Source organism: Cyprinus carpio, chromosome A13 (genome assembly GCF_018340385.1).
Source record: "Cyprinus carpio isolate SPL01 chromosome A13, ASM1834038v1, whole genome shotgun sequence".
In the NCBI taxonomy this organism is placed as follows: Eukaryota; Metazoa; Chordata; class Actinopteri; order Cypriniformes; family Cyprinidae; genus Cyprinus; species Cyprinus carpio.
The window spans coordinates 26,218,062-26,279,009 of record NC_056584.1 but is presented as its reverse complement, the minus strand read 5'-3'; the positions used below and the strand labels follow the sequence as shown (position 1 = coordinate 26,279,009).

The following is a 60,948-nucleotide window of genomic DNA, read 5'->3' as shown; positions in this document are numbered from 1 at the left end:
AAAAAAAAAAAGACGTATTCTCATATATAAAGTGGATGACGAGAGGTTAGTGCTTCGAACAACACAGACATGCACTCGTTCTCTGTAAAAAAAAAAATTTTAAGAATTCCAAGCAAGACCCAGATTCACACTTGGAAGAGTACGGACACTCACTGCATCGCACGAGGTCTCTCCGAAGCACTTGCAAACGTTTAAGTAGAGGACCAAACCAAAACAACCAATTTTTCTCCCGAGAAATCCGACAAAACGTTTAAGAGGAAACAAAACACCAATTTCTCCCGAGAAATCCTGAAGCACGACAACCTGCGTTTCTCCGTAAGTCTTTGTATGGTTTAAGTTCAAATAAGAATATAGAGGTTTTAATGGTTTGATAATGGAGTAGTCTCAGTCACTGATGCACAGTCCTGGGGTTAAAATGTCTCTAAACTATTCATTTCCGACGCTTTTCCGGCTTTTTACTCTTGGCCGTTCGCTTCGAGAGATCCAAGCCGGACCGGATCCCGGCCAGGTGCAAGAGAGAGCCGGCCGCCTCCTTCAACTCCTCGTCCAGCTCCGGTTTGGACTCGTGACGGGCTCGTTTAACCGGAAGAGGGCACTTGACGGTGAGCGGGCGACGGATGGGGAGCGAGGGCTCTTCCTCCGAATCCTCGTCGCTGTGGAAGCCTTCGCTGCCGGCGCGGCGGTCCTGGCCCGAGTCACAGCCGGCCTCGTCCAGGGAGGACAGCGAGGAGGAGGAGGAGGAGGAGGAAGAGCGAGACGAGCAGCGCTGGAAGGACGAGCTGCTGTAGTTGTGGTCCTGCTTCGGGTCGCTGCTCACCAGGACCGAATCCGGGCGCGAGAGATCGATAGGGCTGTCCGGGTCACCTGAGGACAAAACCAACACAATCATCATGCAGTCGAAATGTTTCTGACATCCTCATTCCTGAAAATACAAGCAAGAATGTTGCTTTTTCAGGCACTGGTCAGTTTTGAGATTTTCTGACATCCTCGTCATAATGTGTTGATTTCAGTTTTGAGATTTTGGGCTATTTGGCTGGCAGAGCAGCTGAAAGAAAACATACAAAAGACACTCTAAGTGTTTATTTTTTTTTATTTTATTCCTTTTATCTTTCAAGGCTGTTTTTTCAAAATGAGTTCGTTCTCCACGGTTGCACTTACATACACCAAACTTTACACTTTTAGTCCTATCTATATGTTTTTGTTTTTGTTTTTACAGCGCATATATCTCATTTGCCTGATTTTTATACATTTTATTCTTAAAAACATGGTGAAAATTTATTTTTTGCTGGTTGTTAACAGTATTTTATAATACTCTAATTTTCTTATAGAGTAATAAAAAGAGAAATCAAAAATCCCCTTTAAAACCCATCAACTCTAATGTCAACAAAATTATGGTTTAGATTTTTGAACCAATGCTCATAAAAATTAGTGCATATTTAATTAGATTATGCATCATTTGCATATTTAAACATAACATTTCAGAAAACTGGTATTTCAAAAAAAAAAAAAAATGGAATTGATTTTTTGTAACTAATTTTGCTTTTTTTTGCATTACATTTTTTTAAATTAATCAAACAACCAACATATATCAATATTATTATTAACATTATATCTAATATTTCACATGCACACACACATATATATATAAAAAATGTGTGTGCGTGTGTGTGAGAAATTTAAAAAATATAATATAGCAGAATTATAGTAACATTTTTAGTACAGTATTTTTTATAAATTAAAAATAAATGTAAATAAAGTATTTAAAAGTGAAAAATTAGAAATGGTGGTATCTAATTAAATTATTTCTTTACTCTATTTACCAGGGTGTCTTGTCTTTTTTTTTTTGGATATATCTTTAATAACCCCATAAAGAGCCAGAAATATTCATTTTCATCATGTTTTTAGCAATAAAACACAAATTCAGGCAAATGTTATATGAAGAATCCTTTCTGTAAAAATCTTAAGACTCTAAATGAATAAGGAAGGAATAAAAACTGTAAAGTTTGGTGTATGCAAGTGCTGCTGAAGTGAAGGTTTCTGAAAGTGATATAAAAATAAACACTTAAAATATGTATGTTGCATGTTGTCTTTCCACTAGTCTGAAACAACACATTATTAAAAAAAAAAAAAAGGCAAATGGTCCAAAGTGCATAGTTTTTGCCGGTAGTGTATTTCTATTCTATGGCTCTAAAGGCTTCAGGTTCATTTTCTTGACAGGTTTCATGAGGTTCAGTCTTTTCATGTAAATTTTCCACCTCTGAAGTATCAATCTTATGAAACGCATCATCAAGTACTTCCATTCGCCCGTCTTAATGAAGCACTCTTATGATGGCTTATTCTACTACGGGTCATTAAGGCTCATTAGAGGTAGAGAACACTACAGTGATGCGCTTAACGAGGATAAAGACGAGTGAAGGAAGTGCAAGCTGCACTAATTACCAGCAAGAGCTTTTAGTTGTTATGCAGACATATTTGCAAATCCATCTCCATAAATGAGACGCAAATGTGCCTTTCTGCACAAACTTTCCAGGATCAACATTATAGGGGCACATGAGCTTAATAACAGAGCGTTAGAATGACAGACGTAATGATGGATAGATGGGGTGTTCTCTTACATGGGTCACTGTGGTGTCCGGGGGCCGAGTTTAAGAGCATCATGGCAGTGGCTGCATCGATGTCAGACTCTGTAAAGGACATAAAGACACACGGTGGTCAGAGCACTGCTCAGTGTGTGTGTGTGTGTGTGTGTGTGTGTCTATGGGGGGAAATCAAGGGACTGGAGTTTCTCTGTTTCCATGCAACCCTTCAGAACGTTTGAATTATTCACTACCAACCAGACAGAGAGAGTGAACACAACTGCTGCCACACTCGAGGAGACGGAGAAAGAGAAAGAAAGAAAATGCTTGATAATAGTCCAGACTACAAACTAAATCACAGGGTTCTCATACTGTGTGACCAATGAATTTTCATTATTTTGAAAGATGAGAAAGAGAAACTTCTAATAAATAAAAACAAGATGAGAAAGAGAAACTTCTAATAAATAAAAACAAATAAATAAAGATAATACAAATGTAAATTAAATAAGATTATGTGTTTTTTTTTTGTTTTTTTTGTTGTTGTTTGTATCATATAAAATTTAAAATACATCTACTATATTAAAATACTAATTTATAAAATCTATAGATAACATATAATAACATAAAAATACAATAAAAAAACATACAAACACACACATATAAAACTATATATATATATATAATTTTGTCACCCTGGGAACCTGGAAAATTTTTTTTTTTTGGAAATCACTAAAAACGCATGGGGGTGTTTTTTTTGTTTTTTTTGTGTATTGTATTCATATGAGATTTTTATCATTAGTATTTGTATATTTATTTAATTGCAAAATATAATATATATATTCTAATATATCTATATACCGATATCTACCTATATATACGGTTATGAGAGGTTTACCAATATATATATATATATGTATATCTGTGTTCTATTATTAATTGAAAGGCCAAATAATATAAAAATACGGCCCGATAAATTTATGAAAATACACACTATATACTTTAATAGCTACGTACACATGGGACAAACATAAAACTAAACAACTGGAGCATTTTTTTTTTAAATAAAGATTCCAATACTTGTTTATAGACATATTATAGAAGGCCTCCTGTCACCCTGGAGGGAACATGGGAAATGTTGAACAGTAAAAACATTGAAAGCTGTGATCATGAGACAAAGAAATCACTGAAAAAATCATGTCGGGGTGTGATGCGTGTAAAACAAATGTGGTGTTCCTAAAACTCACAGGAAGTGGGTCCCCCCCTTCACTGGATAACTTTCCACTGACCCCAAGGTCTTTGAAACCAGAGCCTTCCCATCCTGAGAAGAAGTCTCAATGTTCAGTCTACATCCATCCTAAATAGTAGTGTGAGATTAAAATAAGTGTGTCCCAAATCATAGTATGCTGAAAAAGAGTAGCTGGCCATGTTGAAGTCCCCAGATGGTCTCCTATTTCAGGTAGAAGTTCTGAAGCGTGGATCTTCTTGCAATAAAACTCTAATTGCTAAATATTGCCCACAATGCCATTGCGCTTTGGCGAATGATTCGGTACATTCAGAACTACAAATAACACTTTAATAAAAGCGTTAAAAAAACTATGCATTTGTTGAACTACATTGGCGGGATGTGTGCGACATGATTGCAGTGTTACGTTGAGAGAGTTTGGGTAAATAAAAACGCGTATATTTATTAAAAATAAATAAAAATATACCAATACGATCAACATTTAACATACCACAAACATGTAATAAATATGTATTTAATGTGCCCCCCCGGACACGCACACAAACCATCTGTGGTATTTTTATTATAATTTCATTGCCAGGAGGATGTGAATACACAACATAAGATGACTTGATGGAACAGGCCCGGGGTTTATACACAGTGATAACATTGGCGGGTGTGTGTAAGACAGTGGTCAGAGCGGATGAAACAGACAAGACTATGGAAAGGCAGTTTTAGGGCGTGACGATAATTGAATGAAGTTGGCCACCCCAAAACCTGCCTACTCTTCTGCTCCTACAACACTCAAAAAAACAAAGAGAGTACAGGATACTTTAAGAACCGGGGGAGGGATGGCGGGCCAGGCACGTTGTGGGGAACTGGGACCGGCCGGATGGCTCCCCACTGGTAGCCAGGTGGCTAAGATCAGGCCATGGTGGACATTGGGACAACAGAGGCATTTCAGGTGGCCAAATCCCATTTTTTTGAAGATGCACACATTTGAGTGGGAGCTGCCAATGGGGAGCCAGTGCAGGCTTTTCACGGCATTTGTAGACAACTACGGCCAAGATCGCCGACGGAAAACCATTCCATCGGCCTTGCATCCACTTGTTTCGAACAAAGTAACATAGGGAACGACCTCCGGCTGACGACATCGGGAAAACGGGTCTAGGACGGAGAATGGAATCAGGAACGGCGGACAGGACCCCTTTTAGAAGCGCAGACTCCGACCTGGAGGAAGAGGTGGACAAAGGTGCGGGTGAGAAGGCATCGCTGTCGGGAACAGCACGAGATCGGACAACACAGATAGGGACAGACTCGGAACGGTCTAAGGAAAACGGTAAGAACGGCCTAAAGCTCAGGACCATGAATCAAGTCACTTAGGAATGACTGAGAAGCCAAACGACGGACAAGACAGAACTACCTCGGCCTTTTCAGAGCGGCAATGGCATAGGAACATGGGCATTTGGGGAAATGTGTGGAAAGGGGTACCTTTTCAGAGGAAATGTGTGGAACAGGGCACCATCGTGCCGCGCGTGTTACGTCCTGGGTCCCTGAAACGGGGAAGCAGATCGGGGGGGCGTACAGAAGGATCTGTGACCGCCTCGGCACCGCTGTCGGGCACCGCCTCGGGAAAGTGCTGTTTCTCGGGCTAGGGATCAGATTGGGTCTGTCGGCATCGGGGTCCACACACCACCGCCAGAGAGTCCTTTCCCATTAACCTAGGAGAAATGGGCCACATGAACACGTACGGGCAGTCCGATTGCATCGGGAAACGCGAGTAAGAACGGAAAGAACTCGAAGAACAGAAGACCACTGTAGCATATCTAAAGTAAACACTCATTTAGCAGATATTACATCTAATAGGGTTGTGGCATCAAATCAATTAGCAGATATTACATCTAATAGGGTTGTGGCATCAAATCAAATCATCAGAACTGTATATTCTGCTTAAAAACCAAACGAACTGCTTAGCAGATATTACATCTAATAGGGTTGTGGCATCAAATCGGGCTCGGCTTACGGCCTTTCGGGAACCTAGACTATTAAGCGGCCTTGTCGGGAACGTTTTTCCTTACAAAAGATCTATATCCTCTATCTATCTCCTTACGGCATATAGGAATACGGGCTTTGAAGAACTATAAGTGATACAGTATGATGAAATATACATAAAAGATCAGATGTCACCCCTTCAGGATTTTGAGTGGTGCTGGGCTTTCATCTTTGACTGGGGCCATCTTTTTTGACTAGCAAGGCCCTGCATGTTACATTAAAGGTTAGGTTTTAACTTTAGTTTTGGGGGTTTTTTTTTGGATTTTTTTTTGATTAAAACGGATTATATAAGATATGATGTGTAATTTATATTTAGAGGTTTTTTTTTTTCATAAAAATAAAATGCATTTGTTATATAATAATAAAAAATAATTTTCATAAAAATAAAATGCATTTGTGACGAAGGGTGGTTAAGTTCCGGAATATCCCACTCCGTGCTCCATGGTGGCTGGGGAAACCGATTCGCAATACCACACCGCTGGATCTAGCATGATGAGTCCTTCTGTCACGACACGACCAAACAGGTAGATCCAATGCAGTACGGTTTTTAGGATAATACAAATCTCATGTCAGCCAGGCAAAGGTAACAATCCAGGTAAGCAGCCGAAACAAAGAGACACTACAAAAACCATCCGAGAACCACGAAAACCCGGGTGACATTCTAACAAGGACTCCGTGACAATTACAGAACACCGGGGTATTTAGACACAAGGAAATGACAATGTGCTAACGGGAATTGGCTGGTTGCAATGATGAGAAACACGGACAGCTGAGTGCAATGGAGCAGGATGAACAGAAAGGACTATGGGAATGGCAGTTCTAAAGTGGAGTGACAATAAGGGGAAGGGAGACCTCTAGTGGCCACCCAGGGAGACACAGAACGACACCGTGACAAAAATAAATAAATAATATATGGATAATAACATGGAATAAATAAATATAATGCATAATATACTTTGTATTACTTTATAATACAGAAATAATATTTATAATAATAATAATAATAATAATAATAGTAAAGAATGTTAGTTTAAGTTGAATTTATTAAGATTAAAACTAATCTCATTTAAGCAAAAAAAAAAATGCATAAAATATATAATTTATAATAATATATATTTTATTATTATTATAATAAATACATTTATAATAAACAATAAATAAGTTTATATTAATAGTAAATAATATACATACAAAATAAAATAAAACGGAACTGAGGTAGTATTAGGTGCATTTATTCAGATCTGAAAAATCATTGCACTGCAGTATTTTTTTTATTTTTTTTGTATAGAAAATTACTGTCCTATTACAGTAATGAGAAAACACTGCAGCCATTCTCACTGAAGAGAATCTGGTTAATTTACGTTGGTCGGATGTTCAGAAAATGGCAGGTGTGCAAGAAGCACAATTTTTATGTAGCGGTCCATTTCACTCCAAACACACAGAAAGAAAATGAGAAAACCGCTGGACATTTTCCCAGCAGCCTGGTGAGAGGATCTCGCTGCTCTAAGTGTCTTAATGTGATCATCTAAGCATGTGATTGGCAATACAAGCCCTGCTGGGAGTTTACGAGCAGTGGTTAAAAGCAGCCGATAAACATCAGAACATGGAAGTAAACAGGATAAAAAGTGTGTATGACAGGATCTGATCCACGAGTTCTCATACTGTATTAGTTAATTATTATTGCTCTCAATGGATGGATTTTGCGGGGAGTCAAGAGAGTTAAAGGCAGAATAACCCAGTTCTGAGAAAAGATGCTGGTGAAGATCTTCCATCTGCCAAACAGTGAAACAATACACAAAGACAGGTCAGGTTTAGATCAGATTTATACCTCAAAATCAAAAGAAAAAAAATATAAATATTATAAATTCTATTTCGAATTAACATTAAAAAAAGCTTACTTTTTGAACTATTAAAGTTTTTTTTTTTTTTTGCATTGTAAAATTATTTGCAATTAATGACAACAATTGAATACACTTCTAGAATTGTCTCTAGAAAAATCTCATTACCTCAAAAAATTTACATTATAAATAAATAAAATAATGTATAATAATAATATCTTTATTATAATAAATATGTATAATAATAAAAAAAATCACAAAAATAAAATGCATTTGTTGAATTACATTAATTTATTCAGATTTTATCTAGAAAAATCTTTGTATTGCAGTGTTTTTTACTGTATTTGTTTAACAGAAAATTACTAAACCACAAAATGTGTACATAAAACAATGTATATTTATTAAAATAAATAAAAATAATAACAAAATAAACTGATATTTGTTCTTATTAAATCGTATTACCACAAAAATGTAAATAATAAATTGTTTATTTATTATTATAAATAAAATTTATATAATAATTAAATGATGTTTTTTATTTTTATTAATAATATTAGATTTTAATAATATTTTATTATATTAATATAATGAATAAATAAAATGCATTGGTATTTGCATAACATTAATTTATTCACATTTTAACTCAAATCATTGCATTGCAATTTTTTTTTATTTATTTACAGAAAATTATTAAACTATTACAGTAATGATCAAACACATTCTCACTAATGAGAATTTGGGAGTGAAGTCTATGCAAAAAATCTTAATGCTCACGAAAAAAAAACATCTAATATTCTTTGTGCAAAATATAATATATATATAAATGTATAAATATATAGAGAGAGAGACACAGAGGAATAGGTAGGAGGAGGAGGAGGCCTATAACCTTGACTCAGATTACCAGCCTGCTCATAAACAGGAAGGAGGAAACGTTGTCATGGCAACCGAAACCAGGCAGTGTCATGTGAAACCAGCTCTGTGTGTCTGTGTCTGACGGATGGGCTCTCGCTGACCTCACAGCGCCACAGAAGATCATTTCACTGCCATTAGTAAACACAACGTCACGGCTGCGGCTCCTAACAGGAAACGGCACTCTGACCGTACAGTCGGACACAGAAAAATAATCAGCTGTGGCCTAATGCTTAGTGCACATGGACACAGGGTACTTTTACAGGAAACGGCAGGGTACTTTTTTTTTTATTTTTTGTTGTAATTAGAAATAGTTGGTTTTAAGGGTATTTTTTATAAAACGTTCTAGATAACATTTGAATCTTTTTTTAGCTTTAGCACAAAGACAAAATATTCATCTCATAAGCAAAAATGTCTATATTATTTTCTAATTACCGTAATAATTTTTTACGTTTCTGTAAAACAAAACACCGCAACAATTTTTCGTTTAAAAGCTGAATAAATTAAGGTTCTTTAAAATTAAAAGTTTTATTTTTATTTATTTATTGTTGTTTTGCAGCAATGAGGATGAAAAAGCACTAAAAAGAATTAAATAATTATATGAATTCATAAAATGTTCTAGATGATATTTTAATCATGGCTTTTAAATTTAGCACAATGGCAAATAAATGCCACTTTTTATACAATGTATTTTTTATAATATCACAGTATTTTTCTCCTCACAGTATAAATGTGTCTTAAAATATATTACTAGCTTTATATTTTAGTAAAGTGTTTTTTAGCAATGGTTAACATCATATTTTGGGGTCCTTGACATTGAAAATGTTGAAAAAAAAAATCACAGAAAAGCACTTGATTAAAAGCCACTGAGCAGAAACGACGGCGAAGAGAAGATATCCTGCAGTATTTGAGACATGCAGATACAAACACATTCCAAAATATATTACACTCCCCAAACTGTTACATGAGCCTGCTGTGTTTGCAGGAAGTGGAATTGTTGTGCTGCTTCCCTCGTCTTCGCTCACTGTGTCCTCCAGCAGTGTGTGTGTGTGTGTGTGTGTGTGTGTGTGCTGGGATTGTGTGTTTTTGTGTTTTGTTTGTTCTCAGGGAGGAGCCGTGACCTTGACTGGATCCCCACCTCTTTATCTCAGCGGAGCGGAGAAATCCTGGCCAAAACCCCACCGTCACATTTACGCTCGCTACAACCACTGCACCACAGTCACAGCTGAGACCATAGACCAGGGTTATTTACTATCAGTAATATACTGTTATAGTTTTTATTTATATTTTGAATGAGATTTTTTTTTTTTATATATATTTTCCATTTTAGCTAAAGTTATTATTAAGTAAATTAGTGCATGCTTTTAATTTTTAAAAATGTTTTTGTCATTTTTATTTATTTTATTTCAGTTTGAGTAATTCAGTTTTTATTTTTTTTTTTTTAGTTTTAGTATTTATGTATTTTTTTTTTTTTTTTTTTTTTTTTTTTTGGTTCATTTTTTTTTAAAAGTTTTTTTGTTTTTTTGTCTTTTTTTTTTTTTTCTTTTCGTTTTTGCTTTTTATGTCTATTTAATGTACATCTTAGTTTTAGTCATTTTAACTACAACATAAAACAAACCAAAACACTGCATTGGCATGAGCCAGAAATGAGTTTTCATTTTTATATTTTAAATTTAATTTTTTTTTTTTTTTTGTTGTTGTTGTTGTTTTTTGAAATGAGTTTTCATTTTTATATTTTAAATTTAATTTTTTTTTTTTTATTTATTTTAATTTTATTTCAGTTTTCTTTTTAGTAATTTTAGTACTTCAGCTTAAACTTATTTCTCTTATTTTTAAATTTTCCATTTTCCAAGTTTAAGTAATTAAGATGTTTATTTTTGTCATTTTTATTGGCTTTATATATATATTTTTTTTTTTTAGTTTAAATTTTAGTCATTTTTACTACTGCAACTAACTGAAAAAAAGTTTTTATTTGCTGTTTTTTTTTTTACTATTGTTCATTTTTATTAGTTTTTGTTGTTTTTAATGTCTATATTATCATTTTAATTTCAGTTTTAGTACTTCAATTTGGACTAAACAAAAATTAAAAAGTTTTTAAATTATTTTATATAATTTTATATTTTTTAATTTATTTTATTTATTTTTTTTTTATTTTGTTTTTTTTTGTGTTTAAAGTAATGGTTTTAGCTTTTTTTGATTTTGATATCCCTGCTGTGAAAGAAACCACGCCATATTGGTTTGAGGGAACTACTCCTTCAACCTCAGGATAAGATAAAAGTATTAGTTAAATGACTCGATGATACGACTAACTCTGCACCGCTCACCTTCCCAAGGCCCCTCTCCACTTTGCGGAAACACTTGTTGAGGGACAGGTTGTGGCGCACCGAGTTCTTCCAGCCAGTGGGGGCGCTAGAGAAGTACGGGAAGTGCTCCAGGATCCACCCGTAGATGTCCTTCACCGGGAGAGACTTGCTGGGCGACTGTTCGATGGCCATGTATATGAGCAGGGAGAAGGAGAACGGCGGCTTGGACTTGACGGAGTCTCCGGCGTGCGCCGCGGTCGAGGAGATGACGGAGGCGCCGTGGTTGCCCTCGATGTCGAAGAGCGGGCTGGGTCTGGACTGGGCCTCGGGGCCGCCCAGCGTGAAGTTCTGGAGCAGGTTCTCGTGGAGCCAGTTGAGGTTGGTGAGCTCCTCGTCTCCTGAGCTGGAGCTGTGGTCCAGGCTGGTGGCCAGAGGGCTAGCGGCGCACTCGGCTTCGGGCAGCGTCCCACAAACCCCGCGCAGGCCCGTCCGATCCCCCAGAATGCCCGGGGATTCTGCTTTCTTATCCGGCGACATCCCGATGATTGGACCCATTAAATCAAGGAAGTCTGTTGCAGAGAGAAACAGAAAAAAAAGACATTAAAAACAAAATAAATGATGTTATATATATTACTTTGCTGGATATAGCAAATGATGACAAAATAACCATTTGAAACTAGATAAATGGTCTATGCTTAATTTCATGAAGTGTGTGATTAATCTCTGAAAGAAATTGAGTGATTAATTAGATTAAAAATATTTAATTGATTGACAGCCCTAATATCAATTAAATTAATTTAATTAAAAATATTAAACATTTAATTTTATATAAAATAAACTATAAACAAAAACATATTTAAAATAAAATAAAAAATATAAAATAAAATGGCATGACATTGATTAACGTTTCATGCTACCGTTTCAGAGTATCAACCATAACTGTGTCAACAACAAAAAAGAAAATTGAAATTAAAATTAAATGAAACAAAAAAAGGGGAGAAAAATATAAAATAGACCCTTTTTTAATCTCAATTAATTAATTTTTTTTTAATTAAATTTAATTTATTAGTTGATATTGGATTTTTAATTTTTCATGCTCATTTCTGTTTATTTTCTATTATTTGCCAACAAGCACAATAACACTGGTAACTGATTAACTGTTAAATGCCTACTTTAAATGAAGAAATGAACACAAATAAATGCAATTTTAGCCGATCTCAAAAATAAATATCCATCTTTCAAAATTTCTAATACATTGTTATGTCTAAATTCACTTACAGTGTTTAAAACATTTAATGTTTTTTGCATTTTACCTAATAATAATAATAACTAATATTTATATTATTAATATAATATTTTTTATTTATACTATATCATTTACATTAAATTAATAATGCTATTTACTTTTTTTTTTATTATATATAAATATGAAAACACACACACACACACACATATATATATTACACCGGGATGAATTCGCTTCAACAGCGGACACATATTAAATTGTTCACCAAGATATTTTCCATCTAACACGCTCTCTTAAAGCTGAACAGTGTAATGAATGATGATTGAAACTTTCTGTTGTCATCATTGAAAACAATGAATGAAACATTCTCATTGTCACTATTCACAACACTGATCAAACTCATGCCAGACATTATTAATTGGTCAATTCAAGCTTTTTTTCCTTTTTACAACCATTTTTCAAGAGCACAAGCTTTGGATTAAAGTTTTCCCGACATATTCTCCTCTAATCTCCCTCATTCCCACCCAATGATCTCTCTCTCAGAGAATCAGCCGGCGTTTCTCGCTCTCGTCTGCTGGTATTTCTCGCAGTCATTCAGTGATGGCAGCTGAAGGAGCGGCTCTTGTGTCTGAGGGTTGTTGAGGTTTCTCGAGAGCGTCTGAAATGACCCGGCCTCGTTCTCATCTCCGCCCACCTCCTCACGCAGCTGCTAGTTAGCCATCGACCGCCACTTGATGAGGAGCCAACGGGCAGCTTAAAGCCAAAGGAGAAGAAAAAACACTTCTAGAAGGCAGACCGTCTCTCTGTGCATCCCTTACCACGGAACGAGAGGGGACAGTGCTGCTTAGGGAACCTATTGCCCGTAAAGGGCCGAGCAGAAGAGCATCGCTGCCGGTTATTTGCATTTGTATGAAACAGTTCAGTGGGAACTTTATTGAAAGCATGTTGAAATCGCTATACATCTGAATCGGATCGCATTTGTGTGGGTGCTCTCGCTGTAATGGCATCAATATGGATTCACGTTTCGTGGTATTATTTAAGAGTATCATCCATAATTGTGCACCAACAATAAAAAAAGGAAAAAAGGAAAAGAAAAGAAAATTAAAAAAGAAAATGAAAAAACAAATTTAAAATAAAAATATTTAACCAAAACAAAGTATAAAAACAGAATCAGAAAAATTTAATTAAATTAACTGATTAACTAAAAAAAAAATAATAAAAATAATTATATTCTGTAACGGCATCATATGGATTTGTTTCATGGTATAGTTTTAGAGTATCATCCATAATTGTGCACAAACAATAAAATAAAAAAAATAAGTCATAATAATATAATTAAAAGAATGAAATAAAACAAAGAAATGCATAGAAAAAATATTTAAAATAAAACAGAATTATGAAATATAAAAAAATTAAAAACTAATAAACTAAAAATATTGAAAAATACAAAAAAAAATACAAATTTTCATGTTATTGTTTTAGAGTATCATCCATAATTGTGTGCCAACAATTAATAAAAAACAATAATAATATAATAAAAAAATTAAATAAAACAAAAAGAAAAATACTTAAAACAACAAAAAACAAACATGAAAACTAATAAATTCAAAAAAAAAATTTTAATTAGATGACATGATTTATGTTTCATGCTATTGTTTTAGAGTAAAATTGTGCACAAACAATCAAAAAAAGGTAAATATATATATATATATATATATATATAGAGAGAGAGAGAGAGAGAGAGAGAGAGAGAGAGAGAGAGAGAGAGAGCGAGAGAGAGAGAAAACTACAATTTATAGCAATTATAACAAATAAAAAATTATATATAAAAAATGAAACAAAAAAACCTGGGTTGGATTGCATTTGTATGGATGCTTTCGCTGTAATGGCATCATATGGAAGGTTTCATGATATTGTTTCAAACATCATCCGTAATTGTGCGCCAACAGTTGGCACACTGTTAAGCCAAACGGCACAAATACATTAATGTAAAAGATACAGATGAAGCCCAGCCGTGGCATTACAGCAGAAAGCAGGTCAATGGCGTCGAGTGAATGGGCAAATCCCTGCCGTCTAGTCGCACCACGCTCAAATCCGTGCCCTAACGTCACCATGACAACCGTGCTGTCAGTTCAATTAGGAGCGCGGATTAGACAGCGGATTGAATAAGAGCAGGGAAAGTCCATCCAGTTAAGCCATCAACTTGCATCAACTTGCACTTGCATAACTGTCATGCAACTAGTACTATTTTGCAGTATCTTACTATGTGCAATAGATTTTCTGTGTGCATGAAATATCCAGATGACCCACCTACCTATCCGTCTGTATGTGCAGTATACAAAACAGTGGACTGTATCCCACAATGCAATGCACCCAGTATGAACTTTTATTTACAGTGTGAAAAATAAAGTACTGAAAATATAAACCTTGATATTAAACATCTTTGTGACTTATTCATTTCTGCATTTGTCCTTGCGAGCTACAGACAAAAATATGCATCGCAACCAGAGTAATCTGATTCAGTAACAAATGACTCTTATGAGCTGGTCACAACTTGTATATTCCAATTCATCAACAAATTAATCATTCAAAAAGACTCACATTTAAAAAGTTTGCATTAGTCTGGCAAATTCTTAACTAAATGAACAAATATACATATACAGTAAATGATGGACAAGAACTCACTCACTGCAAAACACTGCAGTATATAGTGTGTATCCTGTGCAGTATGGAGTAAGTACACTAGTATTCCGGCCTCTATGTGAGAGCAGAATAAGTTCTGGAGTATTGTGGGAAAACTACCTTTGGAAAAATAGTCTAGTATTTCCTTTTTTCAACCCTGGATCAATAAGAGAATGTAATGGAAAAGAGCTAACGGAGAATGAGTGAGCAAATGAAAGGTTGAGAGAAGCGCCATGGAAACAGTAAAATTAATAAATAAGTCATAAGCAGTGCATGATGAATCATAACTCTCCGGAAAGTGGAGTTATCAGACATGTCAGGCAGCAACAGAGCTGCCCAAATGCGTTAAAGCAAAGCTTCCTCCCCAAAGCCCAAAATACAAACAGAAATCCTCTTTTAAAAGGTTTCAGAAAGACAGAGCCATGGCACATGAGGTAATGTACATTCTCACAACACAAAAAAAATAAATGGAGAAAAAAAAAAACCTTTAAAATTGAACAACTATAACAATAATGGGGTTTAAAAAAATAAATAAAAATAAAACAATTAAATGAAAATAAAAAATATAAAAAATAAAAAAATCTTAAAACAATTAAATGAAAATCACAAAATAAAAAAAAAATAAAAAAATCTAATGTAAAAAAAAAATAAAAAATTATATTGTATAAAAATTTTATGTATATTAAAATTTAAATGTTTTTAATTATTTAAATATTATACATTAAAAAAATACTGAAAAGAAAAACATACAAAATAATAAAATATACAAAATAAAAACAAAATATATATAAAATAATATAATGAAATTAAATGAAAAAAATACAATAACAAAAAAAAATTCAAAAATAAAAATTTACTAATTAAAATAATATATATAAATAACCAAAAAAAATGAATAAACCACCAAACAAAACATTAGCATATATATATAAATATATATATATACAATGCTAATGGTTTTGTTTTGGTTATTTCATTTTATTTCATATATATATATATATAAGATATATATAATATACATAAACATATATATATATATATATACACATATACACATATATTATATATAATATAAATATATATATATATATATATATAATATATCAAAATATAATAAAAGCAATATAAATAAATCAAATACAAAATAACTAAAAAGATTTTTTAAATAAACATTATCAAACGATAAATAAAATTACTAAAACAAATATTTTTTAAAAACAATAACAAAAATACTATAACAAAATAGTAATATTTTTTATTAAAGCAAACAACATCATCAAAAAATATATATAAAAATAAGAGAACATTTTATTATGCAGATTAGTGTCAAGACAGGGTGCGGCACGTTCACTTTTTGCACATGCAGAAAGTTAAGCATGCATAACTGTGTGGTTTACGAAACATGTTGCCTTTACTGTGTTGTAATTGTTTAAGTACCCTTAACCGGCCAGTGTCATTACCATAAACACAAGGCTGCTCCTGTTAACCCATTAACTTCAACCCGGCTCGGCTCTATAGCCTCTGGGTAGTTCATTAACCCCTATTAGCAACACAAACTCTGACCTGAACCGAGTGGAGAAGCCCTAATAATTCCCAGGTGCTGCTGGGAAGTAGCGGGGGGGCCGGCGACCCATAAAAGCGCAGCACAATTCCTTTACAATTTGAGACGGCCACTACATTTGAGCGCCGCTGTCGAGCAACAACGGGAAGTGGATTTTATGTGATTAGCTCATAGTCGATTATCATCGCTGTTGTGATTATCATAATTATCGGGGCTCTTATCAAACGGCATCAAAGCGGCGTCCGGTAATGGCACACTTGTGAGGGCAAGAGAGAGAGCGCTAATGAGGGATGTTTGTGACACCGGGGTTTGATCACAGAGATCCCACAAGCTCATCTGCAAGTTAAAATTCCCATTCAATGCCAAGCCTTTCATTCATGAGAGCGGCAGACAGGTGCCAGCGACGCTTGCCTTTCCATCTCTTTCATCCTTAAAGTGGCAGGCTTGTTTTCAGCATTGACAATTTTTCTGCAACTGTGGGAGTTTTGTTTTTTGGATTGGCAGTTTTTCCACATTTTTTTATATATATATATATATATATATGTGTGTGGGTGTGTGTGTGTGTGTGTGTGTGTGTGTGTGTGTGTGTGTGTGTGTGTGTGTGTGTGTGTGTGTGTGTGTGTGAGAGAGAGAGAGAGAGTGAGATTAGGGCTCTAAGAAATCCACTTTATTTTTCCCAAATTCCTTTTTTTTCTACTTTATTTTTCTTTGTTTTCCATTTTTCTAGATTTTGCTTTAGTGGTTGAATTATATAGTAATAATCAAAAAGCATGTCTAATCAATTGAATTCATAAAACTTTAATAATGTATACTTTTTTTTTTTTTTACAATAATAGGACTATATGAAATGTTTTATAATTTTGGTGTTGTCTTAATTTTTTTAATTATGATTTAATATAAATCAAATCAAGCCATTAACAATTTAACAAATGTTTTAAAATGTAAAATTCAGAAATTTTATTTTGGCAAAGAAATCGCTGCACATTAAAGGTTTACTGTTTTAATTTTAGGGGTTTTTTTTTAATTACAAGAAAAATTGTTAATTTTCATTTTTATTATAATTTTAATTTTTTTTTAATTCAATATAAAAATATAATTATTTATTAAAATTAAATTTTTTTTTTTTATAATAGGTTTAATGTTATAATTATTAATAATATAATTACTATTATATTATTATTAATATTAATTATTATTATTATTATTATTACTTTAAGTACATTCTACTGTATGATAGAAATATATTTGTCATTATTTTTTTCCAAAATAAACTAAACTTTTATATGGGTGGCAAGATAAACTAAACTTTTATATTGGTGGCTTGCAGTGTAGACCTTTGAGCTTCTGAGTGATTCTGCGATAGTTTTATAGAATGTGTTGTAAAAAAAACAACAACAACAACAAAAACACTTTGACTTTGTTCTTTGTGCCTTTGTACGTTTCCAACATTCATGGCTTTCTTTCTATTTTTCTGTATGTTTTCTGTATATAAAATATTCTGATTGTGAATCTAATGAAAATGCTTCCTACTCCTCAACAGATATTTCCTTTGATCTTGATGATTAAAGGCATCTCTTGCAATATTTAAAGGCAAACGAGTTTTCCCTAAAATCCCGGCGCATGAGAACAGATTTTACACAGGAGGAAAACTGATAGCCTGCTTCATAATTCATGGACGTTCAGCCTTTAAAGTCCTCTCTACCCTCATAATAGCTCATATATCCTGCCTAAACTGCATTATGTAATTGTTAATTATTGATAACTTGCAATTGCGTAATCAAAAAGGTTGGCAGGTGTAGATAACCGTGTGTGTTTCTTCCACCGAAGACCATTTCTGACCCTTGAAAACTCAGTCTGAGACACATAAATCCAGCTGGCTTTTCCCGCGATCAAACAAATGCGGGTTGCCAACCTGCGACCGCGGTAAAGGACGTGCAAAAGGAAGCCAATGACCTAAAAAGCTATCAGAAGAGAGCCGTTTTATCCCTCGACATCAGGTGGGCTGAGGTTTTGCTGTGAAGGATGGAGCATCTAATGGACAGAGCTCAATACGTCCTCGAAACGCTGAGCCAAGCATTACGAGATATCACTGTGTTTCAGTGCTGAGCCCTGAAATAAACTGCAAGGGCAAAGAAAGAGCACATATCAACATTTGCAATGGGAAAAGCAAAGGAGAAAGGTTTCGTAAACACACTGACATGCAGAAAGCAGTGCTTTAAAAGTGCCGTTGTGCCCTGGAGGGTGTCACCCCACCCTTTATCAGGCGTTTTGACGTGTTAAACCGTGTCTTGAACACGCCCGAAACTCTCGGCTCATTCACTGTTGCCAGTTGACCTGAAAAAAGAAAAGACATCGCACCTCTATGTCAAATACACACAGGTGTGTCTTAAAGCACTGTGTAAACACTACGTGGCTTTCAATAAGCTGAAGGTCACAAAGACAAAGGTTGTCTAAGATGTGACGCGAGTTAGTCGTCAACAAGAATATTGCTGAACATGTAAATGCATTTAACAGAATAGTTCACCCAAAATGAACATTTGCTGAAAGTTTACGCACCCTCATTCCATTCAAGATGCAGATGAGTTTGTTTCTTCATCAGATTTGGAGAAATGTGTCATTGCATCACTTGCTCGGCAATGGATCCTCTGCAGTGAATGGGTGCCGTCAGAATGAGAGTCCAAACAGCTGATAAAAACATCACAATAATCCACACCACTCCAGTCTATCAGTTAATGACTTGTGAAGTGAAAAGCCGTGTGTTTCTAAGAAACAAATCCATCATTAAAGCGTTTAACTTTAAACCATCTCTTCTGGCTAAAATACTATAGTCTATAATAATCCATAATAACACTTCCTCCACTGAAAAAAAAAAAGTCCATCTCCTGTTGTCCTCTCACATCAAAATCCACCAATTTGTTCGTTTAGAGCTGTTTTGGCTTGTAAACGGTGCTTGATCGGTACAGATTTCTCTCCTGATTCAGACAAGAAGACTTTTTTCACTGGAGAAAGCAATATTATGGATAGAGAACTCATATTTTAGCTTCGGTTTGAAGTTAAAATGTCTTAATGATGGATTTGTTTCTTTCAAACATGCAGATTTTCTCTTCACAAGATGTTAACTGATGTACTGGAGTGGTGTGGATTACTTGTGATGTTTTTATCAGCTGTTTGGACTCTCATTCTGAGGGCACCCATTCACTGCAGAGCATCCATTGGTGAGCAAGTGATGCAATGCTACATTTCTCCAAATCTGATGAAGAAACAAACTCATCTACATCATGGATGGCCTGAGGGTGAGCACATTTTCAGCATTTTGAGTGAACTATTCCTTTAATGTCAAAAATGACGTATCTAATCTAATGCTAAAACTGTACCAAGTTCAACAGAGAATTTCCAGGTAATGCATGGACTGATAAAATGAATACATTGTATGCAATGCAAGACTTTTAAAAGCGTCTGCTAAATGCATAAAATGTAAAAGCTGTCACCACTGAAACGAAACCCTACTGAAGGCACATATGCATTGAGTACTACATTAAGCGGAAGAAGCCTGAACGTTCAAAGTCACTCCAGAAATGAGCCATTTACTGTAGCAGGTCACAAAGTGGTTTCATTAAGAACATGGTCTGATACTCCAAGCATTAGCGTTTCCGCTGGGAAGCAAAAGTCTTTCACAGAAGTAGGCTAATAAGTTCAGAAAAAGAAAAGTGCTACAGAGGTGAGACTAAAAATACAGCCTTGCACGGAAAATAGTTTGACACTCATTTAATTTTGCAGTGAAACAACTGCATGACAGCTGTTGGAAAAGGTCTCTTCCCCCACGATGCCACGGTCTTAATATAGCACCACACCATCAGCCTGAACGTGTCTGCGCTGATATCAGGGTGACGATTTCCAGGAATTTCACGTCTAGAGCAAGAAGAGTTGGACAAACCGGCTGTCTAAATGATTTAGGGATAAAATGAACGAAATCAATGACTGATCTTTTTTTATCCAGCACCAATTGTGCAGAATATGCCGACAAGATGTTCTTTTATCAGAGAAAAGGTCATCACTGTAAAAGCCACTTCTTTTTTTTTTTCGTCACCATCATTTCTTATGGAATTTAATGACTTTATGAGAATTCTGTCACCTTATTCAATAGAGTGCTTTAGGGAAGATTTGATTTTGTAGCAAAACCTTTTTAAATACTAAAAAAAAAAAAAAAAAAAATATCACAAGTGGGGTGTTACATTACAAAGTACATACTTTTTAAAATTATATCTATTTTTTGGCTGAATTGTGATATGCAGTATGTATCTCTGTATTTTCTGTTTTTCTCTAAAATATACAGTACAGACCAAAAGTTTGGAAACATTACTATTTTTAATGTTTTTGAAAGAAGTCTCTTCTGCTCATCAAGCCTGCATTTATTTGATCAAAAATACAGAAAAAACAGTAATATTGTGAAATATTATTACAACTTAAAATAATAGTTTTCTATTTTAATATACTTTAAAAAAAAATATATTTATTCCTGTGATGCAAAGCTGAATTTTCAGCATCATTACTCCAGCCTTCAGTGTCACATGTAACATCCAGTCTATCACATGATCATTTAGAAATCATTCTAATATTCTGATTTATTATGAGTGTTGGAAACAGTTCTGCTGTCTAATATATTTGATGAATAAAAAAGAACTGCATTTATTCAAAATAAAAAAAAATCAAATAATATATATTCTAATAATATATTTTCTTTACTATCACTTTTTATCAATTTAACACATCCTTGCTGAATAAAAGTATTGATTTTATTTAAAAAAAAAAAAAGAAAAAAAAAATTACTGACCCCAAATTACTGACCAGTAGTGTATATTGTTATTACAAAATATTTATATTTTAAAAACATAAGCTTTTTTTTTTTTTTTTTTTATTCATCAGAGAATCCTGAAAAAGTATCACGTTCTGAAAAAAAGTTTCCAACTGTTTCCAATGATAATGAATCATCATATTAGAATGATTTCTAAAGGATCATGTGATAATGATCCTAAAAATTCAGCTTTGCATCACAGAAATAAATGATAATTTAAAGTATAATAAATTTAAAAACAATTATTTTAAGTTGTAATGATATTTCACAATATTATTTTTTTTTCTGTATTTTTGATTAAATAAATGCAGGCTTGATGAGCAGAAGAAACTTCTTTTCAAAAACATTAAAAATAGTAATGTTTTCCAAACTTTTGGTCTGTACTGTGTATATAATATATATATATATATATATATATATATATATATTATATATATATAGGTATATATATATATATATATATACACATATATATATATATTATATCTTAATATTAGGGGTGTAACGATACACATATTCGTATTAAACCGTTTGGTACGAGGCTTTCGGTTCAGTATGCATTACAAACCGAACGATATGTTGGAGTAATCCTATTACATTTGGAAAAAAAAGAGCTTAAAGTGTGTGAAATATACTGTACTCCAGGTTGTGACGGTGAGGTAGCTCGCTAGAGTTTTCCCTCTTTTTCTCGCTTTTATTCACTTTTAAATAAATTTTGTTCCTGTGCTCAGTGGTAGAGCATTGCGTTAGCAGCACAAAAGGTTGTGGGTTCGATCCCCAGGGGAACACGTTAGATAAAAAAATGTATAGCCTGAATGCACTGTAAGTCGCTTTGGATAAAAGCGTCTGCTAAATGCATAAATGTAAATAAATGTAAAAAAAGGTTGTGGGCTTTTATTCACTTTTAAATAGCTTGTAAATGTTTGTGCGCATTTTACTTAGGGCTGCTCGATTATGGCAAAAATCATAATCACAATTATTTTGGTCAATAGATTGTGAGGGGCCATCTGACCAAAACATTATATGAGTGATTTATTTAAAAATAGTGATACATATCAAATATGTATTTCTATAAGGTTGCTATGACATCTACATTCTAGAGACCAGCGGAATTTCAAACAAACAAACAAAAGGTCCTCAAAATTATTGAAAATAATTAAACTGTCAGTAATAAAAAAAAGCAAAGGACAAATACAATAGAATAAAAAGATGCAAATGAAACAGACTGTGCTTTAATGATTTTTGGGTTTTTTTATGCAAGTCTCAAGCAGTTTACAGCCTACTGCAGAAATGAATAATCAAATGTAAAAATAAAACGGCAGTCTTCACTGTAAGAATTAAACTTTTTGTTTCTTAAAGCTACAAAAATCCTTCACTCAAGAGCAGTGTGTGATTTTGAATTTGTCTTTAGTTGTTTGATTAATAAGGACAAAGTCGCAGCAGGAAAATATCCCGCTGTCACTTTAAGAGCTGCACGGATCCAAATTACCATTACACGCATATTTTCATTCTCAACACTTTTCGTTCATTTATTACATGACCGACGAAGGTATGACACGATTAATCATTAAGCGCCGCATTTTGACAATTTTTTGCATGTATTTGACCATTTGGGCGCGCACCTTGAGCTAAAAGATGACTTTACGTGTTCAGTACCGTCTCTAAGCGCATATATCTTCCTGCAGAGCAGCGCAAGTTCTCTTTCACACTTTTAAAAACATGAATAAATATACTTCTATAAATCAAGCACGTCCCATTTTGCAAAAGTCACGGTAAATGATTTTACTGATTTACACAAAATTTGCATAAAATTGTGCTTTAATGGAGGAACGAAAGCGCAGCGTTTGCAAAAGGGGGCGGATTAGGGCGCAATAACCATTTTATCTCGATTATTGTATTTTCATAATCTTTGGAGGCCAAAATCGAAACCATTTTAATTGCACAGCCCTAATTTTACTTTCACTTTCGAATTAACGTTAGTGGCATTTCGGCGTCAATTGATTGAATTGATAACGTTGTACGACAAACTCACATTAAACATAAAATGTTATATATATGTTTTTTTTTCCATCCTGCCCAATGTTGTCTAATGAAACAATGTTTATATTAATGGGAATGAAATTGTATGAAAATGTAATTATGTATCTTTTCAACACACCACCAATACTTCAATCAGATCCTTCAATCAATATATTTTATTTATTTGTGCATGCATATAATGTCCTACAGTTCAATTACTTAAGAAGCAGGCTGCTAAAGTTGTGACGTGAATTGCTAGTTGGCAACAAACATATTGCTCTTGAAGATTTTTGATGGTTATCAGTATTTTGTTGAACATGCAAATGCATCTGATGTCAACAATGAATCATTTGATCTGTGCTGATGCAGAAACTGTACCTGGTTCAACCGGGAATTTCCATGCATGAAATCATATCATATATATTAACTGATGCAATGCAAGTTGCTTTAAACAGAAGCATCTGAAAGTGCGTAAAATGCAAATGTAAGAATTGGCACCATTGAAACGAAACCCTAAGATTCATTGAGTATGAAGTGGAAGAAGCCTGAATGTTTTAAGTCATACTAGAAATGACACATTTCAGAAACAACAGATTGTTTCTCAATCTCAATGTGTCAAGTAGAGAGATTAATCAAGAGGAAATATTATGATCTCATATGTAAACTTACCGAACCCACTTGAGCTGAGAGTTTCAGCTCAATCACGGTCAATAAAGAGGATTCACAGATATCGAAAATGAAGTAATCAGCCATTTTACTCAAGTCACCTTTATTTATATAGTGCTTTTTACAATACAAATGGTTTCAAAGCAGCTTTACAGCGATAAACAAAAAGAAAATAATGATTCAGTGATGCAAACAGTATTCAATTCTGCTGTAAAGCAGCTCTAAAAAGACATGTAAAAAGTATTCATGTAACTTCCTGCGTTTTGTGTGCCATCAGTCGACTTTATTGTTTTGGAAACAGGAATCTACATGTGACTCTGCTGTCAAGACAAGCTTCAGTAGAACTAAAAGAGGAAGTGACTGTATCTGTGAACCATTTCAAAGAAATAATTCTGCTTCGACAGAGAAGTGAGAACTATGCCTTAAAATTTTAGAGAGATTATCTTTTATCGATTTAGAAGTTATAACTATTAGACCAGATGACCTTAAAATCACCTCAATGCTTACTTAAATGATGATATTTAAACAATATTTTGCTAAGTGTGTTTTTGTGCTGGTATAAGCCTGGCATTGATACAATGACACCAAAACTGCCAGTAGGTGGCAGCAAGTTCTTGTCTTAATGAGTGATGCATTGAATCCTTCATTCAAATGATTCGTTCAAAACAGCTGATTCATTTGGAAAGGAAGCAAGAAGCAAGTCTTTATGAATGGATCACTGAATCGTTGACTCAAATGATTTCTTCAAAACAGATTCATTCAGGAACGAAACACCAGTGTTGCTCTGAAATGCAGAAATGTTCTGATCCGACTTTGTTTTGAACTATTTTCATTGGCGAAACCGAAAAAAAAAAAAAAAAAATTTAAAACAGATAATATTATGTCTAAAGTGTAACTCACGCAATAATAAAAGGTAGGGTAGACGATTTTGGGGAGGTTTGCAATAGCAAGCTAGCTTTGAAAGCATAAGATCCCACCCTCCCTGCATAATCACTCTTCAAAGCCACGCCTCCTCCAGAACACGCACAGGCAGACCAGAAGCTAACCAGCGACATGATGAGAGACGGCGTTGGTGGAGCGTTGAATGCAATGCTGTCAGATTACCACGTTTCATTTATTACAGTACAAAGCACTAGGGCTGAACGATTAATCAAAACTAAACCGCAAAGGCGAGAAATCGTGATAAGGTAGAAGCTAGAATAAACAGAAGATTTAACTGCTTTCATTGCATCAACTTGACTAATAAACACTCGACTACGACAATATATGGTTCATCTGAGTTTGTCTTATTATAATTTTGATTATAATAAAGTATATTATAATGCAATGCTAATCGACATAACCTTTATCACTGCTTAGAATACTATGAAATATGTTGTGTGCCTTATTCTGTGTAAGAAGCCACATCATCTAACAAAAGGATTTATTTCAAAACTCGACTGATGTTATGAAGTGAGTTTGGAGTGAAAACATGTTATTAAATGTGGCATTTTCACGTGCTTTTAGATGGAGCAGCATTAAGTACACAGAGCCATAGTTCACTGACAAGCTACGCAAACAACTTTCATAATCGCAGAACGATTTCTCCTATCATCTGCCATTACGAACGCGGTTTTGCGTAGCTTGTCAGTGAACTATGGCTCGGTGTAGTAAATGCTGCTCCATCTGAAAGCATGTGATGGAGATTTACTACTAATCACAGATCCGGCTTTACTGACAAGATATATATCGCACACCTCTACTCATATCCTTCGCCAAGTATGCAACGATTCATCTCTGAATATTTTTTTTTACCAATAAATGCAACAGGGTTTGGAATCAAGAACAAGTTGCATTTAAAAAATAAATACAGAAACCGAAAGCAAAATAATAAAACAACAACAAAAAACAAAACATCTTTTTTATTGCTTGCCTTGCAAGTGTTCAGCATGACTAGTGAAGTTCGGTTCAAATGAATGAATCATTATGAGTCCTTGGTCAAGAAGACTCATGAATCAGTTGTTTCAAACCGGTTTATACTTAAGACTTAATTCAGCATTCAGCTTTAAATCACTGATTGATCATGACATGATTTAAAGTACAACACCTTATGATTCCCAGGCTCAAACACCAACGTTTTCTTGTATGATTTAAAGTACAACACCTTATGATTATTAGTATTTTTAATGTTTTTTTTATTGTTTTCTTGTGTTTGTAATGCCTGCATTTATTTGATCAAAAATACAGAAAACAATGTAATATTGTGATATATTATTACAATTTAAAATAATTGTTTTTAAATTCATTATACTTTAAATTATCATTTATTTCTGTGATGCAAAGCTGAATTTTTAGGATCATTATCACATGATCCTTTAGAAATCATTCTAATATGATGATTCATTATCAAAGTTGGAAACAGTTCTGCTGCTTAATATTTTTTCAGAACATGTGATACTTTTTTAGGATACTTTGATGAATAAAAAAAAAAAGTAAAAAAAAAAAAAAACAAACTATGTTTTTAAAATATAAATATTTTTGTAATAACAACATACACTACTGGTCAGTAATTTGGGGTCAGTAATTTTTTTTTCTTTTTTTTTTAAATAAAATCAATACTTTTATTCAGCAAGGATGTGTTAAATTGATAAAAAGTGACAGTAAAGAAAATATATTATTAGAATATATCGTAATTTGAATTTTTTTTTTTATTTTGAATAAATGCAGTTCTTTTTAACCTTTTATTCATCAAATTAAAAAAAAAAAAAAAATGTTTCCAACACTCATAATAAATCAGAATATTAGAATGATTTCTAAATGATCATGTGATAGACTGGATGTTACATGTGACACTGAAGGCTGGAGTAATGATGCTGAAAATTCAGCTTTGCATCACAGGAATAAATTATTTTTTTTAAAGTATATTCAAATAGAAAACTATTATTTTAAGTTGTAATAATATTTCAAGATATTACTGTTTTTTTCTGTATTTTTGATCAAATAAATGCAGGCTTGATGAGCAGAAGAAACTTCTTTCAAAAACATTAAAAATAGTAATGTTTCCAAACTTTTGACCTGTACTGTACGTTTATTTTTTGAACTTTAGTGTTTGTTATAGTCTCATCCGCAGCTAACGTCGCTGTCCTACTGCTCTCAATTAAACAAACCCCACGTACTCAGCAAGGAGTGACCTACACAAAGTGCCATTGTAACCAGTGACATAAGGCACGTCTAGATCCTCACTCTCTCCCTCGCAATCAGGCCAACGGTCACATTAGCATCACTTTCAATGGGAGAACGGCCGCTAATGGCAGCATGCATGTATCAAATCCCCTTTGCAGAGCCGCAACAGACTCAGAGACCGAAGGGGGAGGGAAACACGCGACGAGAGGCCGCCACATGGGATTCTCCACAAACAACTCTGTTTTGTGACCGGCTGACGGATGCAGGACTACAAGAGCATCTCTCATCCCAGATAAACGACCTCAGGAGTTTAATGAGCCACAGATGACTTGTTCTAAACCCGCTAGTTAATCCATCAAGTGCACTTATGCTTCCTTCAAGTCATGTCAGAATTATTGTGTATTTATGAGTTGAGTGCTCGCTGAGCACCACCACAATTTCGTTATTATCAGTGGAACAACAAAGCCCCGACTCTGAGCAAGGAGTGCGTCAATTAATAATATATTAATCATAATAATTTAGTAATTGTGAATATTTACTGTATAACTTTGCATGCATTTTGTTGCCAGAAATACTTCTCAGAAAATACTTCTCAAAATGGATTGTAGTGAATTATGGACTATATGTTCAATATTATGTAAATAAAATAACATATATTGACTTCTGAAGTCACTTTTCATCTTTTCAATTATTGTATTACTACTTAATCATTCATCACAATGTGATCACAAAACAATCCCATTTGTACGCTTTCATCAAATTGTCTTATTACTGCATGCTTACAGTGATTCTCTTTCAATTAGGGTACGGAGTGGAATACAGCGATTTATTAATAATGATATGCATGAAAATCTTGATTAGGCTACTTGTGACAAACTTAGAACTTTATTATTATCTAATAAACTTGGCATTGTTATGACATATTTTTGACATGCTTTGTTCCTCTTTTGTAAGTCGTTTTGGCTAAAAGCTTCTTCTAAGTGCATATGTAGCCTTTTACAGTTTTGGAAATGTGTTTGTGTACCATTCGTTCTTAACACGAAGACTTGTTTTGGTGATTTTATTATACTAAGCTTTTTCCACCAGAGTTAGATGCATGTAGGCTAACAGGCTTCACTGGTGGTTATTATTAAATAATTAGGCCTATTATAACATTGCATTCAGTCAGAGAGCAAAGGAATGACAACATAACCTGTACATTATTTGTATTGATTTTTACCTCTAGAAAAACTCTATCGGTTGTCAGAAAATTTGGGAAAATCTCTATTTTGAAAAATAAAGTTTACAAAGCCATTTGCACCGCGCTCTTCCATCACTTAATATTTTATTTTGGTGCGTTAATCTATTACATTACTTAGTATATGAGCCTAAGTACAATACAACACAATACTTTTAAACACTTTTTCAACACAGTGTTTTACACTATTGGTGATTAATGTTTTACTATTTTGTAAAGTGCGGATCATGGTCTCATATAGGCCTACTATGAAAAAAGAAAGGTTTAAACAATACATGCATCCTCAGACTGGGGGCGGGGCTACAAATCCGAGAGTAGCCTACTGTGGGAGCAGATTGCGAAAGCGTGAACACAGATTATGAATTTATGGGTACAGATTGAAAAACAAAATCTGAGTGCACAGATTTGAAATTCGTGGCTATGGTTTATTAATCCGTGTGCGCGATTTGATAATTTAATCATTCTCCAAAATGTGATCACAAAATAATCTTCCTGTAGGTGCTCTTCTAGCAAACTGAAATGCAATTAATCCGAAAATGATTAGGGATATTGGGATATTATGACATTCACTGAGAATTCTTTATAACTAACAGCCCAATTAAATACATAAAATGTCAACACACATCATTTGCGGTTCATTTTGCTGCAATACTTTTAAAAAGCTTCCTATCTTGGTCAGAAAGTGAAAAGAAGACAAAGAAATACAGAACTGCTCAAAGTTCCACTGCATTCTAACCAAAATCATATTGCAATTATGATTCCAAATGTCTAAGTTAGAATCTGCCAGGAATGTTGGAGAATGTACTTCAGCACAAAAGTAAAGTGCTATTTTTGCAACCCAAATTTGGAGCATCCACCTATACTGGACTAGCGAGCGCACGTAACCAAGACAACCACGGCTTTTGGAGATCTTGGGGTTCGTCCCTCCTTCTGGTCGGGTGGAAAGAAAATAATAAATAATAGGGAGGCGCGGGGCGCGGAGTGAGGCGACGTCTAGCCGATGAGTGACGCGCAGCTGCGGTCGTTACAAACAGACACCTGCAAACAAAGGCCAGATAGCATCAACAGACATGCGCCTCAACAAGAGCCGGTAAACGATTCCAGAAACCAGACGGATGAGTTCTGACTACTGATGGGAGTTACAAGGAACTGAATGGCTCTGATTGCGATTTCTTTAAGTATTCCTTAAACACTTTTGAGGAAGTTGTTGTTGCATTTAAGTTTAATGCCATATCAGCTTCACAGGTTATTTCATGGCATCAGGGGCTAAAATTAACACTCACCAAGCGCCAAATGAGAGTAAAAATGAGTGTTGGTGAGTATATGAAACAGTGTTTCTCACCAGTTGGCCGGTAATGTTTATTTTATTAATATTAATTTTATTAAATTCTAACAATGCCTGACAATAAGATGTGGTTTAGCGCGATTATCAAATCAGAAAGAATGCATTATAATTATATATACACTATCTTTTCACGTGAGCCTAAATTGTGCTCCACACAAACTCCATTTCTGCAAGTGCATTGAAAATGTGCCAAACATCTTTCCGATTTTGTAATAAGAATAGTTTATAAATTTTTTGTCAACAAAAGAGAAGCATTTCAAGAAAGAAGCTTCCCTGCGGTTATCAGCCAAAATAAAAGCTCTGTTTAACGTCTGAACACAGAAAATGTGTTTTTAATTTTCTACTTAGTTTTACTATTATTATTATTATTTAAAGTAAAATGTACAGTTCAATAGTATTAGAATGATATTTCTTCATTGATTTTAGTGTTCAATAAATAAATAAATAAATAAACAATTGCAATTTCCATTACCAGTAAATAATATTTATGGCTGGTAATTTTTCTCAAGTCACCAACTGTTGGCATGTACGGCAAAATGTTAGTTTTAGGCCCTGCATGGCAGGTACAGATTCAGCACATTAAATTCCAAACATTTTTGAATTAATCAAAAGTACACTTAAATTAAATCGCAGTATGGACTAGTATCTGTAAATATTAAGCCGCAAACAGACTTTAAATATGAATCCTGAATGTTCTGCGTGTGGATGGAGCACAAGCGTGGTTTCCTTTACTACACGTACTGAAACGTTTGTGACTTTCGTGGTGATTTCTGCATCTGCCATCTCACTAAATTAAAACACAAATACATGAACAACATCTCCAGAACTGCTCATTTCATTTGAGCAAAACTATTGTCATATCATATACAGACAGAAGAGTAAAGGTATTCACTGCAACCCGTCAAAATAAAAGTTCTGTTTAACTGGAATAAATTGTTAGAAATATATTTTTGTGCAGTAGAATGTATGTAATACTACTACTACTACTACTACTACTACTACTACTACTACTAATAATAATAATAAAAAAATTATTAAAACATTTTTTAAGGAATAATCACACAATATAAACCCTCTTTGTTTGCCAAAAATAAAGTTTGTTTTAATTTTATTAAAAGGATCAATTAAATTACTGTGTCATGTCTTCATTTGATAACCAGAAAAATTGGTACAAAAAAAAATTAAGTATTTAAAAAAAAATTAAATAAATAAATAAAACATTTTCTAGGGCTACTATAAAAACAAAATGTAATAAATTAAGTTGTTTTTATGCTTTCAAATAATTAGAGACGCATAAACAGAATTTGGCGACAAAACAGAACATGAGATAAAACAAAAATTATTTCATAGGACACTAAAAAAAATTTTTTTTTGTTAAACGTTTAATATACTGATGTTAAATTGTATAGGTTTCATGATTTTAATTAATTACACATTATTGATTAATACAATTTTATTTAACCATTAGAAAGGAGTCCGGAAAAATAAAAACTGAAAAAATGGAATCCAGAAAAATTAAAATGGAAAAAACTGAATTTGGAAAAAAATAAAACGGAATTTGTGAAAAAATAAAACAGATTTCACAAATTAGAGTTGGAAAATTAAATTAAGCTTGATAAACCCAGGTCAACAATTTCAGATGTTGAGTCATACACAAGCTTTCCTGTGACACTGACTAAACATGCAACCAACGTATTCTGGTTTTCAGTCATCTTCTGACTTATTCTCCATTGTTTCCAGTGTTAGTTCTCAGCATGCATGACATAATTCTCCTGTGGTGCAACATGACGGACCCAGAGTTTCCCATGTGTGTTTAGTTCCACGTCTAAGACAGGACATCCCACAATGTCTGCAACACCCTTCCGGGGAAACATCCATTCAGCCAGTCCACAATCCTCATCAGTGAACACTTCCGTTCTCTACAGGCCTTCCAGTAAACTTCCAATGCATTTCAAAAGTGTTTTGCTTCAATGTACAGGCGAACTCAAGTAGTCCATTAAAACACACCAGTGAGGGGGGAATTATTCACCATTCACTTTAAAAAGAGTCTCTCAATGGGGCGGAAACTTGACGTGACATGAAACAAAAACCCCAGAATTCACAGATCTTCCCAAGGACGGATTTCTACATCTCGGTCATCTTATATCTCATCTAATTTCTACGCTTCTGCAGATCAAAACAATCTTAACAGAAGAACATCTCGAATCTATATAATCATATACAAGAAATGAATACTATCACACACTCATTTAATACAACCATTCCCTTTAAAGTCAAAACGAAATAGTGTTTGCAAACTATTTACTTCCATAATGTGACATGCTTTTGAGTTGTGCATTTTAAAGTGATGCATTTAAATTGTGCATAAATAACTGACTGCATGATGTCCAATTTCTATTCCATGACGATGTCTGCGGAAAAGAAAAGCTGTTTCAGAAGTGGAGCAAATTATTAAAGATCAAAAGATCACAAAGACAAAAATCTGTATAATGTGCATTTATGAATCTTTTGTAAGAAGACCAGAAATGTGCATTTAGAAAGTAAAAGGGTCAATTTTGAATTCATGTTCAAGGCTAATGAATCCAAAAACACTTACACTCCTAAAATACATTTTCTTCAATAGTTTTTTGTGGCACTTTTTCATACAGTTCTTGATCAGCTTTATGCATCTTTGGAGAGTAAAACAAATTCTTCTTACATTTTTAGGTTCTTCAGATCATCGCATTTGTTTATAGGCTCTTTAAAGCACCAATAATAAACATCTTTTAACAGAACGTCACAAATAAAAAGTTGTTTTTGGAACTTACACTACTCCTCCTATAATACAAGACTGTAAAAACTTCTGACTGAAATGTTTTAACTTTCAAAAGTGCACCAAAAACGCAGTGCAAATATACCAACTGCTGGGAGTCGGCTCAACAGTTAAACAGCAGGTTGAGCAGTTGTTTCTTTTATCTTGTTGAGGTCTTTGTGTGCTGTTTATCTTGGGTCTTGCTGTCAGCAAACAACATCTGTTGAACGTGGAGAACTGACCAACCCACCACCATCTCAACTGCACATTTAAACAGCTTGACTTTAACTCAATTAATAAACTATTTGACATCAGTGAGGTACCAGCTATTTATTAGGGCCTGAGCTTTATTGTGGCAGTCAACCATACATAAACATACACAACCAATGCTACCTACCAAATTCTAATGATGAGAGGAATTTTATTTTTGGCCAAATCTTCCATTCCAATCAAAGTTTCTTTTTTAAATCACTAGTATCAGGCATTAACACAATGCATGTCATAAAAACATCTTGATAAGATTAGAAGAGCATTCCCAAAGCTGTAAACTTTCTTTTAAAGCGATGTCATGCCAAGACCTAAGCTTCAGCATTTAACAGATTCAAAATCACTTTGCACCAATGCAGCTATGAATAGAAGACATGACCGTTTGCATAAGAAGTTGTTTTGACTTTAGCCTTGGGGAATAATAGCAAAGGATATCCAATCAATGAGCAGACTTGCTCTGAAAGTGATTATCCTGTGAACAGATTGCATCGTGTCAATGAGGTCAAGCTTCCAGTGAATGGAGCTCATATGGACCCCGCAGCAGGCACCGGACAGGCCCCTTTTCAAAACGCTGCAACGGCTCAATGTTTTAAGCAAGAAGTGAGAGGAACGAAGTCATTCACTGAGTAAAGTTACTTGTCCGTGAACAGATTTCTGGAGGTGTAGATGTCATGACTCACATTACACATGACCGTGACTTTGAGTACGTCGTTTGTAACACATTCTACTTTCACTTAGAATAAACCATTATGGATCAAACAATATGGTTTTTAATAAGCAATGCCAACAGAGATGTCTAGAAAGCTATATATATAGTATATGCAATTACTGATGCACACAAAACTCCTTTCAAATGAACTTATTTTACACAATAAAAATTTACTCAACTAACTCACAATCAATATTTGGTAACAGAAAATGCGCAATTCATTGACAGCACTTAAGATTCTGGTTCTGACCCTTGGTGAACCACTGTTAATCGATTAGACACAATTATCGACCAGTGCTTACTCAACATGGCCAAATATTAGCCTTAATGCGTCCATCACTAATAAAAACACCTCAAAAGTCCTGCTGTTGTCAATTTCTGTCCACAAATAAAAAGCAAATTATGGTGGGGAATATCAATAATTAATAGTTCAGTCAGAAATATGGGTAGTTGGCATTATAATCAATGGCACACGCTCCATCCTAAAGTATTTTTAAACATATTATGCATTTTAAGACCTGTATTATTTGAGAGACACGGCGTATACCCCAAAAAAAATTTACAGCATTATTTAAGTGAAATGCAATAATAAGGTGACTGAACCAGTTAAAATAAAAAATATAAATCCATCTAAAACATATACTTTAACTTATAAATTCAAATAAATATTTGTAGTTTAACATCAAAATGATACGGTTACGTTTTAAATCAATATATTTGTATTATCATACACGATCTTTTAGTATGACATACACTTATGAACTTTTTTTAATTTTTTTATAATTAATATCCAGGTTACTCGTCACCTACCCACGTGAACGGACAATAGAACGCATCACAAACGAATAGAACGTTAAAACATCGATGCGTTCCGCGCGAATTCGCTTTCAGTGTTAAAGCAGACAAAGAGTGACGCGCAAAATCCTGTCAGATGTCGGTATTCCGCTCAGAAGTGAGCCTGAACACTTGAGCAAGTGTCCTCGATCACAAAACAAGTTGTCTGCTGGATTCGAGCACATGGCAGAAGCGACGGAACGCTCGCGTATCAACGATTCCGATCAAGAACGCGGTGAAATTCGACAAGTGAACGACAACAAACGAGAAGAGCACTTGAGAAACAATAACAGGAACCGAAGCTCAGCCTGATAACCTTCAACTTGCCTGTAGAATGTGAACTTTCTGCGCTCCTCACACACATGTAAACTCCACAGAAAGCCCAGAACTGGATTGGGTTACTCACATTCAAGCCGTTTTTCCGCTGAAGCGCGTCAGTAGTCGGAGCGTTCTGCCGCCTCAAACCGTTTCCTCCATCCGCGCTGCGCACAGATCACGCCGCACAGCAACGCTACCAAACCCCTTTGCCGTTGCCAAGGCAACAGACCCACTTCAGCCAATCATAACCCCTCCCCTTCGACATCCCCTGGCAACTGCTGCAGCGCGCGCGCGCCATTCTTCTCTGATTAATGTGTTTTCACCTTTTTCCCTCTTCATTACTATGAATTCTATTCAAATTCTTTTTTTATCTTTTTTTTTTTTCCACAAATGGCCAAAATTTAGCTAAAACTATTTACCAATATATTTTTGGCCATTTTTTATATTATTAAAAAAATAAAAAAATGAAATATATATATATACAGTACAGTACAGGTCAAAAGAAAGTTTGGAAACATTACTATTTTTAATAGTATTTAATTTAACAATTTAACACATCCTTGCTGAATAAAAGTATTGATTTTATTTTTTTATTTTTAATAATAATAATAATTATTGTAATTTATTGTATATTGTTATTACAAAATATTTATATTTTAAAAAACATAGCTTCTTTTTTTTTTTTTTTTTTTTTTTATTCATCAAAGTATCCTAAAAAAGTATCACATGTTCTGAAAAAATATTAAGCAGCAGAACTGTTTCCAACTTTGATAATGAATCATCATATTAGAATGATTTCTAAAGGATCATGTGATAATGATCCTAAAAAATTCAGCTTTGCATCACAGAAATAAATGATCATTTAAAGTATAATAAATTTAAAAACAATTATTTTAAATTGTAATAATATATCACAGTATTAAAATTTTTTCTGTATTTTTGATCAAATAAATGCAGGCTTGATGAGCAAAAGAAACTTCTTTCAAAAACATTAAAAATAGTAATGTTTCCAAACTTTTGACCTGTACTGTACACACACACATATATATATATATATATAATGTTCCAATATATTACAATAGATGATTAAAACATAATAAATTATTAAATAATAAGAAAATTAAATAATAACAAATTATTAGATCAGTATTTTGATCTAGGTTATCCACATTTGCAGTAACCTAAATGTAGGCTACTGTAAAATCAGAAATGTGTTTTCTTGCCCATAAAATACATTCTGAAATATTTTTGGGTGTATGGAGGTTGAAACTAAATATATTTTCTATTTCAAAAGCTTTGCTGTTTACAACATATATTTACAACAATTATTTTATTTATTTATTTATGCCATAAATTATGTGAAGTTGGTGCATCATTGGTTCTCTGTTTTAAAGTGCATCGTTCCAAATACCTTTAGCATTGCAATTCAAAATTACAAGTGTGAAACGTTGTTTTACTCCAGCTTAAAAATGGCTTTACCAACCATTTTAACAAGACAATAACCCAGGCTGAAGCGCAGGGTAAAAAGCCCTAGTGTGAAAAGGGTCAGTGAGGTTAAACAAACTGTTAATGCCTAAAGTGCTTGTTTAATCAACAGTAAATGACTTTATAAAACAGGCCATAGGGTAAATTGGGAAAGTTATTGTGACCAAGCTTTGAATTAAACATTCTGAGACAGTGAAAACTGTAATATAGCATGACCAGGATGCTTGTGCAATGTTCCTCTAGTGTTCCTCTATTTGTGCTACAGACATAGAAAACCACTGTATTGTTGATTCGCTGATTGATGATAAGGAGGTTTCAAGCACCACTAGCCTAGTACTTACGTACTACGAAACCCATAATTTAGTGATAATGGCAGGGGATTTATACCAAGAGGAATACAGGTCACTGTAACAGTCTGTTCTTATGAAATTCGACACTTTTCTGCCTGTTTAACTGGATGAACAGGATTTCTTAAGTCTTTTGCAATGGACACATTCAAACAAACCATTTCTGTTGTTGCAGTTAACATAAGCCGCTGATATGCAGAATAACAAGGATGTCCACACATTGTTTTTGGCTCTTTAGAATGATTTATTAATTGCATCACATTTAATCGATTACACAGGGCCATTTTATCTCCCAGTCTTGTGCTTTTGTGCGTAAAAAATGCTTTCATTTTTGGGTGAATTATTCCTTTAGGACTAAGAGGAAAGGTTACAATCAAGGTCACTGAGAAGGAATATTGTTAACATTACATCCATTCACATACGTCATCTCCTTTCAGTTTACTGTAGCATCATGTTCCTGATCAGAGATATTGGCACTTTGTGAGATCCCCGTTCTCCCACAAGCCCTCCCATAATGCCCAGAGATAATGAAGCTGCAGCACCAGCATTCGGGAGACAAGATATAGATATCAACTCGCCAATGGTTGGTGATCAGCCTTTAAAAAGACTTTTACTCTGTGCTGGTCTGGTCTTATCAAATTGAGGAACTTGAAGAAGACCCGGTCTGAGCAGTTGAGTTATGAAATGTTTTGGTCTGATTCTCCTGAGGAAGCTTTTGAGCAATCGTGTACATAAAATAAAATGGATTGTTATTTGAGAATAAGAATAAATGTGGATGAGATTTGTTTAGGAGGTGTTAAAGAGGCACCTGTTTGCCATTGGGCTTGGTGTTTGACAACTATTTGCCATGTTCCTAGATCAACATTCTTTGCAGGTCCTCAAATTACATTTCTATCAAACATTCTCAGTGTTTTCACTTACTATAACTCACAGACATAGAATCAGAAGCACATGATTGGTTGATAAAAATGTTGTTCCAAGACCAACAAGCATGTTGATTCAGGATCAAAACTGAGATAAAAATGTTTTTATTTTTTTTTTAAGTGTGTTTATTGATTATATTAAGTAAAAATCTAAAATAATTTTGTAAATGGCTTCATTCTGGTCTGCAGTAAAAAGTCAATCATTACAGTTAGGTTTCAGAAACATAAAATATTTAAGTGGATTTTAATTTTGTTTTAAGAAATAACTTTTTTATTGAACTTAAATGAAATAAGTTCACACTTCATATTTTTTCATTAAATTTTCCATTCACAAATATATTTGAGTAAAATAGGTTGCATGTTGAATTGAAATGGAAATATTCTCTGTATTTGACTACTTTTTTATTATTATATTAATTAAATATTAATTATATATACATACATATACAGATATATATATAATATTTAATTAATATAATATATATGTATACTGTATATGTATATGTATATATCATTAATATTTAATTAATATAAACATAAAAAAAGTTGTCAAATACAGAGAATATTTCCATTTCAATTCAACATGCAACCTATTTTACTCAAATAATTTGGTGATATGGATTTTAATTTTGTTTTAGGAAATATATTTTTTATTGAACTCAAATGAAATAAGTTCACACTTCATATTTTTTCATTAAATTTTCCATATCACCAAATTATTTGAGTAAAATAGGTTGCATGTTGAACTGAAGTGGAAATATTCTCTGTATTTGACTACTTTTTTTTTTTCATATAATATATAATATATATATATATATATATATATATATATATATATATATATAATATATATATACATACATACATGTATATATAAATACATATATATATATATATATATATATACATACATATATATATATACATATATATATACATATACATATATTTCATATTTAATATCATTATTCCTTATTCCATTATTATTTCTTATACTATGTATTTATAAAAATGATAAAATGTATTAATCTAAATAGCTGACCAGGTTTACATTCTAGAGCATTTTAAAAATCTTTAATCTCAAAACTGAAAGTGAAAGGAAAGGACATAGAGATGCAGCATAGGTTGATCAATGGATGGATGGTGTGTAAGGGTGTGTCCATGCAGTCTGTGAGTGGGCGGTGTGCATTTGTGTGTGTGTGTGCTGGTGTAGTGGTCAGATACCCTGCTGCTTTTATAGCCCATAAATCTGAGCAGGCCAGCGGCTGCTGTAGTCAGCTCACCGAGAGCCTTTCATGCAGAAAATGAATCAGACCATTTGAAAGTAAGCGCAAACGCCTCGCTTCACTCACACACACTGCATGTCTGCCTGGCCAATACACAGGCACTCCACTCCATTCCAGCTGGCTTTAAGCTAATAAAACACTCCATTAATGACGAGCATGGTTTTTTCACGAGATACTTCCTTCTCGCTTTCCATGATAGACGTTCTTGCTCTTGTGCACGCATGGAACGCGCTTGTTGCTGTACTTAATCAAAACGAGCTGTGACACTGTATCTGGCAGTGGAGGGTTATTGAATTAAAGCAGCTCTTTAATGTACTCTAGTCTGCAAACCCATCTCTGCAGTCTTCAATATCGCATTAAAGTGAGACGCCTTTCTGTAATTTTATCATCTCACATGCAAACTTGCTTGACTTACACGTCATCCGGAATAAATCTACTAACAGTTATGCATTTCCTCTTTCTGCTTCCACACTGCTGTATAAAATCACCTTCATCTCTCTCTGACCAAAATGTAATGTATCATAAAATGCTACACTACGTTATGCATGCTTGTGCAAAAGTCACTGCCATGGTACCATGTGTTCTGGGTATTGCTAGGGTGTCTAGTTGCCAGGGTGTTGCTATGCAGTTGCTAGGATTTTTTGGGTGGCTCCAAGAGTGTTACTAGTTGCTAGGGTGTTTTTTTAGTGGTTGCCAGGGTGTTGCTATACAGTTGCTAGGATTTTTTGGGTGGCTCCAAGAGTGTTACTAGTTGCTAGGGTGTTTTGGGTGGTTGCCAGGGTGTTGCTATACAGTTGCTAGATGTTGTGGGTGGCTCCAAGAGTGTTACTAATTGCTAGAGTGTTTGGGGAGGTTGCCAGGGTGTTATTGTGCAGTTGCTAGGGTGTTTGGGGTGGTTGCCATGTTGTTGCTATGCAGTTGCTAGGAAGATTTGGTTGATTCCTAGAGTGTTACAATATAGTTTCTAGGGCATCTGGGAGGTTGCCAGGGTGTTGCTATGCAGTTGCTAAGATGTTTTGGGTGGTCCCCAGAGTGTTTCTAGCTGCCAGAGTGTTTTGAGAGGTTGCCAGGGTGTTGCTATGCAGTTGCTAAGATGTTTTGGGTGGTCCCCAGAGTGTTTCTAGCTGCCAGAGTGTTTTGAGAGGTTGCCAGGGTGTTGCTATGCAGTTGCTAAGATGTTTTGGGTGGTCCCCAGAGTGTTTCTAGCTGCCAGAGTGTTTTGAGAGGTTGCCAGGGTGTTGCTATGCAGTTGCTAAGATGTTTTGGGTGGTCCCCAGAGTGTTTCTAGTTTCCGGAGTGTTTTGAAGGGTTGCCAGGGTGTTGCTATGCAGTTGCTAAGATGTTTTGGTGTGGTCCCCAGAGTGTTTCTAGTTTTTCCAGAGTGTTTTGAAGTGGGGCCAGGGTGTTGCTATGCAGTTGCTAAGATGTTTTGGGTGGTCCCCAGAGTGTTTCTAGTTTCCGGAGTGTTTTGAAGGGTTACCAGGGTGTTGCTATGCAGTTGCTAGGGTGTTCTGAGTGGTAGCCAGAATGTGATCATTTTAGATGGTTGCTAATGTGTCTAGGGCATCTAGTTGCCGGGTGTTTGCTATGCATTTGCTAGGGTTTTGGGGTTCCAAGAGTTACTAGTTGCTAGGGTGTTTTTTTAGTGGTTGCCAGGGTGTTGCTATACAGTTGCTAGATGTTTTAGGTGGTTCACAGAGTGTTTCTAGTTGCCAGAGTGTTTTGAGAGGTTGCCAGGGTGTTGCTATGCAGTTGCTAGGGTGTTTTGAGTGGTAGCCAGAATGTGATCATTTTAGATGGTTGCTAATGTGTCTAGGGCATCTAGTTGCCAGGGTGTTGCTATGCAGTTGCTAGGATTTTTTGGGTGGCTCCTAGAGTGTGACTAGTTGCTAAGTTGTTTTAGATGGTATCTAAGGTGTCACTATGGATGTTTTGGATGGTTGCCAGAGTGTTATTATGCATTGCCACAGTGGTTTTCCAGTTGCTAGGGTGTTTTAGGTGGTTGCTAAGGTGTCACTATGGGTGTTTTGGGTGGTTGTAAGAGTGTTGCTATGTAGATGCCAATGCGTTGCAATGCCGTTTACCAGAGTGTTTTTGATGGTTGCTAAGGTAGGCTATTACTATGAAGTTGATGAGGTTGAGGTGCATCTCAACTCAATATTTAGGATACAAATTCAATGTTTGTAAAATACTAAAAGTCAAAACACAATGTATGTCTCACTAAAATGAAAATCCGGCAAAAACACACAAGCCGCCGCCTTCACTGTCTGGCAGTTTAAGAGCATTTACATAGATAAAGGCGTGAGGGCAGCCAAACCGGGTAAACAAGAACTATTTGCATTCACCTGAGGGCAAGTGCTGAGTGACTGTGGCACTCCCATTGGCCATCTGCCTTTCTTTTCTCTTCTTTCTAAAAATAAACACCATATGATGTCAGTCTTCATATTATTGTCCCGGTGATTGGTGCTTGAAATAGTGTGTAACATAGCACTTAAAATATTGATTCTGGTTAGATGACCTTTGGAAATAATATTATTCTTAAAAATGAACTTTTCAAGAAATGCATACATACACACACACACACACATGAAACAGAGTGATACCTACAGACCACTGAATCTCGACTCAAGCAGTCTGCGTTTGGACGGCTCACGGCATTGACAGGCTCTCTGCTCCTCCAGATGTGAAGTGTGGATGGATCTCCACGGGTGGCGTTTGCCTGACACAGAGAGCCTTATTAAACACTGCGACAGTGGAGTGTGTTTGCTTACAGAAGCCCCATGTTTGGCAGCCCTTTGTGCGTGCCGGGCCTTTATGAAATGTGTCAACAGCTCCTGCTTGACTCTTATCTGTGCACATGACGGTAATAAAACACTCGACATGTGGCGCAAAAGACGCAGAAGCTGCGGCGCAATTAACCCACAGTCTGGGTTTGATTTGGCCTAGATATACAGAATAATCAAACTAATTGTTGTCATATTGATCCTGGTTAGTGATGTATAGACTTGCTCTTAAAGGTTATAAAGCAGTATAATAGTTACTTTTTTATTGATTGCCTGATTAGATCATATTTACACAACAGCAACATATTATTCAGCATTTATTGATTCTCACTGATTACACAGACAATTGAGAGCCTATGGAAGGCTTTTGACATTCAAAAACATTAAAATGCAGACATTCACGTTATTTCTTAAATACATGTAATGTATACTCAAACTTTTTTATTGTCAGTCGAACCTCTTTGTCACGGTTATGTTCTGTTCTGTTCCATTTTGGTTTAGTTTTCTCTGTATTTCTCTTCCCCTGCATTAGTTCCCTATTTTGTTCGCTTAAGATGTTAATTGGCTCAACAGCTGTTCTGTTTTCACCTTCAAAACCATGTGCAATGTAATGAATTATGTTAATAACTACAATTTTTGTCATGTAATCTGGAATCAGTAACAGACTACAATTTGTAAATCTCCGCTGGAAATAAGGACAGTGCAACAGTGAAAAATGAAAACGCAACATCTGACAAATACATTCTGCACATTGTGACTTGATTAAAAATCGTTCCTTTAAGACCTTACGACTCAGACTCATTCACTTTTCACTTAATTAGCTTCCGAAGGTGTTCACTGGCCTGTATGAAACGACCATTACTGAAGAAAAACAGAATTTAAGGAGGTAATAAAACAACACAGGATCAATGGGCTGATCTGATTTGCTCTTCCAAACAGTGTATTGTGTTTCAGGCCTGTTTAGAAGGGCTTTTGTTAGATGAACTGGCTGCTTTTCAAGGGAGACACCGAAACAAAAGATCAACCCAGACATTTAAACACAGACACATAAATGAATGTGATATCACAGACTGTGATTAAATGAAACCTTTCTTTTCCTTTGAGTCATTTTTTAATCTCATTTCAGAGAAGAAATAAGAGTTTCCGTTCATTTCAAGTAAAATCATAAATGGGTCACATACATTCAAATATTGTTATCTAAAGACTAGTATCATACAGATTTAGGAGTGTTCTATTTGTGACACATGTAGAACACCTTAGCAACTGCATAGCAATGTGCTAAAAACTCAGAATACCTTAGCTACCACATATCAATAATGTCATAGAAACCATCTTGCACTGTGGCAGCCAGTTTGCAACCACCCAGAATGCCCTTTAAAGTGCATAGCAACGCCCTAGCAACCACACTGCAACATGTTAAAACCAATCAGACCACCTTAGCAACCACCTAGTAACATGCTAAAAAAATCAGAATACCGTTGAAACCACCTAGCAACCATCTTGCATTGTGGCAGCCAGTTAACAACCATACAGAATGCCCTAGCAACTGCATAGCAACACCCTTGCAACCACATAGCAACATGCTCCTAAAAACCAAACAGAACACATTAGCAGAACACTTCAGATCTTGCATTGTGGCAGTTAGCAACCATCTAGAATGCCCTAGCAACCCCATAGCAATGCCCTTGCAATCACATAGCAACATGCTAAATCCAATCAGATCACCTTAGCAACAGGATAGAAATTGCCTGGAATTATCTTGCATTGTGGCGGCCAGTTAGCAACCACGCGAAATGCCCTAACACTTTAGCAACAGACAGATATGCCTTAGCAACCATCTTGCTTTGTGGGAGCCACTTAAAAACTATTCAGAGTTCCTTACCAACACCATAGCAACTGCATAGCAACACCCTAGAAACCAAATTGCAACATACTAAAACCAATCAGAACATTGTAGCAACAGACAGAAATGCCCTAGCAACCATCTTGCATTGTGGCAGCCAGCTTAAAAGTATTCTGAATTCCTTAGCAACTCCATAGCAGCGCCCTAGCAACTGCGTAGCAACACCCTAGAAACCAAAAACCAATCAGAACATTGTAGCAACAGACAGAAATGCCCTAGCAACCATCTTGCATTGTGGCAGCCAGCTTAAAAGTATTCTGAATTCCTTAGCAACTCCATAGCAGCGCCCTAGCAACTGCGTAGCAACACCCTAGAAACCAAAAACCAATCAGAACATTGTAGCAACAGACAGAAATGCCCTAGCAACCATCTTGCATTGTGGCAGCCAGCTTAAAAGTATTCTGAATTCCTTAGCAACTCCATAGCCGTGCCCTAGCAATTGCATAGCAACACCCTAGAAACCAACTTGCAACATATTGTACATCACCCTAAAACCAGCACAACTGCACAGAAATGCTTTAGTAGCCATTTTGCGTTCTGGTATCAAGTTGGCAACCACCCAGAGTGCCCTAGCAACCACATGTAATACCTTAGCAACCACCTAGCAATGCACAGTAAGTTTTGCATGGACAGTGCAGAGGTTTTCATGAGAAGCTGTGGTTTGTGATTTGTTTTAGGGACTCTCAGTGGTGTTTGGTAGCAGTGCTGTTCCCCTCCCCCTCAGCCTCAGGCACAAGTGCACTCTTGTGTAGTGGGACAATAGTGATGCTGTGAGCCGCCGCTGTCTGTCACTGGCACCATCAGCCCCAGCGTGGGCCGCAGCACATGCTAAAGCTGCCATCAGTCTTCTGATGGAGAACTTCACACCCCACACAACTCCACACACCACTGACAAAGCAGTCCAAATATAACGTGTGTGTAGACGTGGCTGTACATGAGAATATATGAGAAGTGTCTCATTTCTCATTTGTTTTTACTCAATGTTTAAAAACTTTAAGTGTGCTTTAAGATATATTTATTCATATATATACATATATATATATATATATATATATATATATATATATATATATATATATTGACTAATTTAAGTCTATTTTTTTTCTCCAAAAGGGATTTTGAAAGAGAAACATTTTATTAAAAATGATGTTATTAAAGATTTGAAAAATATTTAAAGATTAAAGATTTAATGATTGTATAATAACAAGATTAACTGAATGAACCAAAGGCAGAGACAAAGTTGATATTTAAATGAAATATATTTAAGAACTTAAGAAAAATCACTAGTGAGAAATCTTTAATTTATTAATTTTTCTTCTTAATGAAATGTTTAAATACTTTATTTTTGTACTTTAACATATGTAAATTTCTATTTTTTAATTTTGTATTAATTTATTTATTTTTGTTACTATTTTATTGTAAAGGAATAATTATGTAAAGGAAATATTCAAGATATAATGCATCTTTTTTCTGTACAAATTCTTCCCAAAAACTTTTGAAAACAATAAATAAAGGCCTTGAAAAAATTGCAAATGATCCATAATTTCTTAAATGTTTCTACTTAATTTAATATGTTTAAATACTTCATTTTTGTTTTACTATTATTAATTCTTGTAATAGAAAAAATAAATATTCAAAATATAATGGAAATATTATGTATTGGATGTAAAGGAAAAAATCTAAAGACAAAGTAAATTTTTCTGTACAAATGCTTTGTCTAAACTTGACAAAACAATAAATAAAGAGTACAAAAAGTTCTTTCAAAACCAAATGACCTGAGCAGTGCTATGCGAAATATATAAACAATACTTAAATAATTATATTTATCCATTTTGTAACCACATTCTTTTACCGTATGCCAACAACTGACCATTTTTAGTGGTTTTGAGTTTGTCAACAAAAAGAACAGAAAATACGAAGAAAAACGAATGATACCTAAATGAAATAAAACTGAGAACTGAAGTCTCCTGAGCTCTCAGAGAGCCGCGTCTGAACAATAAAATGACCATCTGAATCTTATTGTAAAATAAATAATGAATACAAATCAAGCCTATCATTTCTATGCATTTATGTGTTTTTTAAGGTGAAGTTCAAATGTAAGTGTGAAAATGTACAGTAAGTGAAAATGCACAGACCCTGAATGAGGCGCAGATGTGTTGATGTGTGTGTTTTCCCCTGACTGTGTGTGTGTGTGTGTGTGTGTGTGTGTGTGTGTGTGTGTGTGTGTGTGTGTGTGTGTGTGTGTGTGCAGAGGAACCGTGTGTGTGTGTGTGTGTGTGTGTGTGTATGTGTGTGGGTGTGTTCTGTGTGTGTGTGTAGACCCCCTGGCTTGCAGGTGTGTGTGTGTGTGTGTGTGTGTGTGTGTGTGTGTGTGTGTGTGTGTGTGTGAGGAACGCGTGTCGCCTCACTGAGCAGTACCTAATGAAGCGAGGAGTGTGTCCGTAGGGCAGACGGGCTTCGTGTTCCTATGCAACCAGGAGTCATGGGGAGGTGGTGATACAGCGAAATGGGGCTACGACTGCTGCTGCTGCTTCTCCATAACAACACACACTTCTGCTGCTGCCTCAGCTTACCCAACGTCATCATCTCTCTTTATTTCTCCTGCGTTTTTAGTCAGCTTTCTCTATTTCCTTTGAATGTCTCGAAGACGCTTAATTTGAACAAACTTCTAACTCTAAGTATTGCATGCATGCAACACCCTAGCAACCACCTAATGCCTTTTAATGTCTAGCAACTATAATGAATGTCTTATGAGCTATAATTTAGCATCTGGTTAGAAAATCTTATATAATGGTTATGGAATTGTGTTTCAACATTTTGTATTTGTGGTGGCAATTTTTTTATTTATGAAATTTTTTTTTTATGATTAGCATTTTTTATGATCTAAAAATATTGTAAAAAAAAAAAAAGAAACTTTGATAGACCAGGGTGCAGTGGTGTTATGTTAACTAAAAACTATTACATAAACAAAAAAAAAAACAAAAACAAAGAAAAACTATTACATTAAAGACTTACACTTAAAAAAAAATGCTTTGGCAAAGGAACTGAAATAAAAATAAGATTAAGTTGAAATAAAAGTACTAAAACTGAAATAAAATAAATAATAAATGAAATAAAAATAAATTAAAGCTAAATAGATTATTATTATTAGATGATAATAATAATAATAATAATAATAATGTCAAAAGCATAACAAAATACTAAAACTTACACTAAAATTAAAATAAAAAAGGAAATTATAAAAATAAAAGCTAATTCAAAATATGAATAAAATTAAAATAAAAAAGGAAATTATAAAAATAAAAGATAATTCAAAATATGAATAAATACTAAAATAGTCTACTAATATTGTTATGTACCATTTTTTATGGACAAACACCAGTCACCACTCACAAAATTCTAGAAATATTGCCAATTATATAATCACATTTAATACATGAACTATGATGGACCAGGGCACAGTGTTGTTGTTGTTAACTAAAAATTATTATTATTGTTATTTATTATTTAAATATATATATATATATATATATATATATATATATATATATATATATATGTATTAATTTTTTTTTAAATTTATTTTTTATTTTTGTTTTTGTTTTGGTTTCTGTACTTTTTTTAATTTATTTTTTATTTTTGTATTTATTTCAGTTTCAGTACTTCAACTTATTTTCACTTATAACTGAAAATAAGTTGAAGGACTAATAAAAAAAGTAAAAATTTAAGTTAATTCAAAATATTAATAAACGCTAAATAGTATAAATATTAAATTAAAATACTACCAAATACTACTGAAATTACACTGGTGGAACAGCACAGATGGAATATAAAAACAAACCAAAGTTTAACCAGAATGCATTGCCTACATTCAGAACAATTTCATTTTGTATGGTAATATTCCAACATTAGAAGTACTGCAATGGTATAAAGTCTTCGTTCAATATGTTGTGGCCGATTCAAATTCCCACTAATGAATTGAAAGGGAGCCAGTTCTTTAATTCAGAATTTTGCACAACTGCTAGTTTAAATAGTTGAGAAAAACCACACACATTTCAAAACAAGACACCAGCTTCAGTCTGATTGTGGTTTTTTTTTTTATAGTATGATATGATAGAATATGTTTTGTTTGATTTAGAGTCGGTTACTTTATTGTGTGTTTTGTTTTGATTATGTTATGTGTCTCTCTCCTAAATGCTCTGGGACAGTCTGAGGAGGTCAAGAAGTGACCCAGTAATGGCCAGTCTGTCATCATGATCCTTCTGCTCTGGCAAACTCACATCCTGTAAAGAGCAGCCAATATCATTCAAATATTTTGAACCAACATAATAATATCTGAATGCACATTTGAACTATCTTCCCATTTGCTAGGGCAAAAAATGCCCTTATTATGAAACTATTAAAAAATGTCATATTTGTGCCTTCTGTAAGCCCATATAAGAAATATAAATCACAAATGAGGTCTCTTTAATTATTATGGTTATATTAATAGATTTAATATTTGTGGTTATTATAAATTGGGAATGAGGTGTGTTTTTTTTATATGTTGGATTATTTGATTTAAAATATGTCTAAATATATAAAATACAGTTACGCCAAATCTACCTGTCAGGGTTATTAAACCATTAAAATATTTTCAAATCTTTAAAACAAGCCATAATTGAAATTCTGTCTTGACAAACTTTACTTTTCTAGCTAAAAACGTTGAATTTAAATTCAAATTCATTCGTCAAATTTGAAAAGCAAATCTATTTCCTGTTTGCTACACTGTTAAAAACATCTCACAAATTTTCAGTTTAAATTTTTAAGTGTAATCAGATTAGCTGAAGAAGTCATTTCATCTTAAATGATAATAAACTGACCTTTAAAAAAGTTTAATCTCATGTTTGCTACAGAGTTTTTGATGAGTTTGGTTTAATTTTTTTGTTTGGTTGTGTTTTTGTTTAAATTATTTTGTTGATTTGAATTATTGTTAAAATTTATTTCATATTAATCTGAATGATTAAAGTTTGCAAAGATTGCAAAGTCTGCGATCAAAAACCAAACATTTCTAAGCAAATTCTTCTAAAACAATATTATTTTTATATTCAAGTATGCATTCACTGTAAAACCAAACAGTGGAATTATTAAATGAGTTAATTTTTTACTCAAATATTACTGAATGTTCATTGCACTTAGAAAAAAGTTAGATGAAATCAATATTTCAGTGTACTTGCTTTAATTTTTTTTAATAGTGGCTAAATTAATACTTTTATTTAGTCAATATTTCAATTAAAATGTATGTAATATTTTAATGACTATGTTTGTGTACTTTTTTTGTCTATATTTTGAACAGAATCAAAATATAAAGTTCTACTAACTTAATATTTGAGTTTGTTAATAAAAAAAAAAAGTATAGTACTCATTATATACCAACATAGCTATGACAACTTTTTACCATTATAAGTATTATTCCTCTAAAAAATGTAATTTGATTGTAGTTGTAAATTATTAAAAGTCTGGAAAAAATAGTGTAAATTAAGTCTGGAAAAAATAATGTAATTATGTATTAGGCTTCTGTATTATGCATGTTCTGTATGCCAACATTTTTATTTACACACTCACACACACAACACACACACACACACACACACACACACACACACACACACACACACACACACACACACATATATATATGTGTAACTGTATGCAAAAAAAAATTGCATACAGTAACATATATATTATTATGCCAGACTACAATATATGTATATATATATATATATATATATATATATATATATATATATGACAAATTTTTACCATTATAAATATTATTTCTTTAGGAAAAATATAAATTGTCTTTAAAAGTTGTAACTCATTACAAGTCTGAGAATAGAAACAATAATAATATTTTACAGTGTTCTGTATTCGTACTGTGTGCCAGCATTTTTATTTCTGGTACAAACGGATAAATAGAGATACTTTTCTTCAAAAGTTATGAAAGTGTGATCTGTGAGCAGTAGCGTCTTGCTCCCGGTGTAAGTGCGTCTGCTCTGGATCAGGGTTACGGTCAGTGTTGTTCTATTCTCAGTGTTGGCTGAGACTCGGCTGGGCAGGAGAAGGAGCGAGACCCTGCTGCCGGCTCCCACCGCGCTGATCAAACCACACCCAGCTGCGGGGCCCATCAGCCATCTGTCCCCGAGATACAGAGCCGGCCACAGCCCCGAGAGCAGCAGCGAGGGCCGCTAACAGAAGGGGGCTCCTTCTCCTAGCAACCGATCCTTCTTTTACATGTGTTTTAGGGGGTGTGTAGTGTCCTTGTGGCGGGCCACACTCGCTTTCACTGTCCTATTTATGGTAATGAGCCATCTGCCATTTCTCCGGGGGGGGGGGGGTCTGTGACGGGACAGGCAGGGGTGGCGGGACGTTTGGTGCTGTAGTGCTCATTTCTGTCTTTGAGCACTTAGCAGACGGACTTGTTGATTCGCTGGAAAAGGAGGTAAATGAGCCATGATGTGATGCTCGTTGTGTTCAGACTTATTAATTTATTTAAAAAAAAAAAAACATTAAAAATGCAATTTGTGCAGACAATGACTTAAATACACCTATTTTATCAGGAGTTTGACACTCCAAATTTCCACGATGGCTTAATTATTAATTATATTATATATATATGTATGTATAGTATATATATATATATATATATATATATATATATATATATATATATACATAGGCCCAATAATATATATGTATGTATGTATGTATGTATATGCAGAATTATTAACAGGTCTGTTCTCAGATTATAAAGGTAAAAATTTATATATATATATATATATATGTATATAATATATATATATACAATTATACAATATACAATTATTTGTAATTATTATAATTATTTTAATTAATTTATTAATTGGTAATTTATTGAATTAGTTTACCGATGTATTGAAATAATTACTAATTTATGCTTCTATATATATTTATTTATAAAAAAAATAAAAAATAATAATTATAAAGGACAAAAATATAGTCACATAAAAATTATGCCAGACTAAAATGTGTATATATAATTTATTTTTTACCATTATAAAAAATTACTATTACTATAGTATATTATCTATGTTTGTGTGTGTGATATTTCGACTTTTAAAAACAATTAATAGTAAAAATAAATAAATGCATACATTAAATCTTTCTCTCTCTCTCTCTCTTTAAAATATATATATATATATATATATATATATATATATATATATATATATATATATAATTTTTTTTTTTTTTTTTTTTTTTTTTTTTTTTTTTTATATATATATATAGTAATGGTTTTTTTTTTTTTGGTTTAAATTTAAATTTATATTTGTTTTTGGTTAGTTTTTGTTTTTGCTTTAACTAAATAGAAATGAACAATATCTCTTAAACAGCATTTATTAATCTTTGTTAATGTTAGTTAATAAAAATGTTCATGTACATGTTAGTTCACAGTGTATTAACTAATGTTAACAGACACAACTTTTGATTTTAATAATGTATTAGTAAATGTTAAACTTAACATTAAAGGGATAAATAAAGGGATTTTGTCATTAATCAGTTACCCCCATGTTGTTACAAACCCGTAAAAGCTCCGTTCGTCTTCAGAAACACAATTTAAGATATTTTGGATGAAAACAGGGAGGCTTGAGACTGTCCCATAGACTGCCAAATAAATAACAGTGTCAAGGTCCAGAAAAGTGTGAAAGACATCGTCAGAATACTCCATCTGCCATCAGTGGTTCAACTGTAACGTTATGAAGCGACGAGAATAGTTTTTGTACGCAAAGAAAACAAAAATAACAACTTTATTCAACAATTCCTCTCCTCTGTTTTTATCCTGTTTATCTTAGAATCATTTTGGCAAATATTTTTAGTAATCTGGCTGGTTATGATCTTCGGTGTCTTCTGTGCTTTCAAACCAAAGCGTAAATACACATAAAAAACCGTATCCTGACACAGAAACATGGCTGACACAGAAGAGCGTACGCCGCCGTACGAAGCATTTCACATACAATAACTTGAAAATACAGTAAATTTTGTCCTTGTCATCATCTGAGACTTCCTTATTTGACATTTCCCTCAAAAACAGAAGCAGAACTTTAGTCCTTGAGTAACAGCCTCTGACTCCCAGCATGCACCCTGGCCTGAGTGTTTGCATGTGTGTGGGCCGCAGTATGACACACTCGCAGTGTGTGACGGAGAGGTGTGAAGGTAAACTGTGAGATGTTATACATACTGTACTTGTGTGTATAATATGCTGGTTATAGTGTGTATAAATAAAGCCCTTTTTCAGTGAAGCACCAGATCAGCCGCTGGACTTCAAGTGATGACCAACACAGAACCAGAGCTGTGCAAAAGTAACAAAAATGCCCATAAAATTAAACCAAAAATAAAGCTATATATTTATTGATAAAAATACATTTATTAAAATTACCATTAACTGTTTAGGCCAAATAATGTGCAAAATTATTAACAGTTCTGTAACAGATAAATGACAAATAACAAAGTCTCAGATTATGAAAGAAAAAAAATATATATAAATTAACACACACACACACACACGCGCACACACACACATGTGTGTGTGTGTGTGTGTGTGCGTGTGTGTGTGTATATGTCCATATATGTATGTATATGTATATAAATATAATGTCTCATGAATTCAGATGTGAGCAAATGCAAAATGTCCTGTTTTCATCCTCACTAGCAGCTCCTCTCAGACTGTATAAGAAAGTCTCTTGGCGTCGTGCTGACGCTGAACTCATTGCTATGGCAACTGATGTAGATACATGGGAAGTGGGCTATACTGAACAAACGGATCAGATTTCATCCCTAGCAAAATAACAACGCAGACAGTCAGTCCTAAAGATCAGAAATGAACAGCAAATGGCTTTGGGTGCAGAATGTCACACAGGTTTGCATCTGTGTTCATCACAGTCACTTGTGTGTCACTACGTCATTTAGATCATTAGCGACAGTCAGACAGGACCGAACGTGACTGTGAGCAACTGTGCACACACTACTGAAACACAAATATCAGTCCTGAGAAAAACCCTCCTAAACTGAGACGTCTGACACAGTCCTCAAATAAAAACAGAATAAAACACTTCTCACTAGTGCATCTTCATTAAAGAAAATGACTTCCTGTGACTGAAAAAGACCGATGTGTAACCACTAAGAGAAGACAGAGATGCTCATCTAAAGGCTGAACATTATAAATACAACTTCAGCTACAAATATCCCAGAAATCTATACTCAGTTTGCTCAAAAATGTTAAAAATTGTTTTAAAAGCTATTTCACAGCATATGGAACGCAATACTTCACTTAACTGCTCTGAATGTCATGGAAATAAATAAATAAATAAATATTTCTTAAATGAAATTAATGTATTTATTCAGCAAGGATGCATTAATTCGATCAAAAGTTCCAGTAAAGACATTTATAATTATACAAAAGATTTCTATTTCAAATAAATGCTGCTCTTTTGAAATTTCTATTTATCAGTGAATCCTAAATAAAACATTTTCCACAGAAATATTGTGCAGCACAACTGTTTTCAACATTGATAATAATCAGAAATGTTTCTTGATCAGCAAATCAGCATATTAGAATGATTTCTGAAGATCTTGTGACACTGAAGACTGGAGTAATGATGCTGAAAATACTGCTGCGCATCACAGAAATAAATTACATTTTAACATATATTCAAATAGAAAACAGTTATTTTAAATGGCAATAATATTTCACAACATAACTGTTTTATTCCAAATAAATGCAGCCTCGGTGAGCAGAAAAGGCTTTCTTTTTATCTTAAAATTGACCACAACCATTTGTTTTTGCATAAGGTTTTGTGAAACTTATTTTTCTGAAAAAATAAAAGTTGTTATATATTTGTATATTTTTGGTGTCCATGTATATATGTTGTTTTAAGAAGGGAATGACTCTCAGAGCAGACGGATCAATAACCGCGTCAGACTCAGCATACATCCAAATGTGTTTCAGATCAAGTCTCAGACGTCCACAGAAGAAGACAGTGAAGGTGGAGGTTCTTCAAGGTCAAAGACCAGCTGTTTAGGGTTACAGAAAGTCAGGTTTGGGCTAAAAACATTAGATTAAGCTGAGTAAAAACACGCTGTCCGGGAGAAGCTGATAATTGTGTCTGGACTGGTTTGAGACTGATGGCATCATGAGGGCATGTGATTTTTACATGATACGGTTGTCATGGTAGCGGCCTAGATCACGCTAAGACAGTGGAGCGGCGAGTTAGAGGAAAAAGATGATTAAGGCCAAGAATAGATAACAGAAACTTTTGACCAATGACAGCGGATTCCACATTTAAAACATTTTCAGATGAAACATCATCTGAATAAAATGTGAGCAAAACTAGGGCAATGTTATTCGGTTGCTAAGCATTCTGAGAGGTTGTTAGCACATTGCTATGCAGTTGCTAGGGTGTTCTGTGTGGTTGCTAGGTGGTGGCTTACTGTGCCAAAGTCAAAAGCGCCAACAATATGCAAAATTATATACAACTCTGATTATGAGTAAATGACAAATAACAATGTCTCAGATTATGAAGGGGAAAAAATAAAAAATATATATTATTTTAATTAATTTTAATATTTCATTATTTTATTGTCTGTATATTATTTTCAACATTCAAAATATTTTACAAATAAAACATTGTCTGAATAAAACGTAAGTCGCATAATTAATTTACAATATAAAATTATTGTAAATTAATTATATTAACTTACAATTATTGTTATTTTTTATTTTCAAGACAAATATTTTAAAACATCTGCTAAATGCATGAATGTAAATTTAATAACCTGCATGAATTTAATTGCAGATGGAATGAAATAAAATGAGAGCTTAAAAAACTTAAATGAAAAATAGAGATGTTGCAACTAATAATTTTCACTTTTTTTCACTTTCTCACTTTTAAACAAGCACCTAATAACATAAATTAATAAAACATATAAATAAACAAATAAATATATAAATAATAATCATAATATAAGTTGTAGTGCTAAAATGACTAAATCTAAAACCAAGATAAAATAATTAAATACTACTATTAATAATATTTATAATTATAATTATGAACAATAATTCAATCTAAATAAAAAATATTAAAAAGTATATAGAAGTTATACAAATTACTAAAAATTTCAAATGAAAACTGAAAATATACAAATAAAATCTAATTCCAAATATGAATACATTGCATTCTATTAATATTATTAATAAAAAGTAAATGAATAAAATAAAATAGAAATGTTAACACTATTAATAACACTGTTTCTGCAGCAACTCCAAAGATTCTCGAAGAACACATCCTGATCAAAACACAGAAGCAGTAGGGGTATAGAGTGGGCTAAAAGTCATTTTGTAATTCATAATTATTGATTATATTCTTATATATAAGCTGACACTGCCTGTATTCTGATGTATAAATGGTACAAATTTAATTTCTGTTTCTGTTTCTGTTAAAACTCTAATAAAGACAACTCTGGACACTTTTCATCCTTGGTTTATAATTTATGTCATTGTCACTAAAACTGTGATTAACTTTTGTTTCACAGAGAAAAATGACACAGTCCTTAAGGGGGACGTTTTCCCCACTCCACTCTAATTCTTCCACCAGATAAACTGATAAAGCATGGTGCAAAAACTGCAAGATCAAGAGTCCGATGCGTGCTGAAATAAAAGTGTATTCTTGAAGGCGCTGTAAAGGAGCCTGAAAAAAGTGTGAATGTAATAAATGTTCTATGGTTGAAAGAGAGAGAGCTGAAATGTCGCTTCTGCTGTGTTTTTGAATGGAAGCAACCTCCGTCAATCAAATCTCAGTAGATCAGCATGTTTATTATAAAGTCTTGCAAAATGCACAGTGAGTCCTGGCCTTGACAACGAGCAGTTTCGGTTCCTTTAGCGGCAGCCGTGGGGAACTGCGCATTTGTTCAGCAGTTGATGTGAGCGACGAGCCACATCCTGCTTCACACACACAAACACAAGCGGCTTCCTGTCACTGGCCGCACCAGCTGGAGTTCACTGATAGCTGCCGCACCCTGTGTGTGTGTGTGTGTGTGTTAACAGCTCAGTATTACCACATCAGTTCTCAGGTACACATTAGAATCAGAATCTGAATCTGAAAGAGCTTTATATTCAAGTATGTTTGCACATACAAGGAATTTGTTCACAGAGTACAGAGAGACAACAACAGCAGATAATAATAAAGATATGTGCATAGAATACACATATGTATGTGTGTGTTTGTGTGTGTGTGTGTGTGTGTGTGTGTGTGTGTATATATATTATATATATATATATATATATATATATATATATATATGGATATATGAAATGGAAGATGTATGTACAGTTGTGGTATATGGAATAGAATAGAATTTACAAGGAATGGCAGATGTAGGGTAGTTAAGTAAACAAAAGTGGCATTGCACATCTTTTAATTGAACAGTAGGGGAGAACATAAACAAAATTGGTCTGTTGTCTTCATATTTTACAAATATTCAGTATTTGGTTGACGGTTTCAGCTGATCAGCTCAAATGTGCATTATTTTGAAACTGAAAGTATATTTAGTTTCAACCTTGATATACTAAAATACATTTCAAAATGCACTTCAGTGGCAAGAAAATACATTTCCAACAGTATATATACATTTCAAAATGCACTTCAGTGGCAAGAAAATACATTTCCAACAGTATATTTACAGTACGATTTGACATACGTAAACATACTTTCTTGGATTGAAATATATAAATGTATGTAAAATATATTTTGAAACATATTCTGACAAATATATTTTAGACATTTGAAAATGTTGAAACATATTTAAAAAATTATTTTATCTTATTAAATATTTCTTTATTTATTTTTACCGTATGGTTTGCATTTTCTGTCCCATATTCATAGAACACATTTTAACACAGGCTACTTTCTAATTGCTAAGCGTCACTATTTGATGTCGCGGTCCGGTCTTTTGTATTATAGTGGTCTGCACTGACCCCTAGTGGACAAATGCTAGAGCAACATACCAATTTACCAGCTCATCTCTATTATTTTTGTTTTAATATATTGAAACGTTACAATAAAATAAATAAATAAATAAATAAACACTACCTGAGAGGTGTTGACACAATACAAAATGCCACAGCAATAATATTACTTATCTTGTTTATTAAGTTATTTTATTATTTGCCTCAGTATCAAACAATCAAATTGATCTTAACAAGATCCTCATGAGATACCTTTTTATTGCATTATTTTTTTTGATTATTTTTGTGTGTTGAATGTGCATTCTAAATGAACATTTTAATTGCAATTCTGCTCGGTACCTCAATTCAAATGAAATTCAAATTCAGGGGTTGACTTGGAATTTTAAATGCATTATCTATTCAGTTCTGAATGATGCAGTATTAGTAATGTGTGCACTAAAACACGTGCTTCAGATGAGTATGATTTTATGCAAATAATATTACATCATCCACTTACTAAATGTTATATACAGCATCGTATAATAGCACTATTTGGCTTTTCGCCTCAAAATCTACCTCAAACAACTGCAATCAAATGCCAAGAGGTCTTATCAAAGGATCAAAACAATGATACTGTTAGAGATACACAGTTGCAATTCCCTTTGGTCACAGCAGACAGCGCTGTCATGTCTTTAGGATCTCTAAATACCACAATATACTGTAATCTGAGAGGGATAAAACTGTAAAACCAATGCAAGTTTCTTCATTAATTAGATCAAGTTCAAGTAGTGGCAGGAAGACAGTTGCATCACACACCAGCAGCATTTCTGTCTTTTATTAGTCATAGTCAGCTGAGGTAAATTAAATAAAATCTCTGTTTGATTCATGCTAATAATAGTGTGCTATTATTGTGCTATAACAACAAAGAAGAGCCGTGCAGATTCTTGCTCACTCCAGAGAAACAGTTTAGACTCAAATCCTGTTCTCACTTGTGATTTTGCTGAAACTAAGGCAATGTGAAACGTAACAATACTCATAATGTGCAAATTAACTATATATTCTGCCTGTGGCTAAAATATTAACTGCTAAAAATGGTACCTGCATAACAAGTATGTGCAGGCTGCAACTGAGATACAGAAGTGTTGTTTTAGTATCACTGATATACTGTAATAGCTCTCCTAAATATTTGGAATTGTATTTTATTTTTATATTTTCTGTTTTAATTTTTTGTCATTTAAATTTTTTATTTATTTATTAGGTTTAATTATTTTAGTATTTCAAGTTTATAAATCTTGCCTTGACAATTATAAATATTATTATTATATTATTATTTTTATTTTCATTATTTTAGTTAGCCTAACATTTATTTTATTTCAAGTATTGTTACATTTTTTTATTTTTTATTTTATGGTTTTGTTTTTTTAGTTAACTAAAACCCTCATTTTTAGTATTTTTTTATTCAGGTTTTTTTTTTTTTTTTTTATTCACTTATATAAAGCATCATCATAAGTAGATTGTAGAAAAGCTGTCACCAATAGCCTTTGCTTAGACTTAAAATGCATTTGGGAAACACAACCCAGCTTGAGAACCACATCGGTTTTCTTTGTCTTGTCAGAAAAATGACCTTCTAACCAGCTGCAATTTATTAAAATCAAACAAAAAACACGCTTGTCTTCAGACTCAGACCACCAAATCGGTCAAATCCTCCAGCATAAATCTAAGATTTGAGTCCTGTGGATGCTCATTTCAGTTCATGCACCAAATGTGAATTTTCCAGAAAAATGAAATGCATTTATGAAGATGCAACTTATGTATTCATACAGTTTTATTTGCAAGACCTTCCAATTAACGCTTGTATCACAGTACTGCACTGTAAAAGTAACCATGATTTTTTTGTGGTGTTTTGGACACTGGCATCAGTAACATGTTGTATATTCAAATATCACTGTATCATGAGACATTAGTGGCCCCATGGTACTATCATCTTCATGTACCATGGTATTACCGTGGTATTTTTTGTAAGGGGAAAATCTACTGTGATTGGTGGAGTGCAGCACCACGTGGTCGTGTACTGGAGTGTGCGCGTGCGTGCGCGTGCGTGTGTGTAAATGGCTCCTCCTGCTGCCACTGAAAGTCGAAATCGGAGCTCTCGGACAGTAAAACCTCTTTCCCGGAGCCCAGCCCGAGCAGATTCTCAGTGCAATGAACTTTAGGCTTTTATTTACATCTTCCGAGCTCAGCACAGTGTAGGGACCCAGAGGAAGGGGCTGCAGCGGTGTGTGTTTTGACCAGAAACCCGTCAAATGAACTCCGTCAGAGCGACGAACCGCAGACCCCGGCGAGTGTCGAGGCCGCGCCCGGTGCCGCCTGACAGAAACAACGCAGAAAGAGGTGAATATATCCCTAACAGACACCAACCCGGGCTTGATTCGCATTAGTCCGTCTTCTTTTAATCGACGTGTTCAGATCCCGTCAGCATTCGTGTCGTGTTGTTGTATTTTGAAGTTATTTGTGTTAACGTCCATTCGCTAGGAAACACCGAGGCTTCAGATCCCCCCGCAGGCCGCGCTTTGTTTAACCGGGCTTCATTTACTCACCCGTCTACTGTAAACCTCATTTAACGTGATATTTTTGAGCAGGAACATTCTAGAAAGTGAAGAAAATGCGTCATGAGTCTAATCGGTGGCACTGACGGTGATATATCCGTCAGTTGTTTTGCAGCGCTGTTATGGTTAGCATCCGCTGCTAGCAGCACAACAGCTAACTAAGCCTACCAAATATATCACTGTCACAACCATTATTCAGTAGATTATATATTAAACTCTTTATTTAGCAGTGAATACACATAACAAAACAGAACCAGAAGTATCATGGTCGTACCATGTTTTCACCATGGTATTTTTAATGTACGTTGGAGTGCTATGTATATATTTCTGTACCATATTATACACCCAAGCACCATTGATTTTGTACTTGTACCATACTAATAATTCTCCTTAGACTTACCGCAGTAGTACCATGGTACAGTGATGGTGTCAGAGGATTATACCACGGTACTTTGATAAATTTCACTGTGCTGAAGTGCTCGTAATATGACATTTCTAAGAAACCTTTGCGCTACCACACTGTGTCTAAAAACCATGTCTGTGTAATGGTGCTTTTTGGAAGTGACTGTATTTTTGCACCTTTCCCACGGTAGCAGTGAGTGTAAATCGTGTAAATACCGTGATGTTTATTAAATGTACCATGGTATGATACCACCACAGCATTGCAATATTTAATTTTGTTAGGGTTATGTCAAAATACAACACTACTGTTAGGTTTTGTTTCGGATATTCACCATGGTAACGAGTTTTACCACGGTATTTTTTACAGTTAACTATGAGTACCATGCACATGCAACAAAAGTATTGTCACAGTGCCATAGTATACACGTGATACTAGGGGTGTAATGATTGTCTGACGATACGATGCATAGATGCCACACGTAAAATATCGATATCTGTAATATAAATAGGCAGCTTATTTGGCACTGTCTACATTTACAGTAATGTCCGTCTATGCATTACCGCCAACGCGTGCATTCTCGCTCAAACTCACGGATCAGGACTCGGTATTAGGACTGCTCAAAGGCACAAGATGCTCGGGATTTTTGGCGGAACAGTCGCGCGCTGTGTGAGAAGTTTTCAGCGCACACATTTGAAGCGCGCGCGCGCACACAGACAGCCGCACCGCGCGAACACTAAAGTGAGCTCTCTTCCGCTTTTTTGTGCATGGATGAATAAATACAGACAAAATTACATCAAAATGCGCGTTTTGGCGAATTTCCTAGTAAACACAGTCGTTAGTCATATGTCTTAACGTAAACAGTTGAGAAAGAAAAGGCGTATGTGTATATTAAATCCGTGATTGGTTCTTAAAGTGAAAGCAAATTAATAATAAATCTAATGCTGTCAAAGAAAAATACAAGTGCTCACTGCTCCTGACTAAATAACCTTTGTAACATCAGAAATGATTCATCTATATTTAATTTGAAGACTATGCAGGTATTTTACATTTGATTACTGCATTACAGCACCATACCTTAAAATGTATTTTAGACTGAGCTGAAAAGCAGTTTATTGAACTGTTTTAAAGTTTATTGAAGTTTTCTTTTGTTGTATTTATTTTCTGCTATTGCTCATAATTTGGTTACCTGTAGAAAATATTTTTTAGCACTGAGCCCATAGTAGCAGCCAGAATTGTTTTTCCAATTATTTATTTTCTGTATTATATAAAAAAAAAAGGCCTATTTTTTTGGTTGTGAATGTCCCAATTGAGGTACACAATGTGAAAATTTCAGATAAATGTTCATGTTATATATTTTGGTTGCATTTGTGAGTTGTTAAAAATGTTGATGGTTGTTTAAAATCGATGTGTAATATCAAAATATCGATATATCGATCGATATACTTCTGTATCGAATCGTAATCTTATTGTAGAATTTTTTGAGGTATCGGCAAATATCGTATCGCTGGATATGAGAACCGATATCGTATCGTATCGTGACGAACCATCCAATTTACACCCCTACGTGATACTCCCTCACCAGAGTAATTGTCCAAAAACATGGTT

General features: G+C 34.0%; 2 protein-coding genes and 1 long non-coding RNA gene across 3 annotated transcripts in view; 1 reads left to right on the top strand and 2 right to left on the bottom strand.

Moving 5' to 3' along the window:
• Window positions 1-374: 374 nt before the first annotated feature.
• Window positions 375-13,242, bottom strand: foxn2a (forkhead box N2a). Its single transcript, XM_042769525.1, is given in 7 exon segments — window positions 375-864; window positions 2,616-2,723; window positions 3,863-3,870; window positions 5,359-5,391; window positions 5,423-5,506; window positions 10,908-11,469; window positions 12,671-13,242. Coding segments are annotated over 7 exon segments (1,299 nt in total). The 5' UTR covers window positions 12,741-13,242; the 3' UTR covers window positions 375-430.
• Window positions 13,243-17,680: 4,438 nt separating this feature from the next.
• On the bottom strand, window positions 17,681-34,833 carry LOC122147290. Its single transcript, XR_006161562.1, has 2 exons — window positions 34,678-34,833; window positions 17,681-18,723 (listed from the first exon to the last, which is right to left on the bottom strand). It is a non-coding gene; the product is annotated as an uncharacterized LOC122147290 (long non-coding RNA).
• A 23,588-nt stretch (window positions 34,834-58,421) lies between these two features.
• fbxo11a (F-box protein 11a) overlaps window positions 58,422-60,948 on the top strand; it is a 30,626-nt gene continuing 28,099 nt past the window's right edge. The window contains 1 exon segment of the mRNA XM_042769523.1: window positions 58,422-58,725. Within this exon segment, the coding sequence (XP_042625457.1) occupies window positions 58,638-58,725 (88 nt within the window). The 5' untranslated portion in view covers window positions 58,422-58,637.